The 72,089-nt window shown below is 34.1% G+C and overlaps 2 protein-coding genes across 2 annotated transcripts; one reads left to right on the forward strand and one right to left on the reverse strand.

Annotated features, from left to right (window-relative positions):
- The first annotated feature begins 26,538 nt into the window (after positions 1 to 26,538).
- LOC120596622 (RNA-binding motif protein, X-linked 2-like) lies at positions 26,539 to 27,347 on the forward strand. The gene has a single exon (XM_039855117.1). It carries the CDS (start codon positions 26,688 to 26,690, stop codon positions 27,345 to 27,347), a length of 660 nt encoding a protein of 219 aa, XP_039711051.1. The 5' UTR covers positions 26,539 to 26,687.
- A 31,884-nt stretch (positions 27,348 to 59,231) lies between these two features.
- On the reverse strand, positions 59,232 to 60,035 carry LOC120596623 (glyceraldehyde-3-phosphate dehydrogenase-like). The gene is given in 1 exon segment (XM_039855118.1): positions 59,232 to 60,035. A coding segment is annotated over 1 exon segment (804 nt).
- Between the last annotated feature and the right edge of the window lie 12,054 nt (positions 60,036 to 72,089).

Consider the following 72,089-nt stretch of genomic DNA (forward strand, 5'->3'; position numbering starts at 1 on the left):
GCCAGAGAGAGAACTACTTTTTTTTTTTTTTGCAAACAAAATAACAAAACAACAAAAACAGTAGAGGAATCATTGTTCCCTATCTAAATTAGAGGCCCAAACAAATCCTCCCTGATTTAATGTGCAGATTCTGGCTTGACCCCCACGTTCTTCCTCGATGTCATTTCCGCATGGCTATGAAGCACTTTTTATTATGGTTTGTGCCAGCTGCAGGGACTTTTCCAATAGTCATGACTCTTGGACAACCAAGTCTTTTCTTTTGGCTTTTAGCTAGGCAGGCTATGGTCTTTAGGTTTAGCTTTGGGAAGCTGCCCCCTACTGGGCTCTTTGTGGTAGGAAAACTCCTGAACTTAGGAAGGGGAGCTACTGCAGTTGCCCCTGAATGGACCCTGGACTTTGGAACCTCCTGGATGGCACAGTTGTTTACACTCTTGTTATGTATCTGAAAACTTCATCAAGTGATACATTTCTAATCTCCTGACTGTCTCATGATCAACTTGTAGGTATTAGGCAAAGCTTAGTCTGGGAAGATTGTCATAACATTGTTGACTGGATTGTCTCAGGAAAAGTTTAACCATTCCAGGCAACCTTTATGCTCACATCACTAACTCTGAGAGGTCAAAGGTATCATGTAGAATAGTTACATTCGTAAAATTGACTCATGAACTTGGCTGTGAGTAGCAGACTCATCCCTGGTCTAACAGACGAGATGACAAACAGCCCAAACATTCACTTCCTCAAAACCAATGACAGCAAGAATAAGGAAGGGGTCAGACATGTAAGAGAAAGCCTGGACAAAGGCCAGGTCTACACTAAAGAAGCTGTCAGTTTCTCTGCACTTTTCACACATACTCAAACATTTGACTTAGAAGATTTCAGAGCAAAATGAAGATAAATGTTTTTTAAAGTTTGTTCTGATATTATTGTCACTATCACAGGGCACAAGCTCTCCATGAGAACACTTCTGTTTCATTAATCACACTTTCTTTTGAAAATGTAACTAAATCTAAATGATGTCATTTCTACTGCTGATTTTGCTTTACAAATAGGCTTTGAGTAATTTTATTTTATGAATGTTAATATTTCTCTGTTGGATATGAGAAAGGTTATTGTAGTATGCAATGGAGTAAAATATTTGTTTTATGTAAAGAGAGAAATATGATAATTTTTATTTAAACTTGTGCAACTTGGGTCAGGCTGCCCTAAAGAGTTCCATTTTGTAAAGATTAAGTCTTTGAGATGACTTCATCAGAGATTTAAGTTACAGCATAAAAAAAATGTAGCCTTTGCATCTTTGCTATGTATAGTACCCTTAATTTTCTAGAATAAGACAAAAACCAGTTATTATAAATAATTTTGAATGAAACTCTGATTAATTATTTTATCTTTAAAGACCTCCACGAGTTTGAGATAATCACAAACTTTTTTGTTCTAAGGTAAAATAACAAAAAGAAATCTACTAATATAATTTTAAGTGCAACATTAAAACAAAAATGTATTTTTAAAAGACTATTTCTTTTTCTTATGGTCATGGAAAGACAAGTTACCAATTGCCTTTAGAAATTTATATTGGTATATGTGCAGTTATTTCAATTAAAGAGATATAATATAATACATCAATAATAATGATAGAAGGTTAAATTGTGTCTTAAAGATAGGACAGGAAAGAGATTTTTCATGTTTTTTTTTTTTTTTTTTTAAGGGGCAGATAGGGTGGAAATTTGAGTAGCCAGCAGGGGAATTCTTTTAGGTTTCTTCCCTTTTCCCTTAAATGAAGAGGCAAGCTGAAAATACATTTTAATCTTTGGTTTTATAAATAAGGAGTAAAGTCTAAACAAAAATTGTTTTTCTTCTCTGCAGTTTATTCCACTCTCCTACTTCCCTTTCCATCATTATTCTTTCTCAAGACCTATATATGGGACCCTTGCTGCCTGGGTTGGATGCCTCTGCCCCCAATTAAAATTCCATCTTTAAAAACTGCCCAGGGGGGAATTTGGATGATGAGCTTCCCACCAGACATAAATTATAGTTAAATTGAGAGCAAAGAAGTATATTCTGGTTTGATGATTTAAATGGTAGTTACGGAAACTTGATATCACCTTGAACCATTTGGGAAGGACTTTCTGAAATGATAGGCCTGAATAGTAGTGTGAAAGGTAGTGAAATTACTATAGAATATGACATTTTAAAATAGTGTCATATTTTCCCAGGAATCTGAGAGCGTGTGAAGGGTCTCTAGAACTAGTAGGCAGATTCCAACCCATTTTGGAATATAGTTCCGAACTTCCACTGATGCTTTCTTATTTGCATAATATTTATCTCCTCTCTACCTCCTTTTCAGGGACTAATTAATAAATATAAGTACAATAATTTTAATGATAGGGCAGAACAATTTACTAGATAGTAAATCAGGAAATAAAATCATGACATTTTGTGTTATCTCTGTGAAATTGTCAGAGAAATTGAAACTGACGTCACATGATTTTTCAAATTGGAATTGAGTCTTGACAGAGGAGGCAAGCAAGATATCTATAATGACAACTCAGTAATTGCAGATTCAATACCCAATACACAAAATTATGTCAGGGTTTTATTTTAACTTAGAGAAAATGAAATTTGATCATCAGGATAATATGGATAACAAACTGATTTAGTGTTATGTTTCCAAAACTGGGATACACAGCAATGGCATACGAGTTATTGTAACCACAGGAAGAGCCTGCAGCTTCTTCTTATTGTGTCAATTTACATGGGGATTCGGAATAAAAGAAAATAAGCAATTTAACTGGCAAAATATTTTCAAATAATTTTATGCTACCCTAATAGAAACATGTTATGAAGTAGATTATACAATTCAAAAGATTTAAGACAAAACATTAACAAAAAATTTTGAACAGGCAAAGTCCCTTTACAGACTGATATCCCCTCCCCCCACTACCTCCAGGTATTTTACTTAGAAAAATGTTTTGGAAGCCAAACTATCAGATTTCTCATCTTGGCATTGTGATTGATTGATGGCAGTTAATAACATTTCATGCATCAGTAAAATTGGTCATATCTTATAACACAATCAAGGAATTCTTAGAAAATTGGTATTATAGAGTTGAATATTGTCTTAAACCATTCGTATGGATAAAAGTATGAACACCACTATTCAAAGTCTTTGGATCTACCTGAGAGGAAAAAAAAGAAGGGTTAGAAGCAGAGATAACACAACTGTTACTGAAGCATAACTGATTTATATGTGCTTGAAAAGCTTTGTCCTCTACCATACCTTTGTTTTCAGGGTTATCTTTCGAAATGGAAAAAATGCATGTTTAATACTGAGTGATTTAATGAGTGGCCAAGATTATGACTTATAATCTTGGATTTTCAGATTGTCTGTGGACATAATTTTAGCTGAATTTAATAGATTCCCTCTTTGGTCCCAAAAGAGGAGATCAATTAAAGAAGAATGCATTTATCTGGTTGCAGTTTATACAATTTCTGGGAATGACACCGCAGTGCAACTTATTTGGTCTCAATTACTCCTCAGTATCTACCAGTACAACTACCCCAAGGAAAAGATGCCCTTCGATGCTATAAGAAGCTTCTGATGAGCATTAAAGGAAATGTGCAACAAATAAAACCCCTACTATTCTTTCTTTAAAAAATACTATATCACTTTCTTCTTCATTTTATTTCTTTTTCTTTTGCTCTTTTTACTTTTTTTCTTTGTGAATGGGAATGATAAGTGAAAATGTATGTAAGTGATTATGAATTCATTGAACATGATTATCCTTTGAATGTTTCTTGCCTAGTTACTATGTTGATTTGAAAAACTTTGATAGAAAAAGATTAAGAGAAAAGAGAATGAAAGGTAGATCAGGCAGTCATATGGCACTAAATTTTAATTAAAATATATCTATTTTTTTCAGGTATAGGGTATTCATATCCAATTACACAGTCTTATTGTTAAAGAAGAAGTAGCTAGTTTTCTTTCCTCTTTATTCTCAGTGTATTTCCCAGTATTTAGTGCTGGAGGCCTCTTTAAAAACAAACAACAACAAAAGACCTTACACTAAATCAATTATATGCTGAAAAGGGACCTTAAAGATTATGATAAATTGATTGTATTAATGTCTCCAATTTTCCATGGATATTTGTTCCATGCCCTTTGATGGTGACCTCTAACCCTGATCCTAACTTGGCTGTGTAATTCGCTTTGGCCAATGGGCTTATAGCTGACTTAATGTAAACAGAAGTTTGAAACTCACTTTTGAATGTCTATTTCCTTTTATGGACCCCAGGCACTAGCATGAGAACATGCCCTGGGTAGCCTGCAGAACAAATATAAGAAGAGTCCAGTGAAGGAGAGCTGGGTTTCCCCAGTGATGTTGTCAAGATTAGCTGACCAGCTAGCTGACAGCAGATGCATGAGTGAGCCTAGCTGAGATCAGCCAACTTATTGGTCGAAAGAAAGAAAGAGAGGTTTGTTTTGTGTACTTCCAACATAAAAGATGAAACAATCAAAAACATAATATATAAGTTATCAACTACTGTACAATAAATTATGTGAAACATGGCTTAAAACGACATACATTTAGTATGTCACAGTTTCTATGAGTCAAGAATCTAGGGGCAACTTAACTGGGTCCTCTGCTCGCTATATCACATGGACCACAATCATGGTGTTTTCTGGGGATGTTGTCTGATCACGAGGCTCAATTGAAGAAGTTGACTTCCAAGCTCATTCATGTGGTTGCTGGCAGAATTCAATGTACTGCAGGCTAATAGGCAGAGGATTTCATTTGCTCACTGACTGTTGGCCAGAGACAAACTTTAGTTCCTTGCCACAGGAACCTTTTCAACAAGGGAGTTTGCTTCAACAAAATCAGCAAGAGAAAGAGTTTGTGAGCAAGAAGAAAGCCAATATTTTGTAACCTAGTCACTTAAGTGATATCTCATCACTTTTGCTTATCTATTCACTAGAAGCAAGTCACTACGTCCAGCCCACACTCAAGAGGAGATCATGCAAGGTGGGAGATTATTCAGGAGGTAGAGATTATTGGGTGCCATCTTAGAAGTCTGCCTGCCACAGTCAGAGTGGTCTAGCTGTTGTCTTAATGTTGTCTCTCTTTTATATATATATATACACACATATATGTATATTGTGTATACATATTGTGTATATTATATGTATATATAATATACACATACGTATATATACACATACATATATATACACACATATGTATATATGTGTGTATATATATGTATATATGTGTGTATATATACGTATGTGTATATATACGTATGTGTGTATATATACATATATATACACACATATATATATATACACATATATACATATATATACACACATATATATATGTGTGTATATATATGTATGTGTATATATACGTATGTGTATATTATATATGCATATATGAAATATATATACACATATATGTATATATATTTCTATAAATTTTTAAATCTATAACATTTAATTATATACTATAACATCATAGCCAAATGAAAACATTATAATAAAAGCAAAAAATTATATAAAATTTGCATGAAGTAGTTAAACACTCAGCTTTAGTATACTCTAACAGCATTAGTAAAAATTGGGGTGCTCAATAGTGTGTTGGAGTGTTGTTTTCAGGTTTTATTCTACTTGTGAGTTATTCTCTTCTATAAGAAGAAAGAGAGGGTTATATCTTTTTTGCTCTGCTCCATTGTAAGTAAAAAAGGATAGAGAAAAGAACACTGAAAAATAAAGAGATGCTAAGGCCCAGTACGATTTGCATTTGCAGCTGGTATTTTACACAATTGCGCACAGTTTTGCAATACTTAGGGCTGTAGACTGAGTTAATGAAGATGCTTTTATTTATTTAAATGTTGACATACAATATTATATTATATTAGTTTTAGGTATATAGCATAGTGATTCAACATCTAAATACCTTATGATGTGATTAACTCATATATAAATATTTGAAGATTCTTCACATAACATCTAGAGTGAACAACTTCAGATATTGAGAATTCTCTGTAATTAACAATATAGGCTCTGATAATATAAGGAGCTGGTCATGCCAACACAAACTTGCACAAAAGAGCAGACTCCGAATTATGAAATCTAGACTGGGCCAACTCAGAATTATTTTCTTCACATTTTTTTGACTTAGTTTTTCATCGACTCCCTAGTATGAAGTTGAGATAGATATTACTGGTGCTCACCAATATCCAGTTCTTTCTCTCCAAGATCATGGGAGGTTACACTTCACAGCAACTTAAGTTAGGCAAGGGATTTAACTTTCTGGCCAATGGATCATGAACAGAAGTGACATGTGTAACTGTCTAGACCAAATTATAGAAGAGTGAGTCTGAAACTTCCATGTACTTGCTTCCCCCTGCTATGGTGACCGGCGATTTTTCAAATGGTGGAGTTCTCTGTCAACTTGAGTCTTTGTCTGACTATATAAAGAAAATCTTCACTTTCCAGTAATGAATATGTAACATGTCTAAAGTTATTGCTTTTTATTTTTTTAATGTTATGGCTCTCGGTCTCAGTTTCCTGGTGCTGCTGTAAAAAATTACCTCAAACTAAGTAATGCAAATTTATTACCTTACACTTCTGGAGGTCAGAAGTCTTAATCTTAAAGTTTGTCAAGCCTGCATTTCTACTTGAGACTAGGGGAGAATCTGTGTCCTTTCTTTTTCCAGATTCTAGATGGCACCTATATTCTTTGCCTTGAAGTCCTTTCTTTGATCTTCAAATTATCAGCAAAGCATCTTCAACTCTGTCTCTGTCTCTTTGTCTCTTTCTCTTTCTCCACCTGTTCTCTTCTTCCATCTTCATATCTTCTTTGGCTTTAAGCCTCCTGCCTTTATAATACAAGGGCCCTTGTGATTACATTGGGTCCATCCAGATAATCTTGGGTAATTTCCCCACTTCGAAATTCATAAATTAATTTTTCAAGTCCATTTTGCCATTTAGGGTAACATATTCACAGGTTCTGGAGATTAGGATATAGACATCATTGGAGGCATTTAGTCTACCCTTGGACTCAGGGGTTTATGTGTTACTGCAGCATAGCTTAGTATATGCTGAGTAATACAGAAGCCACTAGAAATTAATAACATAATCTCATTGTTCATTAACTACATAGGTATATGTATGCTTAAATTAGCTATTTAGTGGGTTCAGCCAGTCTCAAATTTTCTTATAATTCTGCAAATCATAGAACTTGCTTTTTAAAAGTATGTACGAATTTTTTAAAAATGATAATTATAACTATCTCTGAAGGAATTATAACTTAAGACATTATATATATTAGTCAAAATGAGTAAAATATCTTTCTAAAGTCTATTTAATAATAGAAATACCCACATTTTGTTTACAAAGTTGTTTCTTATATGAACAAAAAGACATTTTAGTCTGCAGATATTATCTTATGATTGGTACCCCATTATGTGATTAATTTCATCTGTATTATTATTTCATGTTCTACTAGGTGGAATATTATGGTGAGGAAGTCCTCATTAAAAATAACATTTTTGTTATTTGTGCATAGTTACATTCACAACGCAAGCAAACAAAGACAGATGATTAGGGTACATGCAGCAAGACAGCAAATGAAATTTTGTGGGTTCCGTCATTATCTTATATAAGAGAGAAAGTTAATGGGTGTGGGCTTGCCCTAACTTTTTATTTCGACTCCAGAAGGTCATAGATTTAACCATTTATTTGTTAGTTACTTCATCCACTTATCCTTTTAACATTCCTTCAGTATTCACTAGGATGATACTATAATTCATTTATTAGATATAGGCATTGCGGACAAATTGAAAACAAAATTTTAATTCCATCTTCACTACTTACCAACTGTATTCAGTTGGGCAAACATGGCCTTTAAGACCCTTAGTTTTGTCATTTATAATCATGAGAGTGGTGTCCATACTTCAAGATTATTGTGAAAATTAGAGATAATGTACATCAAATACTTGGTATATTATAGGAATTCAACAGATGACAATAGAAACTGTGGTTATTATCTACCAGAAACCAGGATGCAAAGATGAAAACCACATAACTCTTACCTCCAAACAACTAAAGAGGGAGCAAATAACAATGCTGGATAGAATATTAACAAGCTATGGATCAGCAAGAAGAGAGTGATTTAGTTTTTTGGGAGAGACATAAAAGAGTTCACATGATCAGGAACATTTGAGATGGTTTAGAAGAAGTGAATTAGGTGTCTGAGAAAGGAGACATGAAAGTAATATGTGTGGTTAAAACAAGATGAAAGAGTAGGGACCATACAGGAAACAGGAAATTTCAAATCATTTGGTTTGGCTAGAGCACAGGGCTTTCTAAAACTTTCCCTTCTTCACCATCTTAATCTTTCAAGATTCAGGTATAGTATCTTCTTGTCTATGAATTCTTTCTTAATATATATCACTCAGAAAAATCGCCTATCCTCTCATGCTCCTATTGTACCAAATATAAACACCAAACGCATAATCTCTGCCAGTTTTTAAGTTTTTGTTAGTTTACTTGTCTTTCCTGTCTACCAGGTTGTAAATTTCATGAATTCAGTGACTATGCCTTATTAATTATTATATTAAAAAAGTAAATTTAAAGTAATTATAAGAAATAATTCTTGAAGGGATGAATAAATGAATAGTGAGGCAACAGTAGGAGACTAAAAGAAATCTGAGTGAGTTTGCTAAGCTACAGATTTTAGATTTTTCTCTGGTGGTAACAGAGAGGCATGGTAAGGGAAGAGGACAAATTGAGAAACAAAATGAATTTTAAGGCATAACAATTGCTCAAGATAAGAGCTAAAGAAGAATGTTGTAGACTCAGGGAAACAGACATATTCAAGACATATTTATGATTTAGAATGAATAAATCTGAGGAGTTGTCTATTAATGGATATAATTTAAACTCCTGGTGGAGGAGAACATTTGGATAAATGTTCCAGATTGAACTTGTCGAGTTTGAAGTTTCTATGGCACTCCTGTAAAGAAGCTATTACAAACATTTCATAGGAAGTTAGGAGAGCATCTAGTGTTGGAGAGAGGAATTTGGGGACATAGGTGAAATCAAAACTGTAAAGATGGTTGAGATCAGCAAAGAAAGTATACAGACTGAGAATAAAAGGTAATCAAGCAAAAAAAATGAGGAATATCAAAATACAGGGGTGAAAGAAGAAAGCAGAGCAAAAGAACAGATTAAGAAAGAAAGATTAAAAAGAGAAAAAAATCGAGAGGATTTTTTTTTGTATTTGTAGCTAAGTGAGTTTCAGGAAGGTGATGATCATTAAACGAAGATAAAAAATAAATAAAATAATATGAGTTTTGAACAGTATCTTCTAAAATTAGCAACTAAGAAGTTTGTGGTGGCCTTTGTTGCCACAATTGTAAGGGAGACATCAAATTAAAATGTGTTAATAGAGAGTTGTTCAGAAAAGGAGGATTCTGTGTACAAATTTGTGTTTAAAGAATATTCTGACCTGAAGGATGAAGATAGGGTAGTTATTAAAAGATGAGACAGGGCTAAATGTGGATCATTTTTGTATGTGAGACTTGACCATAATTATGGCCTGAGAGAAAAATCAAGTAGGGAACAAGTGATTGGAAATACAAGATAAATATAGGATTATTGTTGGAGTAAGTTTTATGAGACTATAGAGCAGGATAAGAGGAGAGAATGGGACAAAGCTCTGAACTCCTCCACATGCCTAAAGTAGGGAAGAAAACTGTACAGTCAAATTTGGCTGTAAAGTAGTCATAAATGTAACTCTGTGATTGTTTAGGGCATTTATTTGGAGGCATGGCTCGCTTTTCTCAGTAAACATTTTCTGAGGATGTGTTGTGTGACTAGTACAGAGACAGATACTTTCACATTTACACCGTCATTTAATCTGAAGGTAAATTTTCGATCCCAAAGACAGGTTTAACAGTGAGACTGAAAAGCCAGTGTAGTGATAACCTTTTGGATGAAAAGACCTCAGAATTTCTTCAGATTACACCATCCACAGCTGCTCCTTGGCCCATGGGTAGACTGGCCTCTCTTCTCACCTTGGGAACTGACATGCCCTGTGTGCTTTGTATGTGTCTAGATGTTGGTTGGTGGAGGATTATATGGAATGTTTGTGTTTTGTGACCTCTGAGTTACCATAATTGCCTTTGTTTTAGCAGTTTAGACTTACCAGCTTTGGAAGCTCAAGGTGTCTGCTTTGTCTGGCTGGTCTTAGAAAGCCATTCATACTGGCAACGTGGACTGGAAAACATAGACATCTATAATGAACAATACATGTACCATGAAGATGAGAACCAAGGCTTCTTATTCTAAGATCAATATTCTTCCCAAGAGGTAATTATCATTTTCATATGAAATTTATTTTGTACATGAAATCAGAAAAATCTAGTGTGTATGGAGAATTTCATTCTGATAGTGTTGGAACAGTAAGAGACATTTATGAGTTTTCTCATTCTACTTTTCAGAAAGGAATTAAATATGGCCATTAGATGAGAATCCTATTTCCTAAATAGTGTTTGGGCTAACATAAGTTCTTCTCATTGCAATGTTTACTTTTCAATGGTCTATGCAAAATAAAGAATTTATTTTAGTTTACTGAGCCTTAATTTATTTATGTAGTGGTTGGTCTATAGGATTGTTTTAATATCAATCAAAGAGTGTTATGTTTGACCTTTTCACTTTTCTACATTTCTCCTCTGTTTATCCCTTTGTCCTCAGCAGGCATCCTCATTTATTTATTATATTTAATTCTGGCTGGTTCCAATCCTTTTACAGAACTACATATTTAACCACTGGGGTTGGGGGAAGGACTTTTTTCTATTCACTTGGGTAAATGGTTAAAGTAAGGGACTTGTATACCTAACTTAAAAGGAGAAAGGGAGGAGGAGAAAAAGCTTCTATGGGAAGATTATTAAATGGGTTTCTTTTGAAAAGATGAATGGGTTCTTAGGGAAACACATCGGAGATAAGAAAGTTTGTGATAATGTTTGTTTATGCAGGTGCCATAAAATTCCCCCCAGAGAAGGGATTTATGATAGTTGAATTTTGGGGGGAGACTCTGCCTTTAGGTAGATAAGGGGAATTCAGAAAAAGGTTCTTCACAGTGGTATATTTTGGATGCCTTAATTTCTCCTGTCTTAAATTTTTCTATAAGTTTCACAAATAAGAATCTGAGTTGTTTGATTGCCCCTTATCCCATTGAACCGGTCCTCTCATCCTGAGAACAGGTCAGTCCGGTTAAACAATTGTGTCTCATTTCAAGATGCAGTAGTGGAGGTAGGCTTAGGTCATCCACTGAAGTTAGGCCTTTACATGGTGCAAGCAGTCATATATTTATTGAGGGACATTTCTATGGAAACAAAAGAATAAAGATTAATGGTTGGAATAGACTGTAAATGCAGTTATTTTTTAAAGTCCATTTGAGATGTCTTTAAATGGTGAAATGAGTATTATAGTGGCAGTATTATAATCATGTTTATTTCCTAGAGCAGAGCATGAGAAATGCAGGTGTTCTAGTAAACTTTCTGAGTGGCCCATAGTGTTAATGATAATAGATCATTCATAGTTACATTAAGTTGTGCAGCTTCAGCTTAGAGGGTTTAGGAAAAGAGAAGTTTTAGTTCTCAGTGATGCCAGATCAGGAGGGTGGACGAATAATTAGAAATATTAATTACTGACAAAATATGAAGGATGTCAGGATCCAGTTTACAAAGAGGTGAAAATAGTTCAAAGACAATGAATGGAACTAGAATCTGGTAACCCACAAGGGTAAGTTGTAGATTTCCATGAAACATAAATTTTTTTTTCTACAAAAACCCTCATTTTGAATAAAGATAATCAAAATAAGATTACTCTTGTTTACTGAATAATTCTGGTGTCATTAAATTTGGCCTGATCATTTACATAAGTACAGAAAGAATGGTAATTGACCACAAACTTCATGGCTTTCTGAAGTTTGCTTTGCTGGAACTTTTATAAGGAATCTCAGATTGGACTTTTAAAGGTCTCTTGAGAATTAGAAGCCAAACTAAGAATTTGCCATCAGACATTACTTGTATTACTTATAAATTTGGGTGAATTCTTTTCTTTTCAAAATTCCGAAAATATCCTAAGTGTTTTGAGCGTGTCAGGAAGATACCTTTCTTACTCACTTGTAAGCCTTGGAATCCAATAAGCTCGGTACAAGGCCGGTTACTCCAAGATGGCACTTGTAAGCACTGGCTTCATAAAGTCAACTCTAGTTTCTTAAAACTGTCTGGTAATATCTGATTCTATGCATATCCTTCTCAAATATGAAATTCCAGTCAAAGCCCTGGTAATATAACCAATTTGCAATTGTATCCTATTATAGGGAGAATAGATTCTTAATGAACTTATGCAAATAAGTTGCCATGAAAATAAGAATTCTCAATAACAGTTTCTGAATTCTGGAGGGATCAGGTAACAAGAAAAAGATAAATGCTCCTTTTTTATTTTCAAAGATATAACCTACTAAATTGTTTTGTATAAGTAGCTTAAGAGAAAAGTGAAAGTTGTTCCTTATATAAAGAAAATAGAACATTAAAGATCCACCAGTAGTCGAGAAAAAGTCATAAAAAATTATAATCACTTTTAATCAGTTCATTTAGTCCCACATAATTAATTCTTGTTCTGCTTGATCTTGGGTTACTGGTTTTATGAACTCATCAGCTTCTCCATTAGTTGTAGAAATCCTTACTCAATCCAGTATATGCTCTTAAAGTTATTTCAGCGATGCCATCAGAAGCTTGTACTTCAGAGTACCTGTGATAGTCTTTTCTCTGAGTCTCTGAAACAGTCTTTTTTTGCTGAAGACCAAGCACTTTGGCCCCTCACTTATTGCAAGAGCTTTTAGAAAAGCATCAGTGGAAAATAGTAACTGTGAATGGCAAAAGACTTAAAATGCTATTTTTATAGATCTGGCTGTCTTTGTCACATGCAACCTTTTAAGTTCATAAATCAATTTATGATTAGTAACATTATACCAAGATATATCATGGAAGGCAAGGACATTGTCAAAAGTCTGGGAATTTTATATAATTTCTGAAATACTTATGTTAATAAGATATACACATATAAATGTAGTCTAGGAAGGTTAAGTATGTCTACTTATTTGACAATGCTTCCAATGCAATTTAGCATATTAAATAAACATAATTAATTTAACATCTATCTTTTCGTAAGGTGAAAGAACAAATCCTTTGAGAGCAAATCTTTCTAGGGATCCTCTTAAAATCTGTTAGTTTGATGTCAAGAAGACTTATTTAGAATTTGCTTTTGGGAGGTAGTAAGAATGTCAAAAAGTTCGAACACTTGATTGAATAGGATCACAGATCACTATGAAACCATACTTAGTTATCTATTGATCCAAAGTGATAAAAGATTTTAAAAGTAAATATAGGGGGTAACATGATTTTTTAAAAAATGAACTCTTCTAACATTGAGAGAACTCTAAAAGACTCAGCTCTCTTTAATAATTGAGGACATGATAAAGACAACATGAAGTACAAGAAATTAATCTGATATGACATAAATTTTTTATTTTCTGGCTGGATTACTCAAAGATTAAAAAAGAAACTTTTTATAATCTTTTATTAAGAAAAGATCAATAATGCAAGAAAACTTTGTCCTTTTAATTTAGGGAGGACTCAAGAGAACTAAAGTGTTAAATCAAGCTACATTCAGAGCTCGTAATATGCTGATCGGCCCTGTAGCCAGGCCCTGGGGACACCTGCAGAACAAAGGAAGATTTCTGCTGAAATTGTTAACAATCTATTTCCCACACCTGTGAAAGGGAAATAGGAAAAATTTTAAGTGGCTGCCCCACACAAAATAAAGTTCATTCCCTATGACTAAAACCATAAGGAACTTGTGGATTAAAGGCTGAGAACTTCCAGCAGTCCTTTTCATGCTACATACTCCTATCCTTCCTCACTGTCTGTCCATATCAAAGGAAATGGGTACACAAAGTATTTAAACTGTAATGGCAAAGGAACTAAAGAATGATATATAAACTGAATTCCCCAAACACTGGTGAGGGGTCCCTCTCAGTGCCTTTCTCTCAGTCCCTCTCAGTGCCGTTACTCTCTGTCTCTCTCACTGTCCTGTCCATTCAACTACATTATTTTGAATTTGTTTCTTTTTCTTTTTTTAGCATCAGGAAGATTTCAGGCAGAAATCAAAAGATATATATGTTCTGGGACACTTGGATTTAGTGTTGTGTGCCTTTGGAATGTTTGTATAAATTGTTCTATAAAGACTTTAGGGTGTATTTCTACCATTTAAGTACATAGGTCCACTTTAGCCAAATTAATATTTGGAAGGAAGGCTAATAAATTAGCTCCTATTGGGTCTTTGGTATTGGCCTACAACTGGGCCAACTTTTGATCATTTACAAGAGGGTCTGCCCATTAGTTATCTTGATGAAAAGAATTTCTTTCAGGAGTCATCTGGCTTGTAGCATGACCACAGCATAATTGTGGTTGGGAGGGTTTATGGTGGGTTTTAAATTTCAATTTTTGTTTTAAATCTGATTTATTCTCTTAATTTTGTCAAATGAGTATTTTAAGCTAGCCACAATACTTTTGTCATTCTTTCAATTTGCTCTTCCCATAGGTACCTATAGAACGTTTGTTTAGGATGAGAGTTCTCTAAAATTCCTTTTAAATATAAAAGCTTTTCCAAATCAAAGGATACATCATCAAAACATTGCCAATTTAGAGTCTCTAAAGGTATAACTGTTCCAAAAAATGTGGCTCAAAAGCAATCAGCCTTTTTGTGACTTAACATGGATACAAGAGGGATCTCCCAAAAGGATGCAGAAGATGTATCCCCTATGGTCCAAAGTAACTCCCGAAGATAGCCAAAGAGCAAGAAAGAGACTTATAAGAACTACTGGAAACTGACAATGATATATAGGATACCAACTACAAATGGGATGCCCAGGCTACCCACATTTCTCCCCAGTTAACTATAAATTCTTGGGTTCTCCACCAGCCTGATGGTTGGCCACCTCTGAGCACAGACCCAGCAGGCAGAAAAGCAGAGAGAGAATGCTCTCATTGCGTCCAAGGCAAGCTCTCAGGACACAAAACAAGACAAATAGGACACAATGATCTTGAGAGGAAAGAGACCTATAACAAGAGTACTCAAACCAAGAGTTACAATACTCAAAGAACTAGATGCTTCAGGTGTTTCCCCCTGCTAATCTAAATTTTGAAAAGACAGGAAAAGCTCTTACTGTCCTCACTTGACCAGACCCTTGAAGAGATCCAGGAGTCTGTCAGGTAAGAAAATTTACCTTTGCTGGCTTGGTCAGAGGTCTTGAAATATCAGTTGCAGCCTCCAGAGTGATTAAGGAGTCCCAGCGATCCCATCTTCATTACCAAATTGTCAGGAAGGGAAAACTTTTTCTCCACTCACTTAGGTTAAATGGCTGGAAGCTGTGAATTAAGCTGACAAAGGACAGAATAGCAAGAGAGAAATAAAACCACCAAGTTTATTCATATGGATATGGAGCACACAAAAGATGTATCTCACTAAATGGCTAAAGGTAAGGGCTTATATATTTAATTTAAAAGGAGAAAGGGAGGGGAGAGAAAAGGCTTCTGGCAAGAAAAATTGGTTTCTTTAGGAAAAACAAAGAGGTTCTTAGAGGAACAAACAGGAGAAAAGAAAGTGTGGGACAATGTTTATGCAGGTGCAAGTGGTCTTTTCCTATCTTCTTCATGACCATAAAACTCTCTAGGAGAGGGAATTTATCATAGTTGAATTCTTTGGGGAGGCTCTGCTTTTAGGCAGTTAAGGAAGTTATTCACAGTGGTATATTCTATATCTTTTTATACAATCTTATTATGAGGCAGGATAGTTAGCCTAGGGACATTCCCTCTTCCCTGAATATGGCTCTGGAATTTTTTCTTAGTCCCTTACTCAACTCTCTGCCTGTTTCGACTTTGCAAGAAATAAGCCAAAGCCGGAGACAAGAGAGATGGCCTTGGACAGCCCTCTCCCCTCCAGGTGGCATGAGAGACTAGCCAAAATTGAGAAGCAGGATGGATAGCTTTGGGACATGCCCCGCATCTGGGATAGGGCTCTGGAGTCCTTCCCTTGTCCTTTGTTCAGCTTTGGTTAATCATAATATCATTATAATATCACCTTGCATTACAAATACCATGTCTCCATCCACTACTGCCCCACTCCCCTGACAAGGAAAGAAAAGCCCATAATCCAGACAGCTCCTCATGACTCGCTCTTCAAGATGCTTGCACGTTTCTCTTAAGCATCTATTTTTGCTTTAATAAAACTTGTACTTTCCTGCTTGCTCTTTGTTTTGTCCTTAAATACTTTGTTGCAGCATAAGACAAGAACCTGGTCACCAGAGCTCGGGGTTGGGGTCCCCCTTTGTACAACACCCCACCAAATTCTCTAGCATCACTTATAGTTATTATTACATTGACTTCCATGACTGCCCTGCTCCATAATACAAAACATAATTCCTGAAAGCCTCATATCTAATGACACTGAGGCCTACTGTATTAAATATAGAGTATATCGTGTATTTTTTAAACCACTGGATAGTTGAAATAATTAGATTTTTAAAATATATTTATTATTTTTAAACTGTGGATAGAAAAATGGCGCTGTAATAAATCTAACTCTAACTGAAAGTAACCTCGCAGGGTGATCTGATCATAAATTTCTGAGTGGGCAGGTCATGGTGGCTAGTCAAGCCCCAGGCATATGATTTCTTTAGCAAAAGGTTTATCTTTGCCTTAACAAGCCCTGTTCATTGTTTCAGTGCATCTAGGTTAACACACCTTTTAAATGTCTTTTTTTTCATACCCCTCAGAAGCTTAACTACCCTCAAAAGAGTACATAATCTTGTTAACTATCCTGTAATCCAATTCCTGCCTTGCTTTCTCCCACCTGCATTCAGTCTTCCTTACATTTCCTCCGCAATTCCAAATGCATAAAAGAAACTGCAAAACTGTCATTCTCCAGAACATTTGTGAATCTTGCTTCTTGGCAACTGTCGTCAGTTTGGCTCAAATAAACTCATAAAAATTCTCTACGGGTTTGGACATTTCTTATGTCGACAAACCATTATGTGCTGTAGGAAACACACAAAAAGACTAGAAATCCTGGCTTACATTCCAGTTTCTCACAAAGTTGCATAATCTAAAGTATCTTTTTTAAAACTTGTTTTAATTAATTTTTTTTTTGCTTATGTAAAATGAGAATAATATCATTGTTATGGTATTGATGAGAGGTAATGAGATAAGAAAAATGAAAGAATTTGGTGTAGTACTTGGTACATAGTAGGTATTCAGTAAATCTCAATTGAATTTAAATGTGGTTGAACCCAACTACTCAGGATGGTAACAACCTAATCCATTTTATTTTCTTTTTGTTTTCATTCATTATTTGTCTTATTTTTAACATGGTTTTAATCACAGCAGAGATGGAATACTGTACTCTACTTTTTTACTCAACATTTTTATACTACATGGTAATTTTTATACTACATTAGTACCACATTATCCTTTTTAAAGTCACTATGCCATATTGTCACTAAAAAGCAGTCAAGTGACATCACACTCATTTACAAGCGCTAGTTATTTGTTCGGCAAAGTGGAAGCTTATATTTTTATTCATAAATTAATGGCTAAATTAATCTTCATTTTTTAATTAAGAAAAGTCAACTGAGCATAAATGTTGATTAAACAAATGAAAGCAGCATATAGATAATATATGTTACACAAATTACTTAGTGTCTCTCCATGAAGAGTAAAGAAGGAATCAATGATCAATGTTATTACCTGAAATATATAGGCCGAAAGCCTAACAAAACTATGTTTACCTCAAATAAACACATCTGTGACTTTTTGCATACATTACCTGCTTAATTACTTCAGTGATCCACTGAGCTCTTTAAAATTTTATCTAAACCCTCTTTGTTTCAGTCATTAAAAATGATTATTTTCTCTTTATTTTTTTACACATGTAAATACTGAGAAGATAAAAGGCAAAGAGTGACTACTAAGCTCTTTATAGGAAGTACAGAGAATAAAGGCAAAACAGACAAATAAAATTTTAAACTGCTCACATTATTTTGGGTGGGAGTTTTCCCATTGTTCTTGGTCAATATTTCTTAGTCTTGGGACAAACCTTAGGGAATTAGCATCTTAAATTATTTCTATAGTGTGTAAATTCATCTATTCCTCCAAATAAGTTATTTATTTTTAGAAAAAAAAAATCAGTGTTGAAATTGAGACTTTATCATGTTAAAAGGGAGCTTAAATTTCTCATTTGCACTATCAGTTTACACCTCTATAAATCGTTGCTTTTTCCCTCATCTTTCTGCTTCTCTTATGGGTCAAAGAAGAAATGGATATAATGCTTATAGTCTAAATGCCAAATGTTAATTGAATCATTTAATGATTACAGACATTAAAGAAAAGGAATAAAAAGAAGGCATTTTATTTCTCTCAAAGAATAAAATAGCTTACACTCCATTCACTTGGTGTTCTGCTCCATTTGCTAAGAACTCTTTTTTTTCTTTCACTGTTTATGTTCAAACATCTAAATGCATTTATCAGATTACCTTCAGATGCTACCTGTGAGGATAGGGATTTGCCTTTACTTTCAAAGATTATAGCTTCTTGTTATAGAAAATATTCATACTACTACAAAAAGCAGCAGTCTACATTAAAAATACACAAGCGTCACTTGAAATCTAAGCTTTTAAATAAGAAGGAGGACATCTGGTCATACTCCTTGTGCTCCCTATACTTTCATAGCCAGGAAACTTGCAGAAAATTTTCTTAGCAAGTAACCAAATAACTATACACTACAATAAAACCTCACTAATTTACCTTTCATTGATTAAAGAATAGAAAACAAACTTAAAGACATGAAGTTTAGTTTAGAGTCATTGATTTTGTAATACAAACTTGTAAGAATTTAGAAAGTTTGATTAAGTGTTAAGTGGACAATATTTACAGATGACCTTTGTAAAATTTCTAAGAAAATGAAATATTATACAGTATTTTAAAGGAGTTATCATTCTAACCTGTCCATTACAGATGAGTCCTCTAAGCCAGTCCTTGTCAATTTATATTACAAATGATTTTATTTAAATTTCATTTGCTGCCAGGAATACTCTTTTTCCAGATACACATATGACTTGCATCTTTATTTTTCTTTAAATCTCCACTCAAATACCATCTAGATAAAATAAAATCCCTGCCGTACCCAGGGCACATTCCAGCTCTCATGTGTCTTACTATTTTTTCTTCTTAGTTCTTACCATCCATTTGACATACTGTGTATTTATTTGTTTATTGCCTCTCACCTTCCACTAAAATGTAAACTTTATGAAAGTATAGACTTTACTGGTTCTGGTCATTCTTTGTTCCCAGTTCCTATTCTAGCTCCTGACACATAGAAAGTACACAATAAATATCTGTGGAGTGAAAAAACAAATGAAATTTACTTGACTCTGATGCAAAAATTGACTAAAGAAGAGACATAAATTGATAAATTCCTGGTAGAACATTAACAGAATCAGAGAGAGGACGCTTTCTATTTGAGCCTGATGTTCTCAAATCTATTTGTTGTTTGTTTTTTGCTGAGTTTGAAATGTAAGCATTCAGCCAGGAGGCTGCATACCGAGATAGGGATATAGATCTAGTCCAGCAATATTCATACATTTTATATGCATTCATTTTTCTCTAGTGACATTTTAATATATTTTGGTGAAGATATTCCCAGGATAATGAAGGTATGTTAAGTGAGCATTGAAAGTGATGTCTTTTTTTCCATTATCAAAGACAAATACATGTGTGTAATATATGCAGAACATTGAAAGTAGGAAAAGAAAATTAGAGAATCCCAAGTAATGAAAAGAAATTAAAGCTTTCTAGTAATGAGAAGGAAGGCCAAACTGAAAATATAAATCTCTAGACTCAGCAAAAATTTATACTAATGTGGAATGAGTGGACCAATGGCTTTCATGATGTGATTCATTTTGAAAAAATATCATTTCCACTGTCAAGTAGAGTTCATGGTTTAGTGAAAATTTCATCTTCAGTCTAATCATCTGAGCCAAATTCTGGCCCCATATATTCTGATATGAGGAATGAACTAATTTTTAAGCTTATTTGTGAGATTCTAAGAATAATATCAAGGAGGAGTGGTCACAAACAAGGTGAGATCTTTATATATTCACATTAGTCTTTAGATTATACACTGGAAATTCTGTGTAACATGACATTAATAACATAAAGATCACTTAATTAAAGACTGCTTTAGACTATGTCCAAATGACTGAAAAAGGTGTCAACTCACTTACAATGCAATCCTGATGGCTGGACCACAGAGTATGAGATCATGAATTATTTTTATCAGAGACTCATAGAATAGCAAAACAGAGGAGTCTCTAGACAGATCATTTTCTACCGGGACCGAATTTGAATCAATGCAGAGAGATATCACCAGGTTCAGAAATTGAACTTTAAAGAACAAATATCATTAATCGAAAATTTTTTTTCCCTCTTTAATTCCCCGTCCCCCCCCACCACTTCCACTCCTGACCTATGGATTTTGCCATTTTCCCCTTAAGAACTGGATCTCTGAAAGTGAGGCGTCTCCTCCTACATGCTAGCAGCCACACCCGGGGCCTGGCGCACCCGGGGTTATGGTCTGTGGCTCCACCTGGAGTGTGAACCCAGGAGCTTCTGCGTGTAAAGCAGACATGCTAACCACTACACAATGGAGCCACTTCATTAATCAAAATTGATTACATCTTCTCTATATTACTGTAGAGATTACTATATTGACTATATAGTAGCAAAATTAAGGCAAGTAGTTCACACGGTTTGTACCTGAGGGTACTGATGATTAAAATGAATCCATCTATTTTATTGGAAAGATGAAGAATCTCTCTGAATGGTAAGTTGGGCGGTAGTACTTAATACAAATAATATCATGTATTGTAGGTCATCCTACATTCATCTGCTATATACTGGGTTCCACATATTATAACATAAAATTTGACTTCAGTCTTTTCCAAAATTAGGGATTGAGCGGTTTAGTTCAGTGACTAATACATGGATTTCCAATTCTTCTGATTGGAGTTAAGTAAATATTTATAGAAGTAAAGATAAACTGGAAGTCAAAGAGCAGAGTTAAGACAGATATGAAGGATGGCATGATGGTGCCAAAAAGTTGGGGGCTGCTGCTCTAGAGGAATATATTTTAAGTTTAACAAAATTGTTATAAATCATGATGTTGCCTCTTTGAGAGATCCTCTATATGTGTATCTGCCTGAAAATGTCTCAATTATTTTTGTATATTTACCCAGGTTTTATTTGTTTACAAAAAAACGGTACTAATTGACATAGGAAGATGTCACTTGTTTCAAGCTTCAGCCAGTATTTTCATTTTCTGTAGTCTAAATTCTCCCAAAGAGAGCAACTTCCAAAAACCAATATAGAGTATGAAATAATAAATTATGATCTGAAATACAATTTACATTTGAAAAGCTTATCCTTTTATCTTATCAAATGAGTGGAACTTTTTCCATGATAAGTAGAATGTTTTCCAATTTGATATTTAATCAGTATGATTTTTTTAAAGCTAAAATTAATTTAGTTATATTGTTATTGGAATGAAATATGTAGAATGCAGAATAGAAAACAATATATAATTAGGTCTCGATGAACTTCCAATAAGACTTTCTTATAACAGTTGCATATGAAAAAAAAAAGCAATATAAAAGCTTGTTTTTCTGAAACACCATCTGTATTTTCATTTGAATTAATCTCAGCTCTCTAAAGGTTATAGATTCTGTGCAATAATTAGCACGATTATGGGAAATGTATTGAACTTCTATGTATTGAACTTCCCCAATTATACAAGTATAGAATTCCAAAGTGATATCTTTTTATCAGAGGTGTGACTAAATTTTTTGCTTGCCCTATAGTATCAGCAAAGTAATACTGCATTGTCAATTTACTTGCTCTAAAATGCAAATAAAATAGGATTTCGTTTTGCATGTTTTTTAACTGTTGTTTTCTTTATGTCACATATATAGACTTTGAAGAAAATTGTCATCAAATTGTTACTAAATATCTATAAATTCTACTGATTTTTCTACCTTAGGGAAATAAATTTTCTTATAATTAATAAGAAGATTAAAATCCCTTCTCTAAAGTTAGGCCAACAAATTTCAAGTACTTTTATATACCGTATAAATATCAATAAATGTTTTGTACAACATTTTTCCTGCCTTTGGGAACAGCAATCTAGAAATATTTAATTACATGATGTGTGATTATAGCTATTTTACATGGAGGTTATATCTGTACTTTAATGTACAATTAAAATGACAAATTTAAGATTTACATTTTTCAAGCATTGCCTTTGTAATGTTAAGAAAAAGTTAAACTTGAAACAAACCAAAAAAAAAAACTAAAACAAAAAAACTAAATGATGTTTACACATAGACCAAAGCTACTCGGATTAGGGCTTTTACCTTGACTATAAATTCCAAGAAAGTAGAGAGTATTGGAAAATTCACAAAACTCTCTAGGGTCCAGCAGTGGTCTGGCCATAAGCTTCAACAGGGTCAATGCTATGTCACTGATTGTTCTGGTTAGTGCCATCGATTGCCACCTGGATAATTCATCTAATGAGAATGATAAATAATGTAACTGTACACTTGGTATGTACTGAATGCTTTATAAAAATTAACTCATTCAATTATGGCAACAAACTCTTTATAATAGATATCATTATTATCTCTATTTTACAGATGAAGAAAGTGAAGTAATATACTCTACGGTACTGGGGAAGTAAGTGGCACATCTGAACCCAGGCAACCTGGCCTCAAGGTAAGTCTGTGCTCCTAACACCTACCCAAAGAAGACAGTTGGCAACTAAGATTTGCCTTATGACCATTTTAAAAGGCAAACTTCATAAGGGAAGTCCAGTGTATAAATGATGGCTCATTCTCTACATTAATAACAAGTCCTTAGATGGAACTCGTTTTATGCCGAACTCTTTACATATACCAATAATTTAATTTTCATAACATCCTTATGAGTAAGATACACTTTCAATTTTTACTTTATAGTTGTGGAAACTGAGACACAAAGAGATGAAGTAGCTTGCCTATGATGGCATTATAGTGACAGAGGCAAGCTTTGAACTCAGGTAGCCTGATTCTAGAGTCCATATTCATTGCCGTTATGAGGTAGCATATCATGTTTTGGAAATTTATGACCAGAAGTAATTTATGGGCAAAATTCAGTTTCTGGGAGCCAAGTTTAAAAGAAGGAAGAAGAAACATATAAAGTACCTTTAAAAAATTTTTAATTCAATAAAAAGGGAAGAAATATATCAGAAATATCAGTGACAATAATCCATGGGCACTCTAAAATTTAATATATATTTATCTTCTTGTTTTAGCACTTATCATAGGTTGAACTGTGTCCCCCCACAAGTTCACATGTTGAAGTCCTAAACCCCAGCACCTTAGAATGTGACCTTATTTGGAGATAGGATCTTTACAGAGAGAATCAAGTTAAAGTGAGCTGATTAGGTTGGGCCCTAATCCAATAGAACTGTTATACTTGTAAGAAGAGGAAATTTGGACACAGACACACAGTAAGGGAAGACGATAGAAAGAAATACAGAGGGAAGATAGCCATTTACCAGCTAAAGAGACAGGTGTGGAACATAGCTTTCCCTCAGAAGGAACTAACCTTGTTGATATTGTTATTTTAGACTTCTTGTCCCCAGAACTGTGAGACAATATGTTTCTGTTGTTTAAGCCACCCAATTTGTGATTCTTTGTTATAGCAGTCCTAGCAAACTAATATAGTACTCTTAGATTAAAATAAGCAGAACATCCTTTCAAACATTTTAGGCAAACCCTGGAATTTAAGGAACACCTCATGGAATCCAGTAAGGTCTGTACAACCAATATTTAACATAGAAAGACTGCAGAGCACTAAGAACTCAGACAGCATCTCCAAGTCTCATTCTCTCTGTTTCACAAACTATATCATCTCTCGTTTTTCTCTTTCTCTTGCAGATAGCTTTTCTTTACTTTTTACACATATGACTGCACTGAAGGCTACAAGGGTACAGGTCTCCACAAACCAATAAATGCTTACTAATGTGTTTAAATCTCAATTCCAAACTCATAGGAGACAATCTGATAGGCCTGATGTAGATCAAAACTCTATCTCTATTTCAATCAGCTATGTCCAGGGAGGTAGGGCTACATAGAGTGAACATGGCCACATTATGACTTTTATGGACTCTAGGCACTTTTTTCTTTATGGGCCCCATTATCCATAAAAAATATTAAAAATTATGTTTTATTATTGTATTAATATAAAAATTATTATACATTAAAACATTTCTTTGAAATAAAACTTATTATTTTGTTCTGATTTAAAAAAATTAAGACATTTTCATGGGCCTCTAAAAGTCCTGTGGGCCCTAGGTGCTGAGCCTACTAGGCCTTAATATGGCTTTTTTGTGAAATGGAATTTTTAGAGAAAGAGGGAATCTGTATAAATAGCTACACACTCTTACTTAGCTAAGCTTTTTAAAGCTTTTCTTATCACTTTTTCAATGAGACACTTGTAACCTGTTGTCGACGATGATGATACAAATAATATTAATACTGAAGAGAATATTTTTCGTTGTACATTTCTTCATATAAATGCCTTTCAGAAATTTTAACTTAAAAGTTGTTGACTTCTACTTCCTGATTCCCATATGGTTTCTAGAGTATGGAATAACCTAGATGCTTGTGATGAACAAGACTTGGGATAAATTATTTAAGCTCCTGAACATACCAAGTATTTTCAAATCCTTCTTTAATACATAGAATTAAATTTTATCAGCTATATCCGTGATAATATCTCACTGAAACATATGCCATTTGTCCATCTTTCATAAGTAAAATAAATCAAGATGTCCATGTACGGCCTTTAAGATAACATTTAATTATGTGTCAAATTGAACAACTGTAAACGTGTATTTTCTGTGCTAAGGCATGAAGGAACTTCTAAGACTTTTTCAACTTCTCTATTATGTGCCACTTATGAGTCCTTTCATCTGTGCTAGCAGTCGTGACAGAAATGAAATAACAAAGGCAGGATGACAAGTATGCAATTATTTTCTGAGTTACAAATTTAATAGGTTGGACATATAACTAGGTTGAGTATGAGCATTACACCTAAGTGACTATTTCATGAAGCTTTCAAGTGGACTACCATTATATAACTTGAAATACCCAGTGAAGCACACCTTTAGGGAAAAAAATATCACAACTCTTATAAACTTGTGGGTTATAGAAGTAACAGTAGTTTCAAAAAATTCGTTGACTTATTTTGAAACATCAACTCAAATTAGGGCTCTGCAAATTCCACCAGAGCTACACACTGGTACCACTGCATATATTAGTAAGTATTGATTACTCATTGCCTTTTTCGGCTGTAGCACCAATATGCATTGCATTCATCCTGAGAACTGCCATCTCTGAAAGTAAAGGATCACCTCCTATATAAATGAAATGAGTATGTAAGAGTGGAACGGAATTATCTCTGACTTGGGGAGTTTATTCAATTGGAAACATGATGGGTATGATGGTTAATTTTATGTGTCGATTTGACTAGGCTAGAAGGTGCCCAAATATTCCGTCAAACAGTATTTTGGGTATGTCTGTGAGGGTGCTTTTGGATAAGAGTAACATTTGAATCAATAGGTTGAGTAAAGCAGATTCCCCTCACTAATGCGGGTGGCTCTCATCCAATCAGTTGAAGGCCTAAATAGAACAAAAAGGCTAACCCTCCCTCCAGTAAGAGGAAACCCTTTCTGTCTGATTGCTTTGTCAAGGGACATCGATCTTTCGGGCCTTGGACTTGGACTAAAACATCAGCTTTTCTTGGGTTTGAGCCTGCCAGCTTTTGGAATGGAATTTCACCCTCCATGACACCATCAGCTGTCCTGGGGTCCCAGCTTGCCAACTGCAGATCCTGGAACTTCTCAGTTTCTGTAATCACATGAACCAATTTCTTATAATAAATCTCTTACACATAGATATATATCCGTCTATCTGCATCCTATTGGTTCCGTTTCTCTGGAGAATGCTAATACAATGGGCACATGTTAAGTAAAGCTGTCTAAGTCCCTGCCTTGTATCGTATCAAATATTTACTCTTCATTATTTAGCCAAAGTGAAAGTCGTACTTTGTAGACTCTCAAAAAGTTTTATTGTATGGGAAAAAAAATAAAATAGCAGTTACAACTTCCATGATTAAACATCGTTTCAGAGCAGAAGCTTTTATTTCAACCGAGTCAACCCATTTTGAAACTAGAATTAGAATTTTCAAACCAGTGAGCAGTTTTAGCACTCTTATGTGGTGAATGGGGTACCATAAAAAGTTGAAACTTAAATGGCAGCTGAGAGCGTGTGGGGAAGGCAGAGCTGGTATAGGACAGTCCTGAAAGCCTGCACCGGAAGTACCGCCCCACTGCGTCCACCGGAAGGGCACAGGCGCAGGTGGCGGAGAGGGCAAGAGCCACTGGCTGGCCCCCGTGGCTTACAAAGATGAACCCATTAACCAAAGTGAAGCTGGTTAGTGAGCTGAATGAACGGGAGGCCCATATTGCCGTGGCAGCTACGGCGTCATGGCACTCTGAGTACAAGGACAGCGCCTGGATCTTCGTGGGAGGGCTTCCTTTTGAACTGACCGAAGGAGATATCCTCTGTGTATTCTCTCAGTATGGAGAGATTGTTAACATTAATCTCGTGCGAGACCAGAAGACAGGGAAGTCCAAAGGATTCTGTTTTATCTGCTATGAAGACCAGAGGAGTACAGTTTTGGCCGTTGACAATTTTAATGGAATCAAGATCAAGGGAAGAACTATCCGAGTCGACCATGTATCCTGCTACCGCCCCCCTCGGGTCCTAGAGGGCGTGGATGACGCCACCAGAAAGCTGTGGCAGAAAGGCTGTGGGATTCAGACCTCCTCATCGAGCTCATCTGAAGGCTCCGAAGACGAAGCACTCTCCGAACACCATAAACAAGAGAAACAGAAAAGAAGTAAGACCAAAGAGAAGACTACTATACTAGTTAAAGACGAGGAGAGACAGACACAGCAGCCATTGTTCCTGGCAGCGAGAGGCCAGATTAAGATGGAAGACACCCTAGGTTCCGATGAACGTGCCAAGGTGAAGTTAGAGTCTAGAGAGGGCCGGAAGCACTAACCCAGCTGCCCTGAGGCAAGGAAAACTGCTGTTGTGGACAGCTTCCTGCAGGGTGCTGAGGGATCTGGAGAGTGGACTCAGGGAGGGGAATCCAAGTTTTGAGCACAGTCCTTTAGCAGAAGCAGCAAGGGAAAGAGGAATAGAGCAGGGATAGGGACAGAGGTTGAAGCTGAGACAACTTTTAGCAGATCTGAAGGCACGGCCACACACTTTCTCCAATTCCAGTACCTCAGGCCAGACCAAGACTGCAGCATGCTTACATCTTCATATTTTTAAATAGGATATGATATTTAACGGGCTGGAACTTGTTATTCGATGCTTTCTGCAAATAAAGTATCTGGAGTAGAATTTCCTTAAAATTTGAACATTTCTTTTTTCTACAACTACTCCAAATTTTACAGTTGAAATTACATTACAGGATTCTTATAGTTCCTTTTGTAAGCTGCTTGAGATTTTGATGCCTAAAGTTTTAAGAGTAGTGCTCTGTAGTGGTTACCATGTAGAACTCTCCTCCCACAGTATTCTGCTTAAATATTACCATTTAAGCAGAATATGTAACAAGATGTGTAAAAGTTTAGAAGCACTCAACTAGATGATACAGACTTTTATAGTTCTAAACTTCTCAGGCTAATGTGGAAGAATTTCAGACAGCATAGAGGGAATTTACTTTTATCATACATTTTTTCTAGTAAGCAGTAAAATATATTTAAAATATTTAGGTTCCTGCTCCTATATAATTTTATGTATCAGTAGTAATGGAAGGGTTTTATTTTGTTGTTTGTTTTTTGCTGTAACTTTAGTTAATGATAAAAGGCAAAAAATATTCTTATGGAAAGTAATATCAGTTGAAATACATGGCTAATCATGGTGAATTAAAAAAAGTATCTGGATAACACAGTCTTTATATATATATATATATATATATATTATATATATATATATATATATACCTAAGCAAGCGTGATATTTTATTCTCTCTCACAATCTCACAAGAAATTGTTTTGTCCACTAGGGATCTTGGGATATGTGAAGTGATATAGTGTAATTGGAAATGCAAAGTGTTTCCTGGATTCTGTTAGTATTTGATGTTTGATTGATGAGTATTTCATTCCCATTTGCAATTTTATATTCTTCGCATGAACAGAACTGCATATATAAACTTATAAAGGTAGCTACTCAGGATGGAAACCTTAAGCTAACCTTTTGGAAATTGCCTGTACGTTTTAAATAAGAAAAAATACTCAAGATTCTAATATCTTGAATGATTTTGAATATTGTAACTTTGGGCCCATTGTTCTTTATACAGGAAACATATTTGGCCTAAATTTTTTCTCAAAAAAAAAAAACTACTAACTTTGCACTAATATATACAGAAGTTACCAGTACTGTAAGCAATAGCAGTATTGCTAATCAGTATCGAGGAGAGAGATGCAATTAGTTTGGTGTAAGTGGGAGCGCAGGGTATTGCATGTTGCAATTGAAAGGATGTTGAGGAAAGAAGAGAAGCAAGAAAGTTCTTGCATGCCGTACTTGCATTTGAGCTTATCTTACTTTGAAGGAGTCAATGAGTTTAAAAAGAGAGTGACATGATGAGAAATATATTCCTAAAAGAGCACATAGTGAGAAAGTGGAGGATGAACTAGGCTGGAAAGGAACTAGAAGCAGTTGAAGTCAACTAAAATAACAGTGGCATAGAGTTTAACAATTAGAAAATTATTGCTGACTAGAGTGTGAGTAGTTCACAAGAACAGTGAGGGAGAACACCAGATAGCACTAAACACAGGTGAACAAACAAACAGCAACTTCAAATATTGTCTTTTGCTTATTACATATAATAATGTATACTTTTTCAATAATTTTAATAGCTACATAAAATGCCATATGGTGAATATAGAATAGAATAATTTAGCAAGCATGTAGAAGTATTTTCTCCCTAAAACAGCAGTGCATTAAGCATGTTTGTGCATATGCTTATTTTGGTGCTGTTGTTTTTATGTTATTTCCATAGGATAAATTCTCAGGAACTGGATCATTGGGTTGAAGAATATGAGTGTTTTTGGCTTTTTGTTTTTTCCAAGCCATATATCATAATTTATACATGTGATATTAGGGAATGGATTCAGTTATAAAGAATTTGGTGAATGAAATAAAATGACAGAATTCTGAACTGAAATTCATAACCTTGGTGAATATGCCTAGATACTCTAGTCATTCAGTTTGTGGCTAATCATTTTTCTCAAATACTATCCATTTGGAATAAAAGTGGGTCTAGAGTTAATGAGACTCCCAGCAAGTCATTTCTTGGCTTCATAAAACTCTTGCTTAGGTGATATACTTGTTTATCTTATTATTTAAAATTCCAATAGAAGGAAGCACAATACTTGTTTTATTGAACATTGAGAAAACAATTCTGTAAGGTGAGAGTAAAATTGACTGTGTCATTTGAAACTTCATCTATGAAGTCCTTGATGGCTACCTAGATCACCTCACAGCAGAGCTGCCTCTGATTGGAAGAGCAAGGAGGTTAATATTTTTTGATTCATTGTATTTATATGAAGGAGTCCGCTTATTGTCTAAAACGGGTAGTATTAAATAACCATAGATTCTAAACTGAAGATAAGCCATAAGTTAAATATCAATATGTTATGAAAGATGCTCACTTTATAGGAATATGTAACTTAAAACTACACAAATTACGTAATCTGTACTGAAATAGTTAACTTGCCTTGACAGGCCTAATGTTGATTTACTGTCTCCCCACTCCTCGCAAAGTGTTTTGCTTTTCATTTGTACAAGAGGAAGAAGACACATAATATGAGTTTGGCTCATGTGTCTGAATATGACTCCACAGGGAAGACTTGTTACAGCTGAAGCTATTGCTTTTTAGAGACCTTTTATTTTGAACAGCTGCCTTAACAACCTTCATCTAGTTACATCACATGAGATATATTTCTGCAATAGGAAAAGAGAAAGATACAGCTTAGCAATAGTTTTTGACTAAAACTTAAAATTGCAAAAACAGAAACAGAGATGGATGTTACTGAAGTTATATTTTTATTATATATGACAGACACAATTTTCTTATTCTAGTCTTAAAGCATTTCCTTTACCTCCAGGGGTTTTTGTTTTGCATCATTAACATTGTCCAGCTCTTTCTTTGCCATAGACTATTGCATTTGGGTTTAATAATTTGAGGCTTTATCCAGAAGACATCTCAAAGGGCTCGTCTTCAGGTCTGCACATTCTGAAGGACAATTCAGTGCTTCCTTTCCTCTTATCCTACTATGTGCATATGAAGAATCTCAGTTCATCAGATGTTAATGTAATATAAGGGACAAATTATGCTCGTTTATCTAATTGTACTTAACCAGAAGGCTAAGATGGAGTCAGCCACAGCTTTGTTTGTGAGATACAGCAAGAGTGGCTTTTAGTCTGTAGTACCTAAGTTAGCTGGGAACATAGCTGATGTCAGTGTTTATACCTTTTAGGCATTCTTGGTGCCTTTGAGTTTAGAAATTCATACTAAAATGGCACACAGCATTCCAAGCTACATTTACATAATTGCAGTGGATATGATTAATATCAATCACATTAATGCTTGTTTTACCCCTTATGTTTGATTGACTCAATTTACTAGTTGCTTTAGTATGTTTAAAAAAATGATCCAAATTACCTTTTCATTTCAGTTAAGGAACTAGTCAGAGAAAAGACATCTCGATTCCTTGAGAAGCAGAAGTTCCCTCTTAAGTGACAATTTCCTTGGCCTTCTAAACTAAAGCCTAAATAAAACTGAAATATATTTTTTGATGCCTTGCCTCATTTGATTATTTTAATCTTTAACTAAAGGCCTGTCTTTATCCATCAATACATAGAGGATAAAAAAAATATTGAGCTTAAGAGTTTGTCTGCTCTGTGGATGAGGACTTTCCCTTATAGAAATAAGTTTGAAAATAATAGCATGTAATGGATGTAGTAATGGATACCAATATAGAGGAAATTTGGACTGCAACCCTGAAGAGATATCAGTAATGCTCTATGGTCCGACAGAAAGGCTAGGCAAATATTTTAGGGCTGCAGCATTTCTTTGGTGGGTTGGTTACTTAGATGGATTTAGAAGAGGGCAGTTCCAGAGAATCCTCCTCTGGCAGCACCCCCCTTGCCTTTGGGATCTGCTTGAAGCCAAGTTTGCTAGTGGGAAAAGCTTGGGTAGCAGGATAAGTTTCATAGTAACATTTCATGTTTAAACTCTGAAAAGTTCGATATGTTTAAATAAGCGTTAACATAGATTGGATTTGTACTTGGACCTGAGTTGGGGGAATAAGCACAGAATAGAAATAGATTTGGATGTAGTGTTTCTGTTTTAAGTAGTTACTACTCAGGATTAGTATTTTCTTTCATTCTAATACTTTTAAACTCAACTAGGGTGTTATTGAGCTTTCAAAGGTAGAAGTCATTATCTTTTCCTATTTTTCTTTATGATGCAATATTTTAATGTAGCATTTCCAAAATAATAAGCATTCTTTAGGAAATAAGTCTAGTAAATATCCAAGTAATTTCTCACATAAAACAGACAAAGAATAGTAGTACCACCTGAGTTAAGCAACTAAAAATATTAGTACAACAGTCAGTACCATTATATTGACTAACTAGAACTTAATCTATTTTTATTCATACTGATCTAACTATACGCTTTCAGGACAAAGAGGATTTCTTCCTTTTTCTATTGGTTATGAATAGAAGTCATCATTTTATTTTCTGACTTTCATCTTAATGGTTTGAAATAAAAAGTTAGATGCATGGCTTTTAATTTCTTTCACTACTTTATTTTATTACTTGGTTATTTTAAGGTCAAAAGAGTTCCATTTCCAAAATATATAATAGAAATAATAAAGCAGTAAAATTTAGACTTGGGTAATATGGACATTTTTCTTAAAAGTGTCATCATGATTTAGAAATTATTAAAAGGCAGTAAAATTTGAACTCATGTAACATAAAATTTACCTTAAACTGTCAGATACATGATTTTAAAGATATTTTATTTATATATAACTAATAATTACTTTTCTTATCAACAGAGTAAGGGAAGTAAAATCTAGTTACCAAGAAACCATTAGAATTGGAAACACTAGATGTTCATGGGTTAATTTGGTTTCATTTACCTAAAGTCTATATATCTGCTATCTAAAGTCAAGTCTATAAAATCAAGTAGCTGTAGGAAAATGAGGATTTTCTAGTTGAGGCAAACTCCAAACATTATTTTTATATAAGTTATGTGGAGAAATGACTAAAGGTGATTTCTTTTAAACTCTGTTCGTAAGAAATAATTGGTTCAGTTTCCCACTTAGCTATAATGATCCTGGCCTTAATGTCCTCTTCTGTTCAATTTCTCTTCAAAGTAGGATCCCAGAATCCCTGCAAAATCTAACAGCGATCCTCATATAGACAACTTAGCATCTTCACAGAAATCCTGTCATACTTCATTTGGAAAATAAAACCACTATATATCTAAAATAGTTTTTCATAATTAGAATACTCCATAAAGAAAAACAATTGGCCTGTCTCTTGGAGAAAATGCTATTAAATAGTGTGTTTTGGAACCAGGTAACATTTTCCCGTCTTTGTGATTTTTTTTCAACACCAATTTGGTCAGAGAAGTCATTTTAAAACAGAGTAGCATCAGAAATAATCAGTGCAGAAGTGGTTCAGTTGATGACTGTTAGGTGAAAAGGCACCAAATGAAGCACTCATCCATGCTTTCAAAACTTTTTGTCTTCTGGGGACTTGCAGCAGTTAGTATTTATACAAAGCTACAAAACAAAAGCAAGTGGTGCTAGAGGACACTGTGATTTTTGCCAACTAATGTTCCGTAATGGCAATGGACCCTCTAGAAAAGAATTAAAAATTAATAATGATGGTATGGTCTACATATCATCACAATATTTTCTATTGTTAAGTATTTGTAAATGGTAGCCAGCTGTGACAATCACTACTTTGTTAACATCTATTGTCAAAAATCTTTGAAAGAAAAGCTTGTAAGATGAGGGAACAACAGGACTGGGTTCCTTAAAATGATATCACTATTTTGAAAGATCGTTGACCAGTTCATCCCAGTGAGAGAGTACTTACAAGGTAGGAGTATTGAGCAAAGTTCTTGAGACATTAGGATACAATGAAAATGGTTTTCAGGTTTTCTTGTTCAAAATATATTTGTTGCTAGGACACTCCTAGTTGACCATTTTACATTGTATGTCTAGAGTGTTTAAAACACTGTGATACAAGCTTCTGATTCCATACTGGGCAATTTTTTAAATCCATGTGTCAGTAGTAAACAAGCTGATTGGTGGAATGGATAACTTCTGGGATCTACCCTTTCTTTTACTCACAATTCCTTTGTAAAGCAAATGTCAATACTGCAGGTTAATAATAAAGCCTGGACTTCCTTGTTCTTTAGACATGCAGCAGTAAAATGGGTAACACAGCTATAGAGATATATTTGCAATATATTCTCTTGGCACAATTGTATACAAATACTGCCATCCCTATTTACCTTAATTAGTAATGGGTAATAGAATACTTAGAGTCTTTAGTAGGCTTCTGTGACCTTTGGTTGCTACTCACTTCAGACAATAATTGCCATATTAGAAATTGTCATTCTCATCTTTTATAATTATTTTAATTTTCAAAGTTATTATCATAGTACTTTTAATATTTTTAAATTCAATTTTTAACTTCAATTTTGACTTGAAGATCATTTTTTTTTAATCTCTGGAAGACTCATTATGTTTAGGACTTTCAGTAGCTCCTCTAAAAAGAATGCTTCACTGGATAAGTCTCATCCTGTTAGGGATATGAAAAATCGAGCAGCTACTTAACTCTTTGGGCCAAAAAGAACCTCAAATTAAAGAAATAAACACAAACTAATCTGGTGATGACTTTAGAAAATGCAGTAGTGACAAGAAGGCTTATGAATCATCATCATCATCATCATCATCATCATCATCATCATCATCATTGCATGTAGTACTTCCTAGCTACCCAGTACTGTTCTAAGGGCTGTAACTCTATTAACACAGAAACCTTAGGAGTAGGTATTATTTTCCCCTCTATTTGTCTCCTGAGAGAAAAGAGGCAAGACTAGTCCTAATCACCCAGCCAGAAAGTGCTAGAGCTGGAATTTGACCATAGGTGGTCTGGTTTCAAAATCAACTCTCAGTCATTATATTTTTAGCACAAGCTCCATTCCTTAATGTATTTTCTCCAGGCTTTTTATTTGAATGTTTTGTCTAACTTTGATTTTTTTTTTTACGGGAGGGGCAAACATTTATTTGAACTTGTACATTTTTTAATCCTTTTTTATTGGGTTTTGAAAACATTTTTCTTTTTAATAATAAAAGGTTGCAGTTGCTACAAAATTCCCAGAGCACCTAACTTTGAGAAGTTGTTTCATGCCTTTGTTTGTTTCTGGCCTTTTATTGAATCATCAGTCACAAAATCTTAATAAGATTGATCTTATAATATTGCCATGTTCAGCTTTCCAAAAAATAATGGTTGTAGCACAAGATCTATCATTCTTATGGATTCTATTGAATGATGAGCTCAGTTGCTTGTTTAAATAATTTTCTTTGCCTTCTCCTTTAATACTGTCTATCAGCAAATCAGGAGGCAGATTTTTCTTTTGTGATGTTGCTCAGAGTATGAGGAATTTATACTTGTAAAACGCGCTTTTATGTTTTCGTCCACTGTCTATTAAAAACAAAACCAATAAAAATGGGCCATGATATAACTATTTTCTAAATCAGAATTATTTTCCAAACAAATAAATGCTATGTTATTGTCATTGCCTTAAAATATTTTTAAAAATTGAATTAATAGATCCTAGGTGAATAAAATTAATGGCAAAATGGAAAAAAATGACCTTTTGATTGTTAGATCAAATGCAGTTGAATTTTGACCTGCATGTGATAGTCTTGTCCACAATTAATGACTAAATTCATCTATTTTTTGTTGATCTGGGTTATTTTTGTTAGGTTTAAAGATCAATTTTTGTTTTATTGCTCAAGTCATCATGTAGTTTATTTGATTTTGTCATTTGAAAGATAAAAGATTGCTCCCTTATCAATCAGAGAATTGTCTCAGGTAAAGGTAGGCAATAAGGAAGTTATGTCATTGAATTGAAGAAATCATTAATGTTGAAGAATATAACTTTTTAGTATTTTGTTTAACCAGATTGGCTATTTATGCTTATCACATTTTGTAGATAATGATTTGTATGTTATTTGTAAAGTGCCTCTTGATGATCTAGATTCTATACCAAGTCAGGCAAAAGAGCCTGAAAGCATAATTTTAAAATGTAAGTTTAAATAATGCATATATTTATGCATAGAACAGGAAAGAGAAAACTGCATTTTGTGATATCAATTAAGGGTCAGTTAAGAGTGTTTAATGAAGGGGATTAGAGAAAGTCACTTTGCCTTCTTGCTAGTCAGAGATAATTCATTGTTGGGGTGCATTTTCAAGAGTCAGAGAGGGAAATGGCTCTTGCTAAGCTTTATTTGGGATAATAAAGACATTCTAAGAGTAGACTTTAACATGGGAAAATATAGATGTGAAATAATAGCACTAGAATCAAAGTAAAATGTATACCTGGCAATAGACATAAATAAATAGAAAATGGAGCCAAAAACTGAAGACTTTCCTTAATTCTCTGGGAAAAAAAAGAGGTCTTTTAGTAAAGCCAGAGTACTAGAAGACCATGTTCACATCTGGAAAAAATATACAGAATGAGTCATGTTTAAAATAAAGTCTCATTCTGTAATAAATTAGTCATTAGTATATTCTAAACCACTTTTGTAACCTGTGTCTGAAGTACCTGGAAAATACTTATTAAAATTTCATTTATATTTGGTGATAGGCAGATCATTCTCTAGATGATCTGAGACATGTAAATGCTGCTGAGAGATGTAATTTGACTAGTAAATTAATGGCTTCTGGTGATCTTAATGTTAACATAACATTTGGAGGCATTGCTCATCAGGGGTGCAATATTGTGTTTCACAGGATACATGAGACAAAGACACTTAATGAGTTTTGGCTGCACTGCACATATTGTGCACAACTCTGTTCAAACTGTTACAGGCTTCCTGCCAAGATATGAAGGAAAAATTGCCTAAAAGATTAGTAGAATATTAGTCCCATCCCCTGCTATGTACCCTTGTGACTGGTTTGTCAACAGTTGGAGAAAATTTTAGTATAGACAATAAAAAATTAGTTAGTGTCAGTTCATAAGAAGTCTGGACTCCTGAATAAGATTTATGAAAAGAGAAATAAGGACTCTATTGTCTTTGTGATAAGTGATGTTTTTAATAGGTAATGGCTACTACTAAGAATCATTATTCATGCTCATTTATATTTTTAATAAATATTTTCTGTGATAAATTCCATTTGATATACTTCTAGAAAACAGCTAACATTGCAAGTTTAGCATTTCTTTTTTATATACATAGAAAAATTTAAAATTATTCATATCTTCATTAAATTTTAAACATAAATAAACAATGATTAAAGTTGTTGCCCATTAATAGTCTGCAAATGAAAAGTGGCAAAGGCTCTTTGTTGTTTTACATGGTCTGCTTAGAGGACATACATAGACATTATTCCTGAGTTGAAGAATCATTATACGAAGGAAAAAGAAATAATCTATAAAATTTTGAACATATACAACTGGAATAGATTTATTATAATTTTTTTTTCTTTTGCAGGTTCTTTAGCATATTCTCTTTGCTGGTTATGAACATTTTTTCTTGTATGTTATTTAAAAAATATGCATCCTTACTTTATCACCATGTAAATGTTTTACATATTAACAAAGCTTATCTTGTTTGTTGGACAGGATATATTGGCCAACATTTATTGAATGTTTGCTATGTGCTAGGAACTGTTCAAAGTGCTTTATGTATATATCAACTCACAATAATCCTAAGAGATAATTACTGTTATTAGTATCGCTTTCTAGAAGGGAAAATAAGATTCAGAGAAATTAGAAAGCTGATCTAACTTTGCATCTGGAAAGTGGTGATGTGAGGATTTAATCTTGGTAGTCTGATCACTGAGTCAGTCTTTTTGACCATTATGTATACTATCTTTTTCAAGTTACCTGAGAATAAATGTTTGTAGTCAGTAGAATTAAATTATAGGATGTTTTTAAATTAGAGTATATTTTTAAGAGTGCATAGGTTCTACTTTGAAAAATATAAAGTCAAACTAAGATTTGAAATAATTGTTTGTATTCAGTACTACTGATAATTATTTTTACAGTTTAGCCATTTAAATATATAGTTCAGTGGCATTAATACATTCATATTGTTGTGCAGTCATCACCACTATCCATCTGCAGAACGTTTTCATCATGCCAAACTGAAACTCTATATCCATTAAATAATAACTTCCAACTCTTTCTTCCCTTCAGCCTCTGGTAAGCACTGTTCTACTTTCTATGAATTTGTCAGTAGTATTATAAGATACTTAAACAGTTTATATTCAATTTGAATAGGTTAATATTTTTACTTACAGTATTTTTATACTTTCAATTCTCACACAGAGCACAGAGTTAAAGTTCAACTCAGTCTCTGTCTGGATTATCACAAATTCCCTTTTAGTGAAGTCAGATTAGTGAGATTTAGGCCTGAGTGTTTGAGAACAAGACGATTGTTGTCCTATGGCTTGTCTCGACCTTTAGCGATACACCATTAAGTCCTGTGAATACTTGCAAACCTAATTCAAGATTCTTTTCAATCCTCTTAACCTTTCAGATTACTAGCAAGCACAAGGATTACCCATCAAGGACAAAGCAATGGGTGTCAGATTCTAGCTGTCTTCTTAGCTGTGCCCCAGACCATCCTTTTTTATATTTTTCTCTTCAGAAATGATGGGCATTAAGAAGTGGAGAATAATGTTTATTTTGAGCCAAATAAAACAGTAGGGTTAGAAATTATTGTCTTAATCTAAGAACATCTTTATTCTATTTAAGAATATAATAATAAGGAACAGTAGACATCATCCAAATTAATTTCCCGGTGAGGAGAGCAGATTGTTAAAAATCAAGGGATTTTTTTTCTTGCCATTCTCCACAAATTTATGTGAGATTAAAAGGAAAATTCTCTGACAAACTTAGACACCACTTTCTATGTCTAATCTTGGCTAAGCAGATAGACAAAAAGCATTGCCTGGGTGAGTCTAGAGTGTAAATAAACCCACCAGATATTCTCCAAGGACCATTTTCTGGGCATGGGCTTTCCCAAATAGTCCATTTAGTGACCTTAGGATAGTTTTCATGTCCCACGTGAAGCCAGCATGCTCCCTTGGGTCTGTGACATATAATTTCAGTTTTCTTTTGCATAGGAGATAGTAACAGAAAAAAGACAAATGAAATACTATAATGTTTTAAATAAATATAGTACTAACATAGAACATCCTAGGCAATAATGTTGTTTAGAGAGAATACATAAATAAAATCATAAGCTTAATGTGACTTAATCTCTTTTTGGAGCTATATTTGACTATAAGGGCACATTTGTATGGTAGAGTTCTACTAAGATGAACACATTACTATTTGAATTGCCTGCTATTTCACTGTTATTTTTCTGCCCAGAAAGAGATGCTTTTATGGTGCCGATGTGAGTGCGTGCGTGCATGTGCATGTGTGTATGTGTATGTAGGCAGTGGGTGGGAAGGAGGCAGGATGAGAAGGAAGGAAGTTTGAAGAGCCTACTAGCAGGAATGAAATAAATAATCAGTTTGTGTCAGGATCCAGTGTTGTGTATGTGCTATATTTGCATATTCATGTATGTGTGTATCTTTGTAGAGCTTGGGTCATTACGAATAGATAATACAGAATCAATCGTGAGACATTTTGAACTATTCGTTCCTACTTCTCGCCCCAGTTCTTCAGAATAAACTTGAGGTTTTTTTTTAGGAATCTATGTCACTAGTAGAAGACTTTTTGGTGATTGCAGTACTGCCCCACCACCAAAGCCCAACCTTGTATACTCTTAAACACTACCACACAACTCATACATCCATTGAGAACCACTGCACTGACTACATCATCTAAAACGGAGGAAAAAAGAAAGGCCAGTCAGTAGCTGGTTTAACCTGGGTTACTTTATTATTCATTTAGAAGATGGAAGCAAGTGGAACTGGGGATTCCAAGTATATTTTTGCAAACAATCTTGTATAATAATATTAAGAAATAGAGAAAGTATGGTGGCAACTAAAGAAAAGAAAAAAAAAAGGAAGAAACTGAAAAGATGGCCAATGCACGGAGCTAGTCTAGAAATGATCAATGGGGCCATGATTGAGGCCGTGGGTCATAACCTGTGGATTTAATAAAACGTAATTAGATTCCAAGAAAATAAGCAAAACATAAATTTAATTTGTGTTTTAAAACAAACATTGAATCACCTCGGTTTCAGGAATTTTACTTTTAAAACATTTTTAAATTTTAAACACATTTTATTTTATTTCTTATTTTTATTTTTTAAAGTTAAATATACATTTATTTTATGATCACGTGGATTTGGGAAATGCTTCATTACAGGACTTTTCAAGTCTTTTAATATGCTATTTATGAGCTTGTAATGTTAAAGCTCATAAATGGTAAGAGAAGAGCATACAGTTTTTTTAAATTTATTTTTTATATTAATTTTTTAATGATGACATTGGTTAACGAAATCCAATAAATTTCAGCTGTACACTTTAACAATAAGGCATATATATATTTACACTGTGCTCACCTCCCATAGTTAGATTTCTTTCTGTCATCACATATTTGACCTCCTTAACCTTGTCTACCTCCCCCTTCCCCTACCCCTACCCTCTGATGACATTTTATTTCTAAAATTATTAAACTAGATCCTTTTGATTCATTAGAGATGTATGCCTAATTCAATTATTCTTTTAGATGTCTCAAAAATAGACGTATCTTGAATATAGTTTAAGCAGAGTTGCCAACTTTTTCTGGTTTTCCCAGGACTTTCCCAGTTTTAGCACTGAAAATCCCATGTTTCCAGAATTCTTTTAGTCTCGGGCAATTAGTGATGGTTTGTCACCCTAAGTTCAAGACACATTATTTATGATCATATCTGTATCATATTATAATATACATATTAATTATATTTTCTTACTGTGTGTTTTGTCTGTTTTCATCTTCATCTTTAAGATTAATGAGTAATAAATAATAAACTTCTTTATGAATTACAAAACTATAGTTTTGAAGCAGACGTGTTTACTTTCAAAGGAAGGAAGATGAAAAATGTTTCGGAAAACATTTAATGCTTAAAGTGATATTTCCTAAATTGGATACCTTACTTGTGATCAGATGTTCTACAAATGCATCTTAATTGATTATAATGTCTGGCTTCAAAATGCACATGCACGTATTTAGAAAATTTATCTGTTGGACACATGTATCTTCCTTAAAGATAACTCACTTTGATGAAGAAGAAGAGAGAAAGAGTTAGGGTTATCTTTCTTAGATGATTCATTTAAAACTGTTCCTTTTGCCAAATATAAGCATTTTGTGCTATTCATTTCCCTAGAAGTGTTGCTTTAGCATCTTCCCATACTTTTTGCTATATTGTATTATTTTCATTCAATTCAAAGCATGGTCTAATTTTACTTTCAACTTGCTCAGTGACCTGTGAAAAATTTAGAAGTACGTTGTTTAATCTTTAAATATTTGAGAATTTTATAGATATCTTTCTGTTATTGATGTATAATTTAATTTGTTATGATTGAAAAAGATACTTTGTATGATATTAGTTATTTTCAATTGGTCAAGGTTGTTGTATGACACGTATTATGGTCTGTCTTGCTGAATGTTCCAAGTCCACTTGAAAAGAATGTTTCATTTGCTGTTGTTGGGTTAAGTCAGTTATATTGTTATTGAGGTCTTCTAGATCTTTATGTTTTATCTACTTGTTTTATCAATTACTGAGAAAGTTGTATTGAAATCTCTATCCGTAGTTACGGATTTGTATATTCTTACTTTTAGTTCTATTAGTTTTTTAAAATTTCAATTACATTTGACATTCAATATTATATTAGTTTCGGGAGTACAGCATAGTGGTTAAACATTTATGTAATTTACATTGTGATCTCCCCTTCAACCCCCGCTCCCATCTGGTAGATTGTTCTGTGTATCTATGAGTTTGTTTCTGTTTGTTTGAGCTTTTATTTTGTATTTTAGATTCCACATATAAGTGAAATTACATGGTGTTTGTCGTTCTCTGATTTATTTCACTTATCATAACAACCTCTCGGTCCATCCGTGTTGTTGCAAATAGTAAGATTTCATTTTTTTTTAATGGCCAGATAATATTTCATTGTATATATGTACTTATTGATAGATATGTAGTTATTGCCATTTTATCAATTGTTTTCTGAATGTTTTTGTAGTTCTTGGTTCTTTTCTTATTCTCCTCTCTTGTATATTGATGACTTTCTCTAGTGTTGTGTTTGGATTTTTTTCTCTTTATTCTTGTACATATTATGTAGATTTTGGGTTTGTGCTTATCGTGTGCTTTATATATACCAAACTAGGTTTATAGCAATCTATTTTAAGTGTATGGTTACTTAAGTTTGAATACAGTCTAAAATTACTATCATTTTTACTTGTCCCCCCTCTACGTTTATGTTTTTGTCATAATTTTTTTTGTTTCTTTTGTGTGTGTGTGCATATTCCTTAATTTGCTGTTGTTAAGTGCACATGATTTTTCTCCATTTATCTTTTAACTTTTGTACCAGCTTTATAGTTGGTTGATCCACTGATTTTATTATGTGTTTGCCTTTGTGAGCGAGGGTTTGTTTTCTTTGCAATATTTTCTTATTCATATTTTTGATCTCTTTTTCTTCTTCTTCTTAAAGAAATCCCTTTAACATTTCTTATAATATTGGTTTGGGGGTGATGAACTCATTTAGCTTTATCTCATTTGGTATGGTTCTATCAGTTTTTATTTCATGTATTTTGAAGCTCTGTCGATAAGTGCATACATACACTTAGGTTTTTTTATGTCTTTTTGATGAATCTAACCTTTATCATTATTTAATTTTCTGCTAATCTCAGGTAATATTCTTTGTTCTGAAGTCTATCTTGTTATTAGTGAAGCCACTCTAGCTTTTTTTGATTTGTGTTTCCATGGTATTTTTTTCCCTTCCTTTTTTCATATTTATATGTTCATATGTAAAGTGAATTTCTTATAGACAGCATTTATTATTCAATTTGACCATCTCTGTGTTTTAATTAGTACGTTTATTCATTTGCCCTTAATGTAACTATCTGGTTCAGTTAAAATCTGCCCGACTTTCTAGTTTTCTATTTATTTCATCTGTTTTTCTCTTCCATTTTTCTTTTTTTTACATGCTTTTGAATTATTTATTATGATTTCATTTTAATTTCACTATTGGGTTATTATTGATAGCACTTATTAAATTATTTTTAGTGTTTTTCTATGGCTTACAAAATACGTCTTCAATTAATCACAGTCTACTTTTAAGTAATATCACACCATTTCAGGTAAACTTACAACGGTATACGTTTTAAAATTTTTTTATATATTTATTTTTTTAATTGTAGTTAACATACAATATTATATTAATTCAGGTGTACAACACACTGATTAGATATTTATATAACATATGCAGTGACCACTCAGATAAATCCAGTACCCATCTGATACCATACATAGTTATTACAATACTACTGACTATATTCCCCATGCTGTACTCTATGTCCCTATGACTATTTTGTAACTACCATTTGTACTTCTTAATCCCTCCTTTCATCCATTCCCCCCCCACTCCCCAATCTGATGACTATCAAAATATTCTGTAAATATGAGTTTCTTTCTGTTGTTTGTTATCTTGTTCTCTAGATTCCACATATGACATTTGTTGTTGTCTGTCTGACTTACTCCACTTAGCACCATTCCCACTAGGTCCATTCATGTTATTACAGATGGCAAGATTTCATTTTTTATGGCTGAGTAATATTCCATTGTTTATATGTACCACCTCTTTTTTATCTATTCATCTATTGATGAACACGCAGATGGCTTCCATATCTTGACTATTGTAAAACATGCTACGATGAACATATGGAGTCACATGTTCCTTCAAAGCAGGGTTTTGGGTTTCTTCAAATAAATATCTGGAAGTGGACTATCTGGCTCCTTCTTTGTCTCTTGTTATAGATTTTGTTTTAAAGTCTATTTTATCTTGTAGAAGTATTGCTACCCCAGCTTTATTTGTTTCCATTTTCATGAACCATCTTTTTTCATCTCTTTATTTTCAGTCTGTGTATGTCTTGCCATGTGAAGTGAGTCTCTTGTAGGCAGCATATGTAAGGGTCTTGTTTTCTTATTCATGCAGCCTATCTTTTGAATGAAGCATTTAATTCATTTACATTTAAAGTAATTGTTGGTAGATATTTAGTTATTGCTATTTTATTACTCATATTTTTGATCTTCCCCCCGCCCCCTACTTCTTCATCTTAAAGAAGTCCCTCTAAGATTTCCTGTAATGCTGGCTTGGTGATAATGAACTCCTTTAACTTTTTCTTGCCTAGGAAGATCTTTATCTGTCCTTCAATTCTAAATGATAGCTTTGTTGGTAGAATAATCTTGGTTGTAGATCCATGCTTTTCATCACTTTGAATATTTCCTGCTAATCCCTTTTGGCTTGCAAAGTTTCTATTGAGAAATCAGATGATAGTCTTATGGGGGTTCCCTTGTAGGTAACTGACTGCTTTTTTCTTGCTGCTTTTAAGAATCTCCATTTGTCTTTAACCTCTGGCATTTTAATTATGTATGTTGTTATGGGCCTCTTTGGGTTCATCTTGTTTGGGACTCTCCACACTTCCTGGGCTTATATGTCTGTTTTCTTCACTAGGTTATGAAAGTTTTCAGTCATTATTTCTTGAAATCGGTTTTCAATTCCTTTCTCTCTCTCTCCTCCTTCTGGTATCCCTATGTTGGTATGCTTGATGTTGTCCTAGAGGCTCCTTAAACTATACTCATTTTTTTTTGGATTCTTTTTTCTTGTTGCTGTTCTGATTGGGTGTTTTCTGTTACCTTATCTTCTAAATCACTGATTTGATCCTCTGCTTCATCTAATCTATTATTAATTCCTCCTAACGTATTCTTCATTTCAGTTATTATATTTTTCGTTTCTGACTGGTTCTTTTTTACGTTTTCTATCTTCACTTTTATGTTTTCTATTTCTTTATTATAGTTCTCACTGAGTTCCTCTACTCTTCCCCTAAGTTCATTGAGCATTCTTATAACAAGTGTTTTGAACTCTGCTTCTGATAGATTGCCTGTCTCCATTTTATTTAGATCATTTTCTGGAACTTTGTTCTATTCTTTCATTTGGGACATATTTCTTTGTCTTCTCATTTTGACTGTCTACTTGTGTTTGTTTCTATGTATTAGGTAGGGCTGCTATGTCTCCCAGTTTTAGTAGAGCGGTCTTATGTAGTAGGTGTGCTGTGGGTCCCAGTGGCACAGTCTTCCTTGGTTACCTGAGCGAAGTGCTCTAGATATGTCTCTTGTATGGGTGGTGTGTGCCCTCCTAGTTGAGCCTTGGTTGCTGTTTACTCATCAGTGGGAGGGACTGACCCTGAAGCTGATTGGTTGTAATGCCTGGCCATGACCAGTGGAAGAGCCGTTGTGCAGAGGCTGACCTTACAGAGCAGGATTCACTTTATCAGGACTCTAGTGTCTGCCCTTACTGCCCTTTGGGTGTGTTGTCCTCAGATGTGACCCCAGATGGTTCTCTGGCTCAAACCAAAACTGGCCATCAGGCATGCAGGCTGGGGCTCCTGAAAAGGTCCCTACCACAGGCCAAGTTCACCTGCAGCCTATCCCTGCCCAAGGCCACCTGTCATGAGTCATGAAAAAATCTACAGATGGCTGCCACCCATGCTGAGTTTGGAAGTGCCTCAAGAGGCCGAACCACAAACCAAGGCTGCCTGCCACTAGTGCTGGGCTTTGGGCTGCTCAGCAGGAGGTACATGGTATGCCAAGGCCAGATATTACTTGTTCAGGTTTTGTGAACCTTTGAGGGATTTTAGGAAAGTCTGCAGCATGAGCCAAGACAGAAGTTTGTATGGAAAATCCACTGGAAATGGCTTGGATGGGCCCACCAGTTGGGAGGGGTAGGGTCTCAGGGATACACTGGGGTTGGGTGACCTGTGTTAGCTACGTTGTCAGAGACTCAGATATGGCTGCCTTCTGAGTCTGCAAGCTGGATGAGTTCAACAAAGGAATAATATCTTCCGCCAGCATTTCTGTCTCAGAGAAAGCTGCCACTCCAGCCCTCACACTGAAGCCAGACAACTCATTTCCTCCCCATATGTTTCTAGCGCCCTTTGAGTTGCTGCTCCAGCACTGGAGCTCAGAGCAAGTGAGTCAGTCAGCAAGTTAGCCTATGTGCCGGCCCTTTAAGAGGGATGTCTGCTACCCCCATAGCCCTTTGTCTCACTCAATCACAATCTCTGTTGGTTTTCACAGCCAAAAGTTATGGGGACTTCTCTTCTCAGAACTGGAAACCTGATTGGGGAACCTGGTGTGGCGCCAGGACCTCTCACTCTTCTAGGAGGACCTCCGCACCCAAGATATTTCTCCTGATTCTCAACTGCCACACACAGGTGTTGGACCGTTCAGTTTTATGTATCTGCCCCTGCTACCAGTCTCGAGGTAGCCTATTCTGTGTGTCCCCAACTGTAGAACTTCTTTTTAGCAAGACTTCAGGCAAGTCCCAATGATGGTCGTTCTGTAGTTTAGTGCTAATTTTGATGTGTTTATGAGAGGATGTGAGCACAGCATTTACCTCCTCTGCCATGTTGACTGGAACTCCACAATAATAGACTTTCAATTCATTCTTTTAAAATTTTTTTTCCTGTTGTTTTCATACCTTTTTCAGACCTTAGAAAAATACAGCCCTTAAACCCAAACCAGTTATGCTCTTTCATTTATGTATAGTTTATGGCTGTTTCGTGCTACAAAGGCATAGTTAAATAATTTCAACAGAGATCTTATGGCCCATGAAACAAAAATATTTAGTACCTGATTCTTTAAAGAAAAAATTTGACAGGTCCCACTTTAGACTATTAGTTATTTTTTTTAGTGTGATTAAGAAAAGAATATCTTTTATACTTGCTTTTATTAACCATATCTAGCAAACTTTATTTTTTCTGTAGATACAGGTTTCTTTTCTTGTGTAGTATTTCTTCTTGCCGAAGAACTTCCTTTAAAATTTCTTGTAGTTCAAGTCTTTTGCTAATATATTCTCTAAGTTTTGTGTAAACCTAAAGTTACTTTTGCTGAATATATCTTTCTGGCTTCACAGGTATTTTCTTTGTCATTCTGTAGTCTTATTTCCATAGTTTCTATCAAAAATTTTAGTCTAATTCTTACTTTTGTTTCTTTGTATATAATTCATCATTTTTCCTCTGCTTATTTTCAGTGTTTTGTCTTTAATGTTCAGCCATTTGAGTTTGATGTGCTTAAGTGTTTTTTGTTTTTTTCTCCGTTACTTTTTATGTTCTTCTTCTGGGCTTCAGTTCCATTTATGTTAGATTATTTGATATTTTTCACTGATTTTTGATGTTCTATTCTGTTTATTTTGCATTTTCATGCTTTTTTAAAAATGTATTTTAGCTTAAATAATTTCTACTTACTTATCTTCATATTTATTGATTATTTTCTTGACTATGTCAAAACCACTAATGAGTCTTTCGAAGTCATTCTTTATGACTATTATCATTAATTTTAATTTCTAGCATTTTATTTTAACTTTTTCCTATAAATACTATTTTTTTTGCTGAAATTCCCCATATGTTTGTTTATGTTTTCTACCTTTTTGACTAGATCCTCTAACATATTAATTATAGTTTTAAAAAAAATTTTCTGGTCTGATAGTTCTAATATTTCCAGTGCTTCTGATTAGTTTCTAGTGCTCTTAATTTAAGGTTACTGATTTTTCTCTATCATTGTCTAATCTGCTATGCCTATCTTATAGATTCTACTTCTCTATTGAGATCTCCTATTCGTTTCATTATTATGTATGCTTTACTTTAAATTATTTAATATATTTCAAATAACTGTTATACAATCTTTAGTAATTCTTTTTTTGTTGTTTTTTTTCTTTTTGGGATCTGTGTCTATTTACTGATTTTTCTTTTCTTTTCTTCTTCATACATCTGGTAATTTTTTATTGGGTGATGGACATTATTGAGCTTACATTGTTGAGTGTCTGAATTTTATAGTCTTTCTTAATAGAATGTTGAATCTTGTTCAAGCAGAAAGTTATTTTTCTAAAGTATATGGTTGATTATTTTGAGGGTTGCTTTTAAGTTTTATTAGGAAAAGTCTACAGTGAAAATTTTTTGTATGCCTATTTTAGCTATTCCTCATGTATAGTTTCTATGTGTTTGTTTTTATTCTAATGACTAGCTAGTTTAAGTTCAAAAAGAGAATTTTGGTACAGTAATCTCTCTTGTCCATGAGGAATATGTTTCAGGACTCCCAGCTGAAGCCTGAAATCCCAGATAGTACCAAACCCTATCTATAGACTATGTTTTTTCTATACTTACATACTTATGATGAAGTTTAATTTACAAATTAGGCACAGTAAGAGATTATCAATAGTTATCTACTGATAATATAGAAGAATTATAACAGTATAATGTAATAATGAATATGGTCTCTCTGTCAAGATAATAAAAGTTATGTGAATATGGTCTCTCTGTCAAGATATTTTATTGTACTATGCTCACTCTTATTCTTGTGATGATATGAGATAATAAAATGCCTTATTAAGTCAAGAACATTCATCTCTTAATTTACAGGATGCACTTCATGGCTTCTTTTTGGCATATCCAAATTATCAGAATCACCACTCTTGTGCTTTGGAAATATTATTAAGTAAAATAAAGTTTACTTGAACACAAGCACTGCAATACTGTGATAGGCAACCTGATAACCAAGATGGCTACTAAGTGACTAATAGGCAGTTAGCCTATATAGAGTGGATAAGTTGGACAAAGAAATAATTTATCTTCTGGGTGAGACAGAGTAGGCTAATATGAGATATTTTCATGGTACTCAGAATGGTGCACAATCTAAAACCTATGAATTGTTTATTTCCAGAAATTTTCGTTTAATATTTTTTTCAGACTTCAGTCAACCATGGGTAACCAAAATTTAAAAAAAGCAAAACCAGGATAAAGGGGGACGGTTGTACATGTTAATCTATTATAAAGGTTTGACCGTAGAAAGTTCTTAGTAAAGTGCCTATTTAGAAGAACCATCATTAATTCATTGATCTACCTATTATTATTCATCCATCTATTATTAAACCCATGAGAGTTAGGAAGATATTAACAGAAAGAAGATTTTTAGATTTTAGAGCAGGAAATGTACAAAGAGCTGTGGAAATTCTGAGCAAAGTATAAAGACTTCTGTTTTCAGTAGGTGGTGGTGGGAAGTCAGAGCCATGGAGAAAGTGACATTTGAATTAGACATTTAAGGAAGGAAGGTTTTATACTATTTTTGATAGAAGAAAAGACATTCCAAGCATAGCTAAAGCGTATAAACAATTTTGTAGAACTGATAAAAATCAGCTCAAGTTGTTTACTTCTTTTTTTTCATTAAATTTATTGGGGTGATGTTGGTTAATAAAATTATATAGGTTTCAAGTGTATAATTCAATAATATATCATATGTATATTGCATTGTGTGTTCATCACCCAAAGTTAAATTTCCTTCTGTCACCATATATTTGACCTCCTTTACCCTTACCTACCTCCCTCCACCTTTCCCTCTGGTAACCACTAAACTGTTGTCCATATTCATGAGTCTGCTTTTCTTGTCTTGTTCTCTTCTCAAGAGTCTTGTCAAGTGATTTAGGACTCAGATTCTAGTAGCGGATTTCAACTCTGCTACTTACTAAATGTATAGCAAATTTTGTAATCTCTTAGCCTTATTTTCATCATGTATTAGGTAGAGATAATTATAATAGTACTTAATGTGGTTACATGTAAAATGAAATAATTTATATAAAATTCTTAGCAAAATATTTGACATGCAGCATACACTAAAATATTTATTTTGCAGATATTTTGGATATGATAGGCTTATATATTCACTAAAAATGTTAAATATGAACAACTCATTAATATCTAACAGATATTTAAAACTATTAGTTTTTGTTACTAAAATTATTAATTGAATATTTTTCATCACATTTTCAAGAGTAGTCATTATTTATTGAGGACTTTCTATGCAGATAGACATTTTTATTTTTCTTCTTTAATCTCGTATACTACTCAGGAATACATGTCATAACAGTAGACAGAGAAATATGCTTTGAACTTGGGTTTGAAAGGCTTAGATCAATAAACATCTGAGAAATTACACAGAAATAATTTTTCATGTCTTTAGTTATATGTAATTTACCTTTGAATCTTGTAAGTGGTCTTAGTCATGTTTGGGGACCTTGACTTTTTGACATCATTGCCAAATATTCAATCACCATTGTATAGGTTATGTTCTTAACATATATCTAGTAATTGATCTAGTTTTTATTATGTTAGAACTATTTGGGTGTAGAAGGATGGGCTTCTTCCTAATTAACCTTAACTGTTATTGTAAGATTATATTGCAGTTTGACACTGACAGTTTATTTTATAACATTGTTTATTTGGCGTTTAGGAAAGCACTTAATCAAATACGTTTTTGAGAAGCCAGAATTTGGCTTTGGCAGTTTAAAGAAAAAGATGTTAACACAAAATTACAGAAATAATCATGAAAATTATTATGTATTTAAGAACAAAAATTCCATTTAAGTAGCATACAGACTTTTAATGAAAAATTACACCTGTTTGTTGGACCTCAGTATTATATATAGCAATAAATCAGTGAAGAAGATACATTACTATAGTGAAAGAAATATTGTTCATAGGAGTTGAGATACCATAGGAGACATCTGTGTGTTCAAGAAGATCAGAAAAGAGGACTTATGATGTTATCGATACAGGCTTCTAATATGGTGACTAGTATTTTTGTTACCTTTTAAGTTAGGGTTCATAGACATTCTGTAGTATTTGTTGAATTGCTTCTACTTTTTCAGGTAGTGAGAAAATAGATATAGCACTAGATTTCAAAATGCTTACAATTAGATAAGACATATTTGTATGGGCTAATAAAAATTTTAAAATATCTTGTTCAACTACCTTATTTTATAAAGAAATTGTCTGTTATTTTAGTGATTCATAAATATGACAAGATTTTATGGCAGAATCGAGGGGCTCAATTACAGACTTAAAACTATTTCCTTTCTTTTTACACTGAATCATGGCTGTTCTTCATTATGCTCTTCTGTAAAATGGGTATTATTGTCTTGTTTTATACACTTTATCATAATAGTTGTGAGGATTAATTGAATAAATACTTGTAAAACAAATATTATATGTTAATATATTAAAGATTTAGTATGTGAAGCTATCATTATCATCATCAGCAGCAGCATCATTTTAGTTCTTATGTTATCTGGAAAAGTCTATATTTAGTGCCATAGGAGTTTAGATGGAAGAACAATTAATGAAGGCTGGAGAAGCAAATTTTTAGCCACATGGTTAAAGACCACAGTACGGTGCAATTGTAAAACTAAGAATTCTAGAGCTATTTGGGTGTAAATCCTCTACCACTTACTAAAAGGAGAACCATGGACAGTTTAGTTATGATTTTAAAAGCTTTAGCTTCTCCCAGTTTATAATAATAAAACCTATGCTCAAGTGTGTCAAGTGTACAAACTTGATGTATTACAAATATTCAGTATATGTTAGCTTTTATTTTACTAGTAACCAAACAATTTGATAAAATTTGTCATTTAGCTAATCAAGTCAATATAGCGGAAGAAAAAATATATTCAAACTAGCTTTTAGTGTATATATAAAGCTTAATTCTCAAATTTTGGTAATATTGCCTAGGCTATAACTGGAATTTTAGGATGTCTTAATAACAACTAAAAATATTTATTTTGCCATTTCTTTCCCACTTTACTTTCAAACTATTTCTGTCTTTAATATAAAGATCTATTGACAGAATGTATTTAGTAAGAACTTTTTGCTTTAAAAGGTATAAATGTGATTAGTATTAAAATAATGCTGATAAGTATTTATATATGGTGATGATATAAATATTACACTAGAGTTTTCTTTATTACAATTATTAAAAGATTGGAAAAGTTTGGTACCTGTTGTGTTAGTCTAACAGAAACAACAGGAACAAAATCTTAGCATTTCAGATCATACTACTCATGTCAGCAAAGTGAATTATATATCACTAGAAGTAGAATTTTAACTTCCCACTGTACAAAAGGAAATTTTATATTGATAAATATTGATCTTATATTTTAATGTATATGCATCTAATTTAAGATTGCAAATGCTTTTTGAAATTAGAATGTAAATATTATAAAATATTGGTATCAATTTATCGCTAAGGAAAAATTAGAAAAGAGTAAGGAACAAAGTAAAAAGATTAATTTTTTCTTTGTCCTGTGAAGAATAAGATCCAACACACACAAGCTTAACAGTCAGGTATATTAAATATCTATTGCCACATAACAAATTACTCTAAAACAGCAGGTTAAAATAACAAACAATTCACAGATTTTGTTAATCAGAATATGGGAAAGGCTTAGATGGGTGGTTTTGGCTTAAGGTATCTCATGTAGTTGCAGTCAAATTGTTAGTCCCCGCTGCAATCTCAGGTGAAGGCTCAGCTGAGGGTAGAGTCTGCTACTGATCTCATTCATATGATTGTTGGTAGGCCTCGTGTTGCATTGAAGGCCTCATTTTCTTCCTGGCTGTTGGCCAGAGGCCTCTTAGTTCCCTTTCATTTTGGCATATCTGTGGTGTAGTTGCTACATAGAAGCTGGCTTTCAGAGTGACTGACCCAAGAGAGGGAGTCCATGGCAGAAGCCACAGTGTTGTATAACCTAATCTTGGAAATGACATACTGTTACTTCTACTGTATCCTATTAGTCACACAATATCAACTCTGGTCACGAAGTGAGAGGTAACTCCACCGGGATGTGAATAGCAGGAGGCAGAAATTATTGGGAGCCAGTTTGGAGACTGGCTACCATGGAGGAAGAGTGGTTCTCTTTACTTTCTGACAAAGAGAGAGTTGCTACCCTACCTGTTTCTAAAGCTTCTGAGTCTATATCCCCTGCCTTCGATGGTGATTTCTGTAACAATAGCCTATAAATGCAATAAAGTTCTTATCTTGCTGATTACCTAATATAAAAGGCAGAAGGCCTTAGCCTAACCAGACATTTGCTTATTTTTTTTTCCATGGCTTTCTCCATAGAGCATTTGGCCAGTCTGGCCAGCACTTCGAGATTCTGAATTTCTCTATAAAGCGGATTGAAAAGAGGCCTTATTGACGATATTCACATAAGGTACTAGAATATCTTTTATGCCATTTACTTCTAGAGTCCATTTTTACAAAGCTATTCATCTGCATCCAAAGCTAAGTTTTAAAACAATTCTTCACAATTTAGGACTCTTTAGTCCTCTTTTGTGAACAAAAGAGGAATCAGCTGAAACTGGAATTATTTCTAATTGTTTAAGGAAGGTCACAGTTGGGTTGTCTCTGTGACCAGTTGACATGTATAATAAGATTTGAAGATCTGGTGAAATAATAAGTCTAACATATTAATCAGTGGTTCATCAAGTTATCACACTTGCTGGGTGGAGGAATTTTATTTCTTTTAAATAGTGTATATTTTTCACTCACAACAGATGAATGAAAGAATATTTAGGCTTCCTCCTGATTCAATCAGATTTTTTTTTTTCTTCCAGGCTCCAGGGCGTGCTGTGTAATTGATTCTGAGCATCTGATGAATGGCAGGCAAGCTAAAACCCCAAGGTCTTTTTGCAGAAAATTTCTTATTATCTCTTTCTATACATAGTTAGCTTCATTTTGGAGTCGAACTTAAGTCCTACACAACTATATCACGAGAGTGATGATTGCTTTTCCTATTGCCTTAAGCCGTAGATAGCTTGAGAAGAGCATCAAGAGGGAGCATAGCCTAGTTCTAAAGAATGAGGCTACTCTTTCAGCTTAGGTAAGTGTGGGTGGTAGATTTTCTCACTGCTCCCAACTGTGTGCTTCCGCCTCAAGAGGTATACATCCATATCTTTTGCCATGTGATTGTCTTATACTCGCAGAATATACTTCCCATGTCATTGTGAAGCTTTGGCAATGTGACTTTATATATATAATAGCAAAAATGCTCTCCATTAACCTGGGTCACAGAATAAAAAGTTTCATGGTGCTAGGCTGAGCAGAGTTGCAGCAACTCTTAGGCCTGTGTATGAGAAATACATGTTTATTCTTGCAAACCATTTAAATTTTAGAGTTCTTTATTTCATAACCAAAAATGATTAGTATGCTGTATAAATTGTGAAATGATCATGTACTGTGATGGACCGTGTGGACACTTGTCATGGCTGCCAACCGCAGCACAGCATATTCCCTTTCATTCCCTGGAAAGAAAGGACTTGCTGGCACCATCCATTATTTCACACATGGGAAAGTAATAAAGAATAGCACTTTCAACTATGAAGAATTTCTGTAACTATATGTATTTTCTCTCTCTATATCAAAGATGATTGACAGGTTAGACAGTGGTGAGCAGTTTAAGTTCAAAAGGAAAAGTGGGGTACATGTCAACCTATTGTAGGGTTTGACATTAAAAAGTTCTCAGTGAAGTGCCAGTTTAGAACCATAGGATCTTCATTCATTCACACATCATTGATTATTATCCTAGGAAGATATTAAAAGGAAGAGGCAAAGAGAAAGAAAAAAAGGAAGAGGCAGGTTTTTAGATTTTAGGGGAGGAAATGTACAAAGGGTTATGGAAATTCTGAGGAAAGAGTACAAATTTCTGGTTTCAGGAGTTTATGGGAAGTGAGAATCATTTGGAAGTGACTTTTAAGTTGGACCTGGGAGGAAGGAAGGAAGGATGGATTTGCATTATGAGGTTTTATGAAGGAAAGACATTCCAGGAGATCATACTCATGAAAAAAATGTCAGAGATGGAAAAACGTGGGCTGTTTATGAAAAACAATGAGCATTTTAATTTTAATGCAACATAAGGCACATAGAGGAAAATAGGCTCAGATGAGAATATGACAAACAAATGTCAGACACTGAGTTCAGGCTTTGATTTCTAAAGATTTTCAAATAGAAGTTTACATGACTATTATTCCTCACAAAGATATATAAGTCTAGTAAAAATGACGAGGGAAAGTAGTAAGGGCAAAGTTGAGAAATCTGTATCTTACTTTCCAGAATGATCTGGGGTCAGGTTAGTGGTGGTAACAAGAAGATCCCAGATTAGAGAAAGGAAATAGCTTCTCAAGAGAAAAAGGTCAAAAGGTAAATACCAGGGACATGGAGGAAGTGAGTAGGAGTTTTATGGAAATTGAACTGAAAAGAGAGAATTATGATCATATAGATTGGAAAAAGTTCTATAGGTTTTTTTTTCTCCCTTCACATTTTATTGAAGTATAATTTACATATAAAATATGCCAATTTTAAGTGTACACTATGAGTTTTAACAAATTTAAAACTCATGTATACCACCCAAATCAAGACAGAGAACACTTCCAGCATCCCCCCAAAAAGATACCCATGTGTTCCTTACAGTCAATTTCTCCTACCCCTGGCCCAGGTAACCAAAGACTTATTTCTCACAGTAAAATAGCTTTGCCTTTTCCAGAATTTCATCTAAATGGAATTATGCTGTATGCAATTTTTGTGTTTATCTTTTGCTCTGCATAACATTTTTGAGATTCATCTGTGTTGCTGCTGCATCCATAGCATATTATTATTATCATTACTATTATTGTTGTTGTTATTTTGCTGCAGACTTATATTCCATTGTATGGATATACCACAATCCAAATTTTGGAAACTGAGAATAAAGCTGCTTATGAACATTCAAAAACAAGTATTTGAGGATATATGTTTTCATTTCTTTTAGATAAATACCTAAGAATAGAATTTCTGGTATATCTTTAATTTTTAAAGAAACTCTCAAACTATTTTCCAGAATAGTTGTGCCTTTTTATTTTCCTACCAGCAGTGTAGAGTTCCAGTTGCTTTACACTCCTCATCACTTGGTATTTTCTTTTTTAATTTAGTTATCCTCGTTAGTCTGTAGTTTGACTTAATATTGAACATCTTTTCATGTGCTTATTGGCCATTTCGATATCTTCTTTTGTTAAGTGTTTGGAACTTTATGGGCATTTTAAATTGTGTGTATGTAGATGTGTGTATGTATATATCCTTTTTTTTTTTTTTAAGTTTAGAGCTCTTTATATATTCAACCTGTAATTCCTTTGTCAGATATATGTATTACCAAATTGTAATTTGTCCTTTCAGTTCTTAACAGCTTTTATTGAAAAGCAGTTTTTATATTTTATGAAGTCATTATATCCTCATATATCAACATTTTGTTGTAATTTATGCTTGTATCCTATAAAGAAATCTTTGCCTTCTCCAAGCTTGCAAAGATTTATGCCTGTTTTTTTACTTTCTAGAAATTTCAAAGACTGATAAGCTGTTTTGAACTATTATTTATGTATGGTGTCAGGTAATGGTTGAGTTTCAGTTGTTTCTATATGAATATTTAAATGTTCCAGCACCATTTATTGGAAAGACTTTACCCCCACTTAATTACCTTGTCATCTATACTAAAACTAAACTGACAATGCATGTATGAATCTGTATCTGAGTTTTATTTTCTATTCTTTTGATCTATATATTTCTTTTTACTTTGTTGCTACTTTACTTTGATTACTGTAGATTTAGTCTTCCAACTTCCATTTTGGTTTTCCAAAATCATTTAGCCCTTCTAATTTCTTTCCATTTCCATAAAAATTTTTAAAATTATAAATATTAGTCTTCTGGGATTTTGACTGGAATTTGTTGCATCTATAGATCAGTTTGGGTAGAAATGACAATTTAACAATCTCAAATTTTCTATTCAATTAACATAGCTTATATCTCCCTTTAAGTCTTCTTTAATTTCTCTGAACAATGTTTTAATGGTTTTTAGTGTACAGATCTCACATATCTTTTGACAGATTTTTCCCTAAATATTTCACATTTCTGGATCGTATACGGGAGTAAAAATTTTATTTTCTGATTGTTCATTGCTAGCATGCAGAAATGCAGTTGATTTATATATATTGGCCTCGCAGCTTAAATTCTTGTTAAATTATTTTATTAGCTTTTTTGGTGATTTCTGCATAGATGATTATGTCATGTGTAAATAGACAGCTATATATCTTATGCTATTGTCCTTACTAGAACTTAACAGTACAACATTAAATTGAAAAGGCAAGATACGTCTTTGACTTTTACTAGTCTCATGGAGAAAACATTTAGTTTTTTCCATTAAGTATGTTTGTTTTGGATTTTTCAGAGTCCCTTTATCAGGTTGAGTAAATTCCTGATATTCTTTCTAGTTTGCTGAGGTTTTTTGTTTGTTTGTTTGTTTGTTTTAAATCATATATGGGTGTTGGATTTTGTTAATACTTTTTCCGCATCTATTGAAATGATCATATACTTTTTCTCTTATTAAATTATATTTAACTTTGAATGTTTAATCAACCTTATGGTCTTAGATGAATTATCCTTGGTTATGGTGTATTTTAATATTGCTGGATTTGATTTGCTGATATTTTCTTTAGAGTTTTTCTGGGACTAGAATTCTCTTTGTGGGAAGATTTTAAATTACAGACTATTTCTATAAATTGAGTATACATAACCATACTCAATTTTATTGTTTGAGTCAGTTTTGGTAATTTGTATTTTTCAAATAATTTTATTTATGTTGCCAAATTTATTGGGGTAAGGTTTTCATAATACTCCCTTATGATATTTCTTTCAATATCAGTAGCTTCTGTAGTGATATACCTTCTTCGATTTACAAAATATTGATAATTTATATCTTTTCTGTATTTTTCTTTACTGGCCTCGCTAGATCAATTTAACCGATTTTTTCAAAGATCTGGCATTTGATTTCACTGATTTTCTCTATTGTTTGTCTATTTGCTGTGTTTTTGATTTTCACTCTTTCTACCTCTTTGGGTTTAATTTTCCCTTCTTTACTAGCTTCTTAAGAGAGAAGTTCTAATCATGAATATTAGATCTTCTTTTTTTATATAAGCATTTAAAGCTATAGATTCCCACCTAAGCACTTCTTTAGCTGCAACTTTGATATGTTATACTTTCATTTTGATATGTTATACTTTCATTTTTTTAGTTCAAATATTTTCTAAATTATCTTGTAACCTCTTGCATATTTAAAAGTGTTTTCTTTCATTTTTGCGTATTGAGGGATTTTCTGGATAGCTTTTTGTTATTGATGTCTTATTTAAATCTGTTGTAGTCAGAGAACATATGTTGATTTATTTTAATATTTTAAATTTTAGACAGTGTGGATATATATAATACTACTAAACTGTAATGGTAAGTTTTACATAATGTATGTTTATCACAATAAAAATGTTCGCTATTATTACTGAGTATAATAAGTTTAAAACTGTCTCTTAAAACCGTTGAGATTTACTTTGTCTCAGGTTCACTTTGTCTATGGTAACTTTTCCAGTGCTATTGCATATTCTGCTTCTGTTGGCTAGAGTGTTTGGTAATTATCAATTAGTTCATTGGTGATATTCAAGTCTCCTGTATCTATAATGATCTTTTGTCTAGTTTTTCTATGAATTCCTGAGAGAGGAACTTTGAAAACTGCAACTATAATTGCAGAGTTTTCTGCTTCTTTCAATTCTATTTTTGCTTAGTGGTTTTTTTTGTTTGTTTGTTTTGTTTTTTAGCTTTGTTCTTGGATACATGTCCATTTAGGGTTGTTATGCTTTGTTCATGATTGACTACTTTATCATCATGATAAGTTCTTTTATTTCCTGTAATAATATTCCTTGTTTTGAAATATACTTTGATAATATAGCTAATCCAACTCTCTTATACTTAATGATTGTATAATATATCTTTTCCCCCATCCATTTATTTGAACCCTTCTGTGCTTTTACATTTAAAGTGTAATTCTTATTGAGTCTTTTTTTTTTTTTTAAGTTCAACCTGCCCACTTAACTTTATTGTAACTGTCAGTGTGATTTTGTGAAATCTATGATCTTGCTCTGTGTTTTCTATTTATTTCAGGGTTTCATTGTTGTTTTTTGTTTCATATTCTTTCTTGTATCTCTTTGGTTGAATATTTTTGAATATTGTTTTATCTCTACTCAACTTATGATCAACTTTATTTTTTAAGGAATTGCCCTGTGTCTAGGGTATATACATATTGACTTTCAAAAATATTATATCTCTTCTCTACTCAATGACAATATACTGCTATTCCTCCTTTCTGTTCTCTGTGTCATACAATACAAATCCTACCATAACAACATGTTTTTTTTTATTCTTGCTTTAAACAGTCAATTATATTTTCTGTGGGGTATAGTACACTATATTAATGGTATGTGCCAAAGTAAGGCTTTCTAAGCCATTTCCCTTCTTTAGAGAATATGTGATGGAAACTGGATTGAAAATGGAAAATCCTCAGTGTGTTAGGAGACTAAGTTAAGGAAAACACTCCGCAGCAGCTGGAGACCTCTCTCTTCCTCTCTAGCTATTACTGGGATTGGTCGTCCAAGGAACTTATATTTCTTGGTGGCCATTTGGACTATAAGATACACCATCCTGTTTTGTAATCAAAGTCATCATTATATCAGGACATTAATTTGACAAAGTGGTCACCAAGGACAATGACAGCCCCAGAATCGAATGTAGAAGAGTAGGTGTCATTGTTAAAGTCACAGGAGACATGAAGATTCTCAGTGTAGCCTAAGATGCCCTTGAGAAGGCCCTCTGACACCTGCTTTATCACATTCTTGATGTCATTATACTTGGTAACTTTCTCCAGGTGGTAAGTTAGATCCATATCCAACATATTGGGGGTGGGGACACAAAAAACCATGCTAGTGAACTTCCCATTCAATTTAGGGATGACTTCGCTCATACTGTTGGCAGCTTCATTAGATGCATGAATGATGTTCTGATTAGGCTCACACTGTCATACCAGTTTCCCAGATGGGCTATCCAGTCTTCTGAGTGTCAGTGATGAGACAGACTGTGGTTCCTCCATGATGTCAAAATCATCTAGGATGACTTTCATCAGGGAAGCAAAGCAGCTGGTGGTACAGGAGGCATTGCTGACAATCTTGAAGAAGTTGTTATACTTCTCATAGTTCAGGAAATCTGGGATGGAAAGTGTGCTGAGAGCGGAGCACCACAAATATTCAGATGTTACAACAAAGGGCAGAGATGATGACCCTTTTAGTGTCAAGTGAGCCCCAGGTTCAATGGACTTCACAACATATTCATTACTAGCATCATCCCATTTGACGTTGGGGGCATCTTGCTTCTGGAATATAGAGATGGCCTTCCTATTGTTGACAAGCTTCTTATTCTCAGCCTTGACTACACTCCTGAAGTTGCTATGTGTAAAATTATTTGGAAACATGTAGGCCATGTAGTTTATGCAATGAAGGAGTCATTGGTAGTGATAGTCTCCTCTTTGTTGAATTTAAAAGCAACCATTAGCATCTGGGCACCCCAAATGAATAAATCTGTTTACTCTGACAAGGATGTGGCTGGCACTGTATAACAATATGTGAAACAGAGAGAAGAAAGCCACTTATTTTTTAAGTAATTTAAAAATGAGGACAATTTTCTTTTATGTTTACTCATTTATTTACAATTTTGGTGTTCTTCATTCTTTTATATAGATTCAAGTCTCCATCCAGTATAATTTCCTTTGCTCCAAAATTTTCTTTTAACATTTCTCTTAGTGCAGATCTACTGGTAGAAACATGTTTATCTAGAATCTTTATTTCTATGTATCTAGTACATGTTTATCTAGAATCTTTATTTCACCTTTTTGAAGGGTTTTTATGCTGTGGCCCTAGGCTTTTAACCAGCAGAGGGCGTTGTGCCATTTCACAGTTCCAGGTGAGGTTAGCTGTTGAAGCACTTCTAAGCAGACCACCAGGCTTTCAAAAAAGCTGGAGTCCTGGTCGTGGTGCTAAATTTGCAGAGAAGTTTGTTTCAATTCAAGGCTTGAGAAGAAAAGAGAGCTGTTGCTTTTCACAGACTGCCAGAAAAATACTAGATAAATAAAAATATTACTAAGAAGTGGTAATTTACTTGAAATTGGTCAACTGGCATTTGTAGTGTCATTTAAATATTGAATTTTTCTTTTTCTAGCAAGTTAACTAGGTGAGTTTTGGCTTAATTTTAATTCCTGGGAAAATATTGGAATAGATTCGCTTTCTATGTAGGCCTGTTTATTCTAAAGCACTGATTGATGTTCACGTTTTTCCTCTTGAAAATGCCTATTCCTTTTTAATATTGTTTCAGATGTAAGTAATCATGGCCATTATCTTAATGATTTTGACTTATGTACCAGGGTAGTTTCTCATTTGTCTGAAGATTATATTCTATTATTAATTTCATGTTTGATATGTGAATGTAATGCTTTATTTATAAAGAATATTATAATTTAGTATAAAATAGAAAGGGATTTCCTACGTTTAAAGACCCATGACATGTTTCACACACAGAAGCACAAAAGCTTTGTAATGCCAGGTTGATGGCCAAAGTTTATGTTGTATAGTAATACAATTACTGAGTTATCTTTTGTCAATATATTTTTGCATTGTATATGATAACTCATGAATAGTGATGCCACTTTTCTTGATTCTATGATAGGAGTTTTGCCTTTTATATTCTGAAGCTAATCATCAGCAAAGAAGCAGTTGCGTAGACCTTGATATATCTGGCGCTGTTTGTTATCTAGTGGTAGTGTGACTTTTGGTAAGATATAGAGTCTCTAAACCTCGGTTCCCTTTCTGTAACATTGGAGTAATCATAGTATTTAGCTCATAGAGTATTGTGAGTTCAATAAGGTAATGTTTGTAAACCACTCTGTACAGCGTTTGCTACATCTCAACTCAATAAATGTCAAGGATTATTTTAATTAGCTTTTATGTTCAGTGAAAGAAATACATGAAATTAAATAAAATATATCATCTCCATTGTATGGATACTTCAGGAAGCATGAAGAGAGTCTAAGAGAGATAAACAGTTGAACGGAGAAATGCTGATGGTTTTCTAATTTAATGGAATATCCTAGTCACTCTAACAGAATATATATGGTTTCTTGAGAAGCTTTCTGCTATAAATTAGTAATAATGGTACAATGCAATAGAAGGGCTACTGGACTTTATATCAGGAGACCTTACTTTATTATGGCTCTATCACTTCCTATCACATCATTTTTGTGGATATATCTATTATACTCTCTTTCCTACATGAGAGATAAACCTCTTCTGGAACTCCATGGCCACAGTGAGAAAGTTTCTAATGCCCTGACTGGAAGGGCCATGAATAGATGAGGCTATACTCCTGAAGTAACTGGATGTCATCTGTTATGGGCTAAATTATGTCCCCTCAGAATTCATATACCGAGTTCTAATCCTCAGTACCTCAGAATGTGACTGTATTTGAAGACAGAGTCTTTAAAAAGGTAATGAAGGTTAAATGAGGTCATTGGGGTGGAACCTATTCCAATAGGTCTGATATCCTTATAAGAAGAGGAGATTGGGACAGACACATAGAGGGGACCATGTGAAAACACTGGAAGAAGATGGCCATCTGCAAGCCAAGAAGAGAGGCCTTCAGAAGATATCAGCCTTGCCAAAACCGTAATCTTAAATTTCAGGCCTCCAGAACTATGCGGATATAAATTCCTGTTGTTTATGCCACCCAGTCTGTGGTACTTAGTTATAGCAGCCCTAGCAAACTAATAATGCACTGGTCTCATTTACTTCAAGGGCTTGGGGGCTCCACTATATGTGTAGGGTTCATAAACTTTTGAGAAACCTCCTCCATGCTTACCTTAAGTAAAGGAATTAAATGTCCACAAGGTGAAAAATGGCTGAACAGAAATCACATTTAAAAGTCTATTTTAATTTAAATGTTGAGATTTGACAATATGTAACAGATTAAAGTCTGCCAGAATATGGCAATGGGGTGTCTATGGCTCTTTTCTGAGGCTTGTAACTAAGTTTCTTATACATAGACAGATTTCTCTCTAGAAGGAGAACAAAGAAAAGAGACGGCAGTGCTTTCTAGTTACCAGAGATTGATAGGTGAATATTAGATACTGCTTGCTGCCTAGCCTACAAGGAAAGTAATTGCCCTTAAGACAAATGTGCTGAAGGAGCGATTGCCTTTAGGAAGCCAAAAGAATAGTCCAGATATTCTGTTTACAAAAGCTTACTATGTGAAGACCTCATGTTCTGAATATTAAATTGCCACTTGGTTTTTGGCTGTCAAAAGCAGTAAGTTCATTGCCAAATTTGGGCTGACTATAATAGCATTTTAACATTCAATATTTATTTGCTGTTGCTATCATAACAAATCGCCACAAACTTAACAGCTTAAAACAATATCTATTCATTATCTCATAGGCCATGAATTCAGAATCTGGGCACAGCATGGCTCAGCTAGGTCCTTTCAGCTTGGTACCTTATAGAGCTTGAAATCAAGGTGTCAACCAGCCTGGGCTCTTACCTGGAGGCTCTAGGGAAGAATCTGCTTACAAACTCACTGGTGATTTTCTGAATACAGTTTCTTGCAGTTGTAGGACTGAGGTTTCTTTGACACATAGCCCCTCCCTTCATTTTCAAGCTGAAAATGAACAAAAGAAATTTAAATCAAATTAGAGTCGGAAGCCATTGAAAGGAGGGCTTTCATGTGTGTATCACTTACTGCGGCTTGCAGACCCCAGCAAGAAGATAATCAAGTCAGTGAAAAGGGTTGCTTTCCCTTTTCCTAATGACGTTACAGTAAATTTCTAATGCTCTTTTTTGACCTCTTTTTTTCAATATAGCTCCAGTAAGTCTGCTAGCTTCTTAGAACCCAGTTAGGAAAAGCAAGGAAATATATTTCTCGACACCTCTAATATTCTACATGGAGTCCTTTGAAGTCTAGGAAATCTAACTCTCAAATAAGTTCCCCCTGAGCATGCCTTCTCAAGAGGAAAGAGCATCAAAGGCCATGGGAGAAGGCAATTAGGTTTTGTACATTGAGATAGTTAAGGAATTTCTAGTGTTTATATGCAATTTTAATACTTAGGTTTTTATATCTCTGTTTTGAGTTTTAAAAACTGAAAATGGTTTATAATATTAGTTTGTGGCAAGAATAGAACTAGGTACAATGCCAAAAGTTAATACTTTGCCCAGCCATGGGCTGAGGCTCTAGTTGCCTGGGATAGTTCATGACAGTTCATGACAGAATAAGCAAATAAGTCTGTATCCTGTGTAGGTTAGGTCATTCTTATACAACGATGACAATGAATTAGAAGCAAATGAAAAAAATCGCCAGTTGGAAAACATTGGGTTTACCTTAGGTCCTAATGATTCTTGGATTCTGGAATAACAACCTCAAGAATGCTCTCTTAAGTCAGCAAGTGTGTTGTTGTTTTTGGTCAAGGATGCTTCTTGGGAGCTCAGAAGCTTGAAGCAATTCCAGAAGTCACAGAGAGTCTTGTCACACAAGAAGCCAGAGGCAAATATCTGCTAGATGCTACTGTATATTCTCTTTCATCAAGTTACAAATTGCCACCATAGATCTTAGAACAAGATAGTACTCAGATGCAATTTTGAGATTAAGCAACTGATCCATCAATGGGAGTAAATTTACATGTGTTAGAAGCATCTTTCAAATCAAAGTGTAGCAACATGTGACTGTGAGATAAAATAGAAGGACGTATTAAAGTAAAATAAAATAGAATACGTATTAAAATCCTGCCTAATAAGTTTGTGATTTATTTCTTTGTTGTTTATTTGATGTGGCATAGTTCTTAGTTACATCAGAGGCCCATTCCAGTTTGAAGGTTATTATATTTGGGAGAAGGGAGGGCTCTTCTTAGACTTTCTTAGCCTCTAAGTGATATGGTAAGAGAAAGGAAAAGTGAATAGAGGAAACAAAATATGCTATTGCCTTGGGAAATATTCTGTAAGTCTGGATATATCTACCTCCAAAGTCCACTCTACATACTGAGCTACCATTGACATCTGATTGAATCAGCCACCAAAGAACTGGGCGATTTTTGCAAAAGTCACAGCATTCTCATATGTAAAACAATAGATAATTTCTAAAGTTTATTCTAAAAGATATAGAAACATGATTGCATTCCCAGGATATTAAAAGGATTTCACAAAGGCATTGACGAAAATCTCCTCCACCCTTTAAAGGCTGGAAAGTGATTTCTCCCAACTTTGTAAAAACGTTCACCTTCATTTATCTTCAGTTTAGGCAAAGTCCTTTAGATATAAATAAATGAGATGGTTTAAAAAGGTAATTTCTTTTATAAAATAAATAGCATAACAAATAACAGAACGATTGGCACCAGGAATAGCTTTCTTGGTTTTACTTATTTTAGACTAACATTTATTTTTCTTCCTCAAGAAGAGTAAAGAACATGGAGCGTGGCCCTAATTAAAGTCCTATCACAACTATCATAATAATTTTGACGAAATCTCCACTCTTGTTGCAAGTCTCTAACTTATCTGATACATGCCTACCTCTCCATTCATCTTTACCTCTCAGATGAAGGCATATTGACCCTCTTGCTGTTCTTTGAACATTCCAAGCTTCACTGCCCCCTGGACCTTCTTATTCTCTTTGCCTGGAACGTTTTTCCCATAGATACTTTCATGGCTTATTTCTTCGCTTTAAATTCATATCTCAACATGGAAAACTCCTCATTAGAGTGGAGTTGTTTAACTATACCAGCTAAGAGAATATTCCATCTGGACCCACTGACCCCCCTCTATCCTTTTGCTTTTCTCTGTATTTCTTTATAGCACTTACTCTTATAGTATATTGTACATTTATTTTATATTTATCCCCTCACCTCTACCAAACCAGACTGGAAGGTTCAAGAAGGCAAGGGACATACTTAGCTGTTTTATCAGTCTAGTCCTGCCCCAGGATAACCCTGGTCAAGTCATACTCAGTAAATGCCTTACTTGCTGAATGAATCAAATATGTGGTTGTAAGTAACTTTTTTTTAAATAGTATTTGATTTGAATGAAGCTAATTATTGAGATCAAAACCCAAGCAAAGGGGCTAATCAGATTGCTTTTTTTTTCCCTCTGTTTTTTTTTTTTTTTTTCTTAAGTAGCAGACTAGAAATTCCTGGGATAGAGTGAAACACAAAAGCAGGCATGAATTTAATTAAAGAGGAACCATTTTAAATACCAGAGTCATTTGACCCAGTGTTAATGAGGGAAAACTGATGTCGCAGCTGGGGCTCCTCTCCTGGCTGTGCTGCTGCTGCCTTGCAAATGTGACAGGAGTACTTTCCACTGCACCCAGACTGCCACTGTGACAACAGGTGGTGCCGCTTGTCTGTGCAACCAGGGCACGTCCTGCAGGAAGGTCAGCCACATGGTAACATTAATGTGACAATGTGGAAGGGCTCTTTCCTCTACAGCAGGTCTTCAGGAGGAGAAAAGTGTGAGGGTATTAGAGTCAGGAATTGAGAAAATCTACTTTCTAGGATGCCAGTATATGGAGTAACTACATACATGAGTTATAAAGAGATTGAGAGGAGAAAGGCAAGCTGAAAGGCAGGATAACATATTCTCCTTCCCACTGTTTACATACCTGTCACTTCATGTTCATATACATACTTCTGGAGAGTGGGGCTCCTGGGATGCTTCAATGAGCCTTAGATTCACTCCTACCATACAGGTTTACTCTTCCAATTTTGAGAGTATGCTATAAAGAAAATGTTCATTCATATTAATGACATTGTATTTCAAAACAAACCATTTGTCTAACACATATTATCGAATGCCTTCTATATGACAGTCTTTGCACTAAGAACTGAGGCCACAAAGTATAATAAAACATGATTACTCTTGACAATGTGAGAGCATGTAAACTATGTTATAAATACTATATGAGAGGTATGATTAAGATGTTGTGCCCCCTCCCCCCCCAAAAAAAAATGAGAATGTGTCAATAATTGTGGAAATTAAGGAAAGCCTCGATTAGGAGGTAATATTTAAATTTGAAAAATGAACACGAATTTTTCAGGTGAAAATGTCAGGGCAAGAGTATGCCATTTAAAGAGAGTAGCATGTATCAAAACAAGGGATTAGATTTTGATAATGGCAGAAATTTTGTTTTGGCTGAAGCATAGGGTGTACATATGTGTGTCCACTTGAGGGAGTGTTATATTGGAGAGTATATGTGACAAGATTTATTCAGGAAAACCTCAGCCATTCTATATATTGCAAGTTCAGAATATTTAACAGGGAATTAGAAGCTTTTACTGATTGAAAGTCCTTGAGGAGATAAAAGTTTATCTCAGGATGGAACATCTATAAAGTAAGTCTCAAGAGCCCACTCAGAAGGTGCTTCAAATCTCATGACCACCCAAGCATCTACTTGCAAAATCTAGAGAATAATGTCCTTTTTCTCTCTTTACCTTCCAAATCTTGTGTGGTGCCTCTCAATGGTAGATTTGAACCCAAGATCACATGAGAAGGATATTTCCAGCATTCTCTTTGGTCCTAGCTTCTTCGAACCTCAAAGAGGCTAGAGAGATGCTGAATTAATGGCAAACAAGCTCAGTGACAGACAAGTAAGATTAGCTGGATTCCTACTGTAAGGCTTTTGTGATATAATATGCACTTTTTCTTAGAATCATTGGACAAATTGTTGAATGTCTTAATGCAGGAAATGAAGTGAATCAACTAAATTTTAGGCAGATTCATCTTTTACTACTAGAAAACCAACTTTATTAATTTAAAGAGGAAAAAGTAAGGAATTGTCATCACTGGGGTGAGGTGAAATCTAGCATTGCCCCAGTGGTGTGAGGGAGAAGGAGGAGGACAGTGGCATTGTGTGTTGTTATCCCTCGGTTCTTCCCTGCCGATGCATCAAAGAATTACAGGTCGGCGAGACTGAGAAAAAATAAGATTTACTGAAAGTACATTTTAGAAGGAGACTGGCCGCTCTAAGGAAGGCTGCAGTCCTGTGGAATTTAGAAAGTGAAGAGATAAGACAGTACACCCCAAAGGAAGGGGCAGGTTTCCAGCCAGGAACACTGTAATAATTCAGAAATGGGAAGATCTGTTTATATTTGGGCCCTGATGGGAGGTCCTAGATGATCTGTATTTAAGGTCATCTGGCTGCTATATAGCTTTGCCTACTGTGCATGTGTTTACCCAGAATTCAGTCTGTTATAATTAGATTCATGAACTTCCAGGAATAGTCATGATATTATAACGATGGTATAACAAGGCTGAAGTTATAGGCAGTACTTTCTGCGCATGCGCGTTTGTAGCTGATTTAGCCAGTAGCTTTTATGGCCTTTGTGTTCTAGGATTTAGAGTAATTTATAACCCTAAAAGGGAGGTATTTCTGGTAGGCGCTTAAGAAAGGTCTTCAAGGGAAGTTTCTATGGTTACAGAGCTGGGCCTTGGCTCCTGTCATTCATGCCTGACAGAATGAAAAAAAGAAAGAAATATATGACATTCCGGTAATTATGTGAGGTTTGGATAAAAGGAAATAAAGATAGAAGGTAGTGAGACCAGTTGCTTCTCAAAAATTTTCTTTCTCTTAATAACCAAGTTTTGGTTCCATAAACATTAATTTAACAACTATATAATACCATTGTGCTTCCAGAAAGAAAAACAACTTGATAGTCTTCATTTTCATACTCTCAATCCTTATTCAACAGATTAGAAACAAAAGTCTGTCACTGCAAAAGTCTGTCATGACTACGTGAGTCCACATGGCTGAATTCTATTGAAATATGGTTGAAAATGAAGTATAACACTTTCAGAATTGGTGCATAAACATCTTTCACGCCATCCAATGAACTCTTTTTCCATTTGCTGGCTGGATGAAACCTTCCTGGATGACCTTAGAAGCCACATATAAAAAGAGTTTCTGCGAACTTGGGTCCCAGAACCACCTTTACCCCTACACCATACTACCACCATCAACAACAACACATGGATCTTATGTGAGTAAGAATAACTTTTATTTTATTAAACCTCTCAAATTTCAGAGATCTCTATTACCATAGCTAGTAATACTCCTCCCTTCCCTCTCCCCTCTCTGTACTATTCTGTGGCAATAGATATCATCTCATTAGCACATGATGCTAGTGGGCATTTAAGTGAGAATGTCATTTGGGTACTTGAAAATGTAGATAAGAAATTCAGGAAGGTATGAATATTTAGAATGTAGGAGTCATTAGTACATAGGTAGGAGTCGAAAGAATGGGTATGGAAAGGATATTTCAGGGAAAATGGGTAGAAAGAGAAAAGAAGGCCAAAGTAGGAATTTTGAGAAATGCAGCAGTAAGGGTGCAGGTAGAGAAAGAAGTAGTAACAAAAAGTATGGTCAAGAGAATAAACTATATTCTCTACTACAATTTATAAAATTCAAAGGAAAGAAGACCGTGTCGAAGACAGAACAAATGTTTCACGAGAATACAGAGAATAAAAGAAAAATTGCGTGCAATGAGTAGAAAATGGTAGAGTAGAGACCAAAACTGCAGCTGATTTTAGAATTGGATCAGTAAGGGAAAGAAACATATGCCTTGAAGGTCAGCAAAATGAGCAGATGCATTTTAAGTACGAGGATGAGTTAAACAGGTCTGTAAGCTGAAGGGAAGAGCCACTGAGAGAATATATTGAAGATAAAAAAGGTGAACATTAAAAAGGCCTTGGAGGACACACGATAGAATGGAAAATCCGTGAGGAGAGGGACTTCGTCTGTCTTGTTTAACACTATTTTCTCAGGCTTAGAATATCCTGGCACTAAAAGGCACTCAATAAACATTTATTGAAGAAGCACATGAAGAGGGAAAGAAAGGAAGAAAGGGAGGGGGATATGAAATAAAAAATACAGATAAAGGTGTTATCTTTAGAAGAAAGGCAAGGCTTCCTGTGGGACAGAAGGGAAGGAGGGAAAGCTGGGAAACATGCAGATAATATGGGAGGTGGAGTTTGTGACTGATGGTTGCTATTTTCTCTGTGAGGTAGGAGGCTAGGCCATCTGTTAAAAATGAGTGGGTGAGTCCAGATAAGTGATTTAAGAAAGAATGATAAATGTTTGCAACAGCTACTGATATGAATAAATATAATTATTTACTTGAGATGAAAATACTGGACAATCCTAACAATGCACAAATTGTGAGAATTCATTTATTCGAATTTTTTTGAAGGAAGATTTATAGAACATAAGACACTAGACCATTGGATTCATTTAATTTTTGATAATATTAGGGTTTAAGCTTAACCCTGAATATAAAATTTTTTTGTAGATTATACAGAGCTAAGTTGACTACCTGTTCTTTATAGTATACAATCTCAAATATTGAGATAGTCTTTCTTCATGAACTTTAAGGTTCTGTCTTAATATTATATCAGCAGCTGTAGCATTGTACAAGGAGGATGTCATCATTTGGGTAAAATTATGAAAAAATGAATTGTCCTTAGTTCTCTGATTCAGCTAACAAGTTTTTAATAATGCCTTTTATGAAAAAAACATAAATGAATAAATTCTGTGAATATTTAAATAAATTTTATAGACTGAAACTGACTCTGAATTTGTAGATTTTATGATGATGAACATTATAAAGACATAGAAGTCATAGAAACAATAAAAGAGCTGTTTGTTTAGTATTTGAATATGCTTTCAAGGCATGTACTTTTGCTTAATTATCCTTTTCTCGACTGGATTCATATAACCTTGAACACTTGCAAAGTATTGGGGACATAGTGAATATCAGAATGGCAGGGTTTCTTGAATATTTTTATCAGCCTAACTATGTGAGCCATTCCCCAAATTTCCCCATGAACCACAAAGTCTTGCCTCTTCACAATTTTATTGAGTCCACGGTGAATTGGCCCATAACCCATTTTGCCATGATCATGTGGGAAAAGTAGGGATGTGAGCAAGTCACAATTTTATTTGGCTGGAAGATTCTCCTAATGTCAAGACTGAAGATTTTACGTTGTATGAAAGGCTGTGTGAGAGAAGTGGACAGTGGAACTCATGTTGTGGTGGGCCAGTAGCAACATTTAAAGACATGAAGGAAACATTAGACTTTTTAAGCTCAATGACCTACATTGTACATACACTTTTGGGCTGCTGTCCATTGGGTTAGGACAATTCAGAGGCAATGCAAAGAACATCATTAATCTGTAGAAGTCCCTCTGATTATCATTGTAATTTGATTTATATTATTGTGGGTTCTCTCTTAGAGGACAGAAGCTCCTCCAGGGAGATAAAATATGAATCTTAGCTTTAAGAACATGCTTTTTTTCTCCCTCACATGGAGTGATTCTGGAATTTCATGATTCAGGTGGGTATTGGATTTTTAATTTGTAATTTTATATTCTAATTAAAAAATTGAGGCTAGGAAATCATTATTTTTCAGTTAGTATGTGATGATCAATATTTTCTACTGTAAACTACCATATTTACTGAGGTAATTTAATATTTCAGTGATTATTTTTTGTCATTGAACTATATATATAAATAAAAAATAAATTATAGATTAAAAGATTCTATTATATCTATAAAGGAAATTCTTTTTTGATGGATATTACAAATTATTATTTTTTAATTGCGGTATAAAACATAACATGACATCTACCTTGTTTACAAAAATGTAAGTGTACAATACAGTATCATTTACTCTAAACACACGGTTATATCATAGATCTCTAGAACTTTTCCATCTTGTATGACTGAAACTCTAAACCCAATGAGTAGTAGTTCTCCATTTTCTTCTGCCACCACCCCCTGGCAACCACCATTCTACTTTTTTGTGTGTGAATTTGACTATTTTAGATAGTCACAAAAGTGACTCCACTTTATATACAATTATGCACCACATAACAACATCAGTCAAGGACAGAACACATGTACAATAATGGTCCCATAAGATTAAAATGGAGCTGAAAAATTCCTACTGCCTAGTGACATTGTAGCCACTGTAATGTCACAGCACAACACATTGCAATTTCCTATAGTATTTAGTACAGTAACATGTTGTATTGGCTTATAGCCTAGGAACAATAGGCAATATCACATAGCTTAGGTGTATAGTGGGCTATACCATCTAGGTTTGTAAGTGCAATCTATGATGTTCATACAATGACAAAATCGCCTAATGGCACATTTCTCAGAACATATCCCAGTTGTTAAGTGATGCATGACTGTAAGTGGATTAATGCATTATTTGTCCTTCTATGACTGGCTTATTTCATTTAACATAATGTCCTCAAAATTCATCTATGTGACAGAATTTCTTCTATTTTTAGGACAATAATATTCCATTGTATGTGTATACCTCATATTCTTTATCCATTCATTCATCAGTGTGTATTTTGGTTGTTTTCACCTCTTGGCTATTGTGAATAATGCTGCAATGAACATGGGAGTGCAAATATATCTTCTATATTCTGATTTCAATTCTTTT

Source organism: Pteropus medius, unplaced genomic scaffold (assembly GCF_902729225.1).
Source record: "Pteropus medius unplaced genomic scaffold, Ma_sr-lr_union100, whole genome shotgun sequence".
NCBI lineage: Eukaryota > Metazoa > Chordata > Mammalia > Chiroptera > Pteropodidae > Pteropus > Pteropus medius.

Bases quoted from the DNA above. Each gene is read 5' to 3' on its own strand.
- LOC120596622 (XM_039855117.1), top strand. From the start codon at position 26,688: ATGAACCCATTAACCAAAGTGAAGCTGGTTAGTGAGCTGAATGAACGG.